This window comes from Centroberyx affinis, unplaced genomic scaffold (assembly GCF_046629955.1).
Source record: "Centroberyx affinis isolate AG114_WGS23_722 - 3 ecotype Tasmania unplaced genomic scaffold, CSIRO-AGI_Caff_v1 ptg004001l_1, whole genome shotgun sequence".
In the NCBI taxonomy this organism is placed as follows: Eukaryota; Metazoa; Chordata; class Actinopteri; order Beryciformes; family Berycidae; genus Centroberyx; species Centroberyx affinis.
Window position 1 is genome coordinate 8176 of NW_027281814.1, and position 72089 is coordinate 80264.

The window sequence follows — 72089 nt, forward strand, 5'->3', positions numbered from 1 at the left end:
ATGTGTACCAGATGGGAGACATGTATTCACGAAATGTGTCCAGACAGGCAAATATGCACTATAATATATTCATATTATCAGGTTTACAGATGGAGGTAACATGTGCATACTGTAAATCTGCGCAGAATGTGCAGTGTTATCAATCACCTTGTAAAATTTACAGATGGAGGTTCATAGGCTGTTCAGTTCAACCTTTAACTGTGGATTAAATGGAGGTTACTCATTCTCCTTTCCTCTCAGCCAAAGGTGTGACTGAGTCAGCTTTGCTCCAGTCCCAAGTCAGTCTCAAGTCCTGAGACACAGGTCTTAAGTCAAGTCCCAAGTCTAAATGTAGATTACCAAATCCACATCATTAATGTCAAGTCTCAGTGTAGAACAACAAGGCAAGTCAGAACAAGTCAAATATCTAGGACTTTTCAATGCAGCACATTTTGAAACATTCTGTGGTACTTTGGCATAAATCAAAAACCACAACTCAAAAATAAATCTGTTTTACATGTAAAGGTGCAGATGGAAGCAGGATAATTATTATTTTTTTCCTAATTTTTAATTTGTAATGGGCCATTTGCATTCATGAGGAGAAAAACAGACATCCAAAGTCAAATGCAGGTGGGATTCTCTGATGAACATGGGCTGCTTCCTCTTTCCAACCTGACAGAAAATCTCCTCATATTTATTGCAAAGTAAAGATATTTAGAATACATCTTTGCCTCAATCTCCACTGGCATTCAGTGATGTATAGAGTTCCCTTATGTGAGTGGTAGACTTGTGTCTTGTGTTTATCCACAAAGTGCTTCTCTGAGGAGAAGGGGAATGAAAAATGACTCATGACTGATTTGAGTGAATATCAGGCTGTAATCAGCTTGTATCAGGCTATGCTGCTTTTCAAGGCTTATTTTCTACCTCCAAAAAATTCTCTCCATTAAAATTCATCTACCAACTCTTACTTACTTAATACCAAACACAGATAATAAAATTCTCAGGTTTATAACAGTCATATAATAAGTATATAATAAGACATATAATAAGTTTGTTGAGAGGTTAAACCCCCTTGAGATGCATCATCTTGTTTTCATGTCATGAAACAGGAATAGCGACCCATAAACTGATTTACTTTGATGCTAGCAATCATTTTGAAAAAGTAGGTGTCAATTTGTTCAAGTTGTTTTATAATTATGAGTCTTCGTATCCTCCAGTTGGTATTTTGTAACAGCCTCAAGTCTCTGTTTTAATCATTTTTTCTTTAAATTTGATATTCTATTGGTCACTGTAAGTTTCGTAAACCTAAAATGAGTTAAGCTCATTCAAAATGTCTTTCCAACATGTCAAACTATGTGGTCAGACAGTTTGAACCCATTGATCCACAGTTCTTACACTCTACTGGTCATATCTTATCCAGAGATCACCAACATCTTACTTCTCTCTCATGTCAGCAGAGGGTCAAAGAGAAGTCAATCAGCTGCTCATATTCATATCTGTATTCTGAATTAAATCAAAATGTAGCCCTTTAATTATAGCGCCCTCCTCAGGTCAATAAGTGTATAAACCACTGATGTTCACAAGAATTTCTGTAGGCCCCCCACTCCTCTAACCATCACCCACATCACAAAATGGACTAAATGCAATTCAATGTTGTGAATAATGAGTACCTTTTTGACACTATTACACTTTTGTGAGAGTAAAAAATGTAAATAATATTAACATAAGCCCCTCATAGAAAGATCACACACTCTCATTGTGTGTGTTGAGAGAATCAATATTTTGATTCTCTCATCCCATTCTTTCATTTAGATCTTTTAATTCTGTACATACAATTGAATGTTTATATTTTTTTGTAATGGATTGTGTTTCGAGCCCTGTAACGATTTTTTTCTTGATTTTGTTGTTCATCCTTTGTCTCTTTTATGTTTTTATTTTATGTGTGTTTTTCATTACAAAGTTTTACAAAATATTTTTCAACGATAATACTTACTACCAACTGTAAACAAAAGCACTTCTCTCTGTGATTTCTCCTGTTTAAATAAAGATTATGATGAATGAATGCTTAACCAAATACACTGTGTCAGGGAGTGGTTGGTTTGATGCCCATAACTGGTAGCTGGAGCAGATAACAAAAATATTTCCGGGTTAAATGGGTGATGGGATACTTACAATGTGAAATCTTTCCACAGGAGTCTGAGAAAGAAAAGGCTGTCACCTGCTGTAGTTTGAACCAAGTTACTGGAAAATCACAGATATGAAACACTGAACAAATTTGCACTTCAAATCAAATTCACACATCAAGTTGTCAACACATCACATAAATCTAGCAAGGAAGGCCTCAGTAACACCCAGGGTGCAGCCATTGCCTCGTCTCAAGTGATTCCTTTAGATATGAAATGCAAATGCAAACTCACAAAATCTCTCGTTCTGATTTTTCAGAACTGATCCTAAACTTTCTCAGTGAACAGAAAGGTTTTTGTTGGGCCTTCAGTGCCACAGGGTCGTGTGGATGCTGAAGGCCTGTGTCACATGGCCAAAGAGCGTTTTTTCAGTCCAACATCAGTGTCTCGCTCTGCTGTGGCTGAGGGAGGAGCTGATGAAGTGTCTGCCTTCACATTTCAGTTATTCCATATTCAAATGCTTTGTTTCAACAATTTGACTTAAAAGCTGTGACATAATTTCCTAACTGTATTTTTAGTTTATCAAAATTAGGCATAATATTCCTAAAGGGACTGATATTGTGTCTGTGGCACTCAGTGGGTGACCTTATCCTGCTGAATGGTATTTTTCATCCTTTCATTTCTCATATTTTTCATATTCCTAGAATATTCTTGTAAGGACTTCTGTGTCTGTGGTATTCAGTATTGACTTTATATTGAAATCTTAAGTGGTCCACCGCACTCAAGCAGACGCCAGGCAAACCATAATGTATACCGTTACTTTATTGGACAGGTTAAGATCCTACCTGTAAGCCTACAGTGTTGTGCGCAGAGCATTTTGGATTGGAATTACTTTATATTGACTTTATAATATGTTATGGTATTTTATCTCCTATGTTATTACTGTAATACTCATATCAGGACTGTGTCTGTAGCACTCAATAGTGAGTTTATAATGACCATTATAAGCCACTTTATAGCATTGTTTATGTGCTTTGGTATCACTAAGACAGTACTATAATATGTGTATAGTATCCCTCTAGACTTTACCATTGGATTACTGTAGGGATTTTTGCTAGTGTTCTTTATTACGCGCAGCATTACGCCGTCACAAATGACCCAGTGTTAAGTTCGGTTCGCAGCGTTCAGTCAAGTGCATCGACGAGTGACCGTTTCCAATAAATGATTCCCGAAGTACATCGACAGACAAAAATATCATCATGGACTTTTCCGACCTGATTGAAACTTCCACGAAAGAGATTTCAAAGAAGCCAGAGAAGCTTCTCAAACGAAGGAACAACGCTCTACAACCCAACAAGGTTGGCTTAATTGATTTTTCACTTAAATCTCTAGCGTTTCACATCAAGGGATCTCAAACGTTTTGATATCAAGGATTGTGTAACTGTTGATTAGAAAATGATTAGAAAAGTCCCTCATACACTCTCTGTGATTATTTCTTATCAATTAAATTCTAGATAAAAATAAATGATTTCTCATTTTGGACCCCTGGAGGTCTCTAGACCCCACTTGAACCACTGCTGTTGGCTATGGATTGAAGCCAGCTTCACAATCTGCCAGTACTCCTTTTTACAGCCATAGATTTTGTGATGTTTTTGCTCCAAGCAGCATCCTTGAGCTAGTACAGTGAAGTCAGTGAAAAAACAAAAAAACAGAAGATTGAAGATGTACATTTGTGGATTAAGGTGTGCTCATTGTGTAATTCTCACTGCAATATCATCCCATCCCGTCAGCTACCTACAGGTAAACCTGAAGCCCAGCCACAGCGGTTCCACCTCCAGGCTGAAGGCATTCAGCAGGGTTTCAGCAGGGACAAGCAGCTGGTAAGGTTTTGGGTTTTTCCCCCATCTAGAGCCACTACAGGAGGGTTTCTCTCTCTGGTCCTCTGACAGCATTTGTCTGGAGGTGCAGAGGAACAATAAAAATATAGTTTATGTGAGTATTATGGGCTATATTGAGCTGTGTCTGAGAGATAACCCTGATAAAGGCTTTTTTTTAACGAACATTATATAACTAACTAACTAATAGTGCCTTGCCTTACATTTTTCAAGCATACCTGTGAAGGACCGCTTTGTCAGAGCGGCACTCCCCAGCCTGTAAAATAGCAAGATTATTATTCTATTTAACACATATCAATAAGTAGCATGCTTTGTTCACCACACATACACACACGTGAATATAACAGCAGGAGCATCCATCCCTCTTTTACTTTTACTCTTAATTACATACCGCTCAATATAGAACAGACATGATTGTATTAAATGTACAATTTCCTGTTCCTATTGCTATGTTCTTTATGGCTGTGTTTATCGAATCCTATGATTATTGCTACATAACATCCAGGTTGTTGTTTGTTAAAATGATCTGTTTTAAAGAACTATGAATTTCTGACATTCATAGACATTCAAAGTGAATACTGACACCAAGAAAGGCACCCTGCCCCCGCTGGAGCCAAAGTCAGTGGCTGTGAAGGCTCCCAAGCGCCCTCAGCAGCTGGACACTGTCCTGCCACAAATCTGCAAGAGCCAGCAGAAAACACCTCACCATGGCGGTCGTCTGGTCAGTCCTGTTTATTTACACCTTTGTTATTATTATCCTCATGAAACGTTTAGGCAAAATTTTCACTGCATGCATTTGATCCCTGTGACCAACAGCAGCAGGAGAGACCGCAGAGCGGCCGAGGCTTCGTGAAGGAAAGCTCAGACTCCAGGCAGAAGCAGACGGCAGACACAGAGACGCCCTCTGACGGACAACAGCCCATGTCCCCTGCATGTAAGTGGGCTGAGACCAGTAGAAGGACTCCTTGAATCGTTTAAAACAGCGATTCTCAACCTTTTTCATATCAAGGACCCCTAATTTAGTCCACATTAGAGCCACGGACCCCCATTTGATGAGATGTTGTCTCTCTGACCCAAATCTGACGATATATAATAATAATATCTAATAATATTAATAATATCTAATATCTTTTATTGTCAGATATGATTTTGTCCAGAATCCCATGACTATCTGTATTGTAGGTAGAGAGATAACAGTGAAACTATGATCAGAACAGTCGTTCTTCTACATTCTCTATATGTGTTAACTTCTTGTAAATGAAATAATGCTGAAGTTTAACAATTCATCAATTTGCTGGGGACCCCCTGGAACCCCCCTCAAGGACCCCTGGTGGTCCCCGGACCCCTCGTTGAGAACCACTGGTTTAAAAGGTCCCAAGTTTAGGATATGAGTTTTGAGGCCTTTTTTTTAGAATCCCGTATAAAAAAAAAAAAAACATGCAGAGCCGGGCGGCCCTATACGCTCACTACGCAAGTTGCGTATAGGGCCCCGCAAATTACGCAAGGGCTCCGCCTCCCCCTCGTGTCAAAGCGTGTGTCTGTTTACAACTTCGATGAGAGGATGAAGCGGAACTATCCTTCTGGTCACGAAAAGAGGAAAAAAAAAACACAATGAGAGTGAATTGCGGGAACAGCAACCAAGTAAACTTGTGTTCTCTCCTCTCCAAGTTTGATGTCGGCAAATAACAGTAACGTTAAGTTGATGTGCTGCTAGCTTTCAGTGCATCTCTCTCTAGTCTGTCTGTCTTGCTAACCTAGCTGGGCGGTGCATCTCTTGGTCTGTCTGTGTCTTGCTTGCCTTGCCAGCCACTTCCAGGGCTGCTGTGTTCTGTGACTTTGTGCCTGACAAAAGTGGGAGTGAAATACAACTATTTATTACGTTTGATAAACGCCAACGGGCAACGGTGTTTATAGACTGCAGCTCGGAAAAGATAACTGCGTCGCGCGTAAACATGCGTTCATATGCGCGTGCACAAAAAGAAAAACTCGCGCTTTCCAGCAGCAGCCTCTGTGGGGACCAGTCCAGTCCAGACAGTATAAGGGCGTGATGGCACTCCTCATAGGCGCACATAATTTTAAAACAAGACAATGATTATCTTAGTCTCACAGTCAAGGTTTAGTTACAACTCTGGACTAATGCAAGATGTAAAGCAATGGATTGACATTGACTATTGATTAAATATTGAATTTAAAATGTTGATTAGCTGGGCATACTGGGCAATATGGATGCACATTTCTCAGTAAATAATAACCATAAAGTATTCAGCCAAGCCATAGTATAAATAGTATTTTATATTTGAAAATGTATAAAAGGAAATCTGCGGGAGCCAGTTTGAATGGGCCTGATGCAGCTGATCAAATTAATAATAGTATTGTTATCTATAATTTACAGGTGCTATGCTTACTTGTTGGATTGTAGTGGGAGCACTGGGGTGTCAGGTGTGACTGTGTGGCAATGGCAAATGGGTTACATGGCTCACAGGTCAGGTAGGAAGGCCCCTTAGCAGAATTTTGCTTAGGGCCCCAGGGAGGTCAGGACCGGCTCTGAAATCATGAGAGGGGGACATGGAGAGAGAGGAGGTGAGAAAGATGCCTGACAAACCATTTCTTTCCCTCCATACAGATGTCTTGAAGACCTGCAGAAAACATCTGACAGAGTTTGAGCGGAAGGAAATCAGGGACTACACACAGGTGTGGTACCTGGGCATGAATGCCAAGAAGATCCATGGATCGAAGTCCTTCCCCCGCAACTCTGGATATGATACGGAGAAAGGATACTACAGGATGGTAACTATTGAACTATTCGCTGTAGGGATGGACAACAATTAACCAGTGTTTGAAGCAGTTGAATTTGAATTTTACCTTTAATTTTGTCAGTGCTCTGTTACTTAAAGTAGTTTATTCATTTTTGCGTAATTTTTACCTTCAGTTAATCTCTTTCCTGTTCCTTCCAACTTGCTCCAATTTGCTACAATGTTAAGTGATTTCTCCCTACTAAAAAAAAACACATTCTTTGTGAAGAATGGCTGACACTTCATTCATGTTTGTCACCACGTAAACACTGTGCCATTGCATTGGGATGACTGGCAGTTACATGTGGATATTTGGAGGCTTTGCACTGTGGGATGGCTAACTAATGTGGATGTATTTGTCCTATGGTGCATTTTATCAGTTGATCAAGGGCTAAACCTTTTATCCACAGATCGTGAAAGACCACATCGCTTATCGTTTCGAGGTGCTGGAGAAGATCGGCGAAGGCACCTTTGGCCAGGTCCTCAAGTGCCGGGACCACAAAACGATGGAGCTTGTGGCCCTCAAAGTCATTCGAAACCAATACAGGTGAAAGATTTTCTAAAGCCTAAGTACAGCAGACAGTCACATATAAAAGGGAGAAAGCTGAGCATCTTATCAGACGATTGTTACATTAATGAGACAATAATTCATACTTTATGATTCAGTTTAGGCAGCAGTCACTCATTATCACTGAGCTTATATTGTTCTCTGTGGTCCTTGGTATTCAGTTTCCACCGCGGGGCGATGGCTGAGGTGAAGATGTTAGATGCGCTGCGGAAGAAGGACACCGACAACACGGCCAACATCCTCCATATGAAGGAGCACTTCCACTTCCGCAACCATCTCTGCATCTCCTTTGAACTCTTGGGGTGCGTTCAGAAAATACTTTTTTGTTCACTTGCTTTATTATGACCAAGCAGCTGGACTCATGCAAGCAAACAGATGAGGACAAATTTGTACCAGAACTATGGAGGGAGTGTGTTTTTTCTTTGGGGTTGGGGTCAAAAAGGTAAAGATCAAAAGGTAAAGGATGTGTATCGCTCTCATTGTCTCCAGAAAAGACCTACATGAGAAGATGAGGGAGAACAATTTCCAGGGTTTCAGCATGTCTCAGGTGAGACGGTACGCTGTAGACCTGCTGAACTGCCTTCAGATGCTCAAGAAGGAGAGGGTCATCCACTGTGACCTAAAACCGGTAGGAACCAGAGTTATCCATCTTCACTGAGAAACCGCCTGTTGTTTCAACTCAAAATCAAAAACAATACATCAGTGTTGGGCATTCAAATCAAATTTTCACTGATTTTTGATTCCTTGCACTGAAATACTGCAAGTTGTTTTAATTATTTGTTACAGTGCACCAAGTTGTTAGACAGAAATGAATATGTTTTAATAAGAGTAGTCTTACTATGTACATATTATAGGTAAATTACTGGCCACACCTACATGTTGATTTTTCAGGAGAACATCCTTCTGTCCAATGAGGACCATGAGCAGGTCAAGGTGATTGACTTCGGGGCGAGCTGCTTTGAGCATAGCAAAGGTGAGTGTGTGGGTTTCTTATTTTGTTTCATCATTATATAGTAAGCCATGTTTCTTTAAAGATATTGTAGAGTTGTTCATTGTTTGCCATTTGATATATTAAATAAATGAAATACCACAGACTTTGTACACTGTCTTTCCCTCTCCCTCCTCCAGCCTATCCCTGCGTCCAGACTTTGCTCTTCATGTCTCCAGAGGTGCTTCTGGGAAAAGACTACAGCTCAGCCATCGACATGTGGAGCCTGGGCTGCATCTTGGCTGAGCTGTACACGGGCAAACCTCTCTTTCCAGGCACCGACATGGAGAGCCAGCTGTACTGCATAATGGAGGTAATACTTACAGATGTGAACACTAATATTAGGCCATTTGCTATTTCATTTACTGTAGCAAATATTTATTAGTCAAGATGTAATGTTTACAAGTGGTTTGAATGTGTATTATTTAAGGTGCTGGGTATCCCTCCACAAAAGGTCCGGCAAACCGCACCCAAAACGAACCAGTTCTTTGGTGAGCAAAACCATTTAAGCCTTTTGACTGTTTCTTGGCTGCTCATCTTTATGATAGGGTCAATGATATTGTCATCCTCCACAAGATATCTTGTAATTGAGTTGTCAATATGTTATGGTTGTGCAGATTCTAAGGGCATCCCAAAGAACTTTGGCAACAAGGACCGACGCAACACTTTCAGTCTGGCCAAGCTCCTGAATACCAAGGATGCTAATTTCCTGGACTTCATTCAGCGCTGCCTCGAGTAAGTGCACTCCCTCAGATACACTCCATAGGGATTACACTTTTCCATATGTGTTATACTTTGTGTTGTCCCAATTCATTTGCTCTTTTGTTTATGTTAACCAAACTTTCTATCAAAGTATGTTTTAGAGAGAGAGAGAGAGAGTGTGTGTGTGTGTGTGTATGTTGCTCATCGGGGGAGGTAATTAGTCTGAAGAGCTTTAATGATACTACCCTAATAGCTACAAGAGCACGCTGAGAGGTGGCTCTCTATGTGTGTGTGTGTGGGTGGGGTGTGTGCAGTGTGAATAAAGGTGTATGTGTGTGTGATGTGGTGTGAGGTATGTGTCTTTGAGCGAGAGAGAGTGATTGAATAAGTGAAAATCATATTTTATGAATGTGTGCCCATGTGTTTGTGCATCCACCTAAGCATATGTGTTTATGAGAGTGTGTGCCAGTGTGTGGATAATGATAGTATGGACACACACACACACACACACACACACACATAAACTCTCTCACACACACACCTAAATTGAGAGGGATGTTCCATCGCACCAGATAAGCCCTACTAACTCGCCTAAGGTAAGCTACTCACTGATAGAAGTGGACTCATATATCACCTCACACCTGGAAACTCCCTGCCTTCAGTAAAATGTCATTCAGAGAATATTGAAAAAGCTACAGACATTGTTACTTTTCTGAGAGTTAAAGATATTTGTCTCTGTAAGGCAGTGGTGGTACAGTTGGTTCGTTTTGCATTTTGTTGATCCTTTTGTAGCAGAGTACTCCTGCTTGATGCCTATGGTAAACATAAATAATATACCGGTATATTCCTTAGCAAGATGCACTTCTCCTGCATGGGAGACCCTGTTTGCATATATAATTAAGAAAAAAAACAACTCTTAAATATACAGGATCCGGTCTGCATCCAAGTACTGGAAAAACAAGGAGTTAGCTGGTCTTTAATAAAAAGTATTAGGTAGACAAACGATAGACAAACATACTGAAAAGGACGGTGTGGATTTAGCTGCCTCTTGCTTGTCAAAAGCACCTGCTACAATGCTACCATGTATCTTTGTGAGAATGAGGAGTAAAGAAAGCATATCAGGTAGGTGAGAGAGAAGTAGTAGTAGATTTTAGTAGTTGATTGACACTAAACTTGATTTTTCCACCATGTTGAGAAGGTTAAAGGTCATCATTGTGTTATAACTTAGAAACTTGTGTAGCAAAATTTCATCATCTGACTTTGAATGGGATTCCTGTGAAATGTTCAAGTATAGGAATTTTGTTTTTCCGATATATCCGTAAGCACGTGGATGCAGGGTGAGACATCTTTTTCCCTGGACTTTCTGTTGGTGAAGTTTGAATTTCTGAAGGTACTGGTATCTTTCTTTGTCTGTTCAGCCATGGTGGCTATCAACTATCCAGTTCTTCTTCTATTTATTCCAAACAAACTGAAACGCAAAACGCATCATCACTCCCTGTGCACCAGAGGATTTCTTTTTTTGTTTCAAGCCATAGAAAGCACCTTGAACTAGAATGACAGTGGAACCAAAGCCACCTCATATGACCCTTTTCTGTTTCTTACTGTAGCACATCAGCCAACCAACCAACTGCTCTTTGAAACACAAAACCGAACCCTGACTCTGACCCTGTATAGTAAAGGTCGATTTCACAAACGCATGGCTTGGCGGTAATTTTTCCAGACCATTCTGCGCCATGAAGTGCACGCATGTGCATATACACATACACACACACACACACACACACACACAGGGAGAGGAGGGGGGGAGAAACACATACAATTACTAAGGAATATTAGCCCCTCTTACCCCACCCCTGCCACCCAGCACCCTGCTGTATGCGGCTCAGAAATGAAACTCGCCTTCAAACTGTATGAAGCTCATACAGTCGAGGTCATGGAGCAGAGGACAGCACCCTGCGTGGTAGCTTGCCGCCATCGGTGTATGAATGTGTGTGTAAATGGGTGAATGTAGGCATGTTGTAAACTGCTTTGGATAAAAGTGCTATATAAATGCAGTCCAGTTAGAGAATCTATAGTTTCTCTCTGAATGTGTGGACTACAGTAACTGCATGTATCTCGTTATTTAGATATGACCCAGAGAAGCGCATGACACCAGAGGAGGCTATGCAGCATGCATGGATTCAGCACCACCAGAAGGCCAGACCGAAGACATGTGTTGCACACAACACTAGATCAGGTAAGAGAACTCCCTATGAAAACTCTTGTGTTCTCTCTCTTGCAACACATTACCCAACAGTATGACAGGCAGGCAAACGTATACCCAGATGCAGACACACACAGGCAGATAAACGGTGAAAAATGCTTTACTGTGAGTAAAGCAAGATACACAACAAACCAGGAAGGGATCAGGCAAGACAGAGTCAGACAAGGCAGAGTTCAGATAACAGACTGATACAAACTGGAACATGAAGAAACGCAGGAAAGCGAGGTCAAAACACACTAGACAATCTGGCAGAGACTGAGGGGAAAGTGACTGGTATATGTTACTAGACTAATGGTGAATTAAGGACAGCTGGTGCAGGGAGGAGTTGGGCTGGATTGATTGATGCTCTGATGTAGTGTGCAACAAGACCTAGAAACACAAGACACAGACAAAGAGATCAGAGATGCTAGGAGAGAGGAGTAGGGGATGAGGATGGAGAGGAAGTAGAAGAGGCAGGCAGGCAATCAGCCGGTCCTGTGACAAACAGCAAAATATTACAAAAGTCAGCGGTAACCCAATGTGTTATTGTTCATTTGTAGTCCATAATGTTACTGTGTATACTTTATCTATCTATTGCAACAGAACTTTAGAAGATCATCATCACCTCTAAACGACTCAACCACATTAAGTCTCTGAGCAGGATTACCTCTTTTGTTCATCCAATCTTTCTCAAGAGGAAATAACATGTTTCTGGGCCTTTTCCCATCCATTCTCGTACAGTTGCCACAGCACTCTTCAGCAGCAAGGAGGGTAGCCTGCTGAGGAGAGAGAAAATGCCAGCTGTGCGGCTGCAGCCAATCGGGGAGAGGGTACCGGAGCCAAGGACGGAAACTACCTTCAGGTCAAGAAATGGAAGAGTCTTGACCTAAGGTAATTACCTCCAAAGCAGGGAATAGAAGAGATTGAACGCAAAATGCAAGTACCATGTAAACACATCAAGGTACCATGCGACACCACCATGCGTTTCCTACGGAGCCCCGGAGTTGAAATTGTGCTTTTTAATTTTTTTCATCTTGTGGGAACGTGATGAATATCTTGGCCACGACTTACTAACACATGGGAATGAGATACTTATGTTGTGGGAACGACTTAGTAAGGCATGGGAACGAGATTGTTATGTCGATCCACAACATGGAGAACCCATTATGAAAAACACCATTTTACCTCTGGGGCTCCGTAGTTTCCCCTGGTCTCTACTTGTAGAATAATTCTGCTTTTAGCTGGTGGCATCATTGCTGTTTCATCGTTGCATGCTGATGGTCTGGTGAACAGGGCCTGGACAGGATGAACCTTAACCCTGGTCTTCCTCATTCTCCTAGGTGTCACGGCCTCCATGGTTTCTGGCAGCTGCTTCCCACCACTTGTTCCGGCCTCCCGTCCAGCCAACCGCTAACTACTTTTTCAGCCTCCACTGACCCCTCCTGATCTGTGAAGGTGAATCAGACTCCAAACACCTGAGAATACGTACAGTAGATTTGACTTTGTGTCATGGAATTTGTAGTCACTGAAAATATCTGCAAACCAGTGCGTTAAATTTGAATCCACAGAAAAAAAAAAATCACAGATGTACAAATTTGTAATTCAAATTTGCACTTCAACACATTTTCTTTTTAATGTTCACTATTAATTTTAAAGGACAAACAAATTATCAGAAGAAGTGACGTGTGCAGCAGTCTGTGTTTTGGAGGGAAAGAGAAATCTCATTTTATAGGAATAGTTCACCCAAAAATGAAAATTCAGTCATTATCTACTCACCCCCATGCCGATGGAAAGTCGGGTGAAGTTTCTTCCACAAAACAGTCCTGGAGCTTCACAGCAAAACAGCGTTGCAGCATTCTCCTAAACAACCGAAGTTGCTGGGGACTTGTCTTAAAACGTAAAAAAACAACCGAAAAAAACCCATAAAATGGCTCCATACAGCTCGTCCGGCGTAATCCAAGTCTCCGGAAGCCCCGAGATCCCAAGTTGACTTGAAAAGATGTCATTTACACCCTTTTTTTAGCTGAAATCTTCACTGTAGCCGCTGAGCTCAAAGCCGCGTTCACGTTAGCGCGCACCTCGTCTGAAGTGGGTGCACGAGCTCGAAGGCGCATACATGTATCCGCTAGACGAGATCGGCTTTGAGCTCAGCGGCTACAGTGAAGATTTCGGCTAAAAAAAGGGGTGACATCTGACATCTTTTCAAGTCAACTTGGGATCTCGGGGCTTCCGGAGACTTGGATTACGCCGGACGAGCTGTATGGAGTCATTTTATGGGCCATTGTTGTTGTTTTTTTAATGTTTTAAGACAAGTCCCCAGCAACTTCGGTTGTTTAGGAGAATGCTGCAACGCTGTTTTGCTGTGAAGCTCCAGGACTGTTTTGTGGACTAAGAAACTTCACCCGACTTTCCATCGGCATGGGGGCGAGTAGATAATGACTGAATTTTCATTTTTGGGTGAACTATTCCTAATGTGTATAACACACATATTTTAATGTCTGGTGTTAATGTTATCCAGCTAAGTCACAGCCTTAGACAGAGTAGACCTGGATCTGGATACAGGATGCATTGTAATGCCAGGTGTGAAGAAGGCTGTTGTTTTGCAAATTTGATGTGCAAATGCGGGTTCAAAGTGAAATCGCAGATCTGTAGATATCTTTTGTGACTCCAAATTCCAAAACACAAGTTGAAATCCTCTCTCCATGTTCGTTCTCAGGTGTTTCGAGTTTGATTTATCCTCATAAGATCGATCAACGGGCGACACGGTGGCTCAGTGTTTGGCACTGTGGCCTCACAGCAAGAAGGTCCGGGGTTGAAATCTCGGCCCTGGTCCTTTCTGTGTGGAGTTTGCATGTTCTCCCCGTGTTTGCGTGGGTTTCCTCCGGGTGCTCCGGTTTCCTCCCACAGTACAAAGACATGCAAGTCATGTGGACTGGAGATTCTAAATTAGCTCCACGTGATTCTGTATAGGAGTATATGGGAAAATGAAATGACTGAACCCTCCACCCAATCCACCGAATTTTAACCATAAAGTCTCCTTGCATTTTATTTGTTGAGTCATGTTTGTTTCATTTAACGCCAAATGCCCACTGGGATTTTATTTTGAAGTATATGAATTCTAAAATGTTGTCCTTGTCTATGGTTTTAAAACAAGGTAAATGTAACCAAAACCATGTACAGGTATGCACATTGTTGTCCTTCCATCCTACAAAAGCATACAAAAGCATGGCCGTGTAATAAATCCAAGAACGTAGGAACATAGTCGCCTTGGTTGCAGAGGTTGAAGTTCACTGGTGTCTTGGCTTCAAAGCATCAAATTCCATGATGTCTTCAATCTAAACATTGTGGCTGAGATATCAACAGCCTGCATGCTGGCTGGTTCCCACATCAGTTATTATTAATCAGTAATTAATGATTCATTTTGCCCTGAACTGATTTAGGAGTTTGTTCTACAGTAAAGTCAATATGGCTTCCATGAGGCCTATAAGTGTTCCCCGTGGCCAAAGTGATTTACAATGAATACAATAGTACAACAGTAGAATAAAATGAAATTCCCGGTCTGGTCCTTGACTGAGGTCTGCTGTTCCTGGTCCTGGGTTACCTGCCATCTGAATAATGAGAATTTCACAAAAAGCTGCAGAGTACAAGTCAAAATGATACAGCTCACACTTTTTATAAATTGTTAGTTTAATTATAAATACATTTATGTGACGCATGTCACTGAAGAATGTGTCAGTTCTATCTTTTTTCACACATTTTTATCTTACCTTAAGGTCCTGAACTGGTGTTTGACAACTTGCACTAGATCATTCCTGTTGATCTTCATTAAAACCTTCTTGGTCAACTACAGAGAGTATTGGTTAGAACAGAATACTGAAATGGTGCCTCCCCTCCTCAGTTGCTCCAGCTGCATTTCGCTCAGCTCAGAGGTCAGCAAAGTGACACATACAATACAATAAAATCTGTTGAAAAGCCATTAATATTAAGATTAAGATTAAAATTGCATTTTATTGATCCCCCAGGAGAAATCCGGGTGTCATAGCTGCAATGTACAGTAAATATTTTGTTTTATTTAAGATATTAAATTGTTAGGCTGCTGGACTCTTGATTTGTTCTGACTTGACTTGGTGTTCTACATTTAGACTTGTGCCTAAAGACTTGAGACTGATGAGAGTATTGAGAGTATAGTCCCTCTGCGGATATTTTCTGAATAAAAGAAGAAAGCATCCTTTTTATTTTATTATATTTTATTTTCATATTAATTCATCTATTTTATTTATTTCATAATAATAATAAATTTAATCATTAAATTAAATTAAATTAAATAAACACCATCGTCTGTTATGTAGGACAGATCCTCCAGGGGGCGTGCTCAGCCTGCAGCCTGGACTGAAGTGAAGCTCCTCTCCATCCGAGCTGAAGCTCCAGCTATCAGCCGAGCGACCTGGTCAGGTTGTCAGCAGCGGGGGTCTCACTGACCAGCAGCCTTCTGACACGAATCTTTTGGGGGGGAATCAGCCTCAGTGAAAGCCTCTCATGTGTCTTTATCTACCCGTGCATCTGTGGGCATAAGGACGGGAGGACCAAGCGATGTCTGCGCCGGGTTTTACAAACCTGAACAGCTCTGTCAGCTACAGCCAGAACTCAACGCCGAACGGCGGAGCTGCGCCCCCCTATCAGAATGGTAAAGCAGGCCGGGAGCTAACTTTAGCATGCTAACCCCCTATGATGTTAGCTTAGCTACTTCTGTCAGACGTTGGCTGTTTTGTTTCGTTCAGCTGTCATCTGACTTTAAGTGATACTGAAGACCGTTGTAACACGAAATAAATAAAACAGGACGACATGTAAACTCGGCAACAGTTACGAGGAGGCTTGCTAATGTTAACTAGCTGCTAACATTAGCTAGCTAAGCATTGAAACCGACAGGAGATAACGTTAGCTGGCAAGTATGTTAAGCTAACGTAACATAGCTAGCTAACTGTCTAGATAATAGCTGTGTGACAGATTGCGCAATATGTCTAATGTCAATTTCATGCTGTTCCTCAGATAAACATCCAGTGAGATAAAATAACACTGAAATTATAAAATTGTATCATGATCGTTGCTGCTGTGCTGTCAAGGATGCTTGATTAGCTGAGAGCTAACGTTAGCTGGGTATTAACCCTTATTACTAAGCTAACAGCTGCTGATGTAGCTTGTTGTATGCTGCTGATGACAGCCTCACCTGATCAGCAGTTGCTTCTGAACGTTTTCTCACAGGCTTGACCTCTGATTTGACTTGAATGTCGATGTCTTGTCAATATTGTTGGCAGATTGGAAAGTTTATAACAAATGCATCAGATCATCTCAGTCTGCCACTATTTGCCCTCCATGACACTTGTATTTCTGAGCATCTGTTGTATGTGCCCCCTCAGGTCCAGCACAGACCTACCCATCCATGTATCCACCTACAGGATACTACGCAGCCCCGCCTCAACAACAAGGCTACCCTACCATTCCTGCCCACTGCAGCCCTGTTCCCAGCAAATCGCCCATCACGAACAATGCCCACAGTGCTAACTACTACCACAACAACCATCAGCAGCAGCAGCAGCACCTCCCTCCGCACCACGCTCCCCCCAATGTAGCACCCTCCTCGTACGGGGCCCCCCCGAGCTCTGCCCCTCCCACCCAGCCGTACGGCACAGCCCCTGCCACTCTCCCCGCTTCGGCACCCCCACCAGCAAACTCCCAGTATAACCCACAGCCGCTCCAGCAGCAGGTCCCCTATGGCGCTCCAGGAGCCTACTATGGACAGCAGTCGTACCACGCTCCCCCAGCGCAGCACCCTCAGCAGCAGCAGCAGCAGCAGCCCAGTCTGGTGCCTGCACCTCCTAGCGGCCCTGGCGCTCCCCTCTACCCCATCGTCTCGTACCCCTCTGCGCCGGGAAGTAGCCAGTACGGCACCCTCAGGTCGTCCCAGACCGCCTCCGCACCCGGCGCCGTGCCCACCCTGATGAGCGCGCCCTTACATCAGTACCCGCCCGGGAGCAGCACCTCTCACCCAGCCTCCACCACAGCAGTGCAGCCTGGGTACAGCGTGGCTCCTCCCGGTCAGCCGGCGACGGCGGTTAATGGTCAAGGAAGCACAGGTACCCATGATTGATTGATTTACACTGAAGCTGGACAGTTCCTGGTAGGGCACTGAGGAATTGCCTAATGCAGAGAGGCAGGGACTCAGGGGTTTCAGCCTGGGAAGTAAAAAAAAAATGCTGTTCCCTGGAAGCCAGGGTAGTGTTCTGCAAATATGAAGAGGTTAATCCAGAGATCTCCATTGTGGGGGAAAAACATTGCCTGAAGTTCATCATTCAATATCCCTAAAATACAGTTTTTGGCCAGAGTAGATGGAATTACCAGCCACAGTCATAATTTACCAGCGTTTGGTTTGTGGCTGGTTTCCCACACTGCTTCTAGCTCTTGGTTTTGCGTCATATCAGGGCTGTAATTTCCCAGTTTTTGCTCAGGACTTAATTTTTTTGTGATACACAACTCCATTCTCCTGTTCATAATTTCCTGCCCATAATTTCTCCTTTTTTGTGTTGTCCCGATCACATCTCTGATATCTCTGTGACTCAATGATTGGTTCTCTGCCGCAGCCCAAACCACAGTCCACCAACAGTACGACCAAAGCCACCGGGCCTCTGTGAACTATGACCCCTACGGCGGGGTCAGTCACAGCAGCGGGGGTGCAGACGTGGACAGACCGCCCTCAGGAACCCCCTCCACTTCGGTCCATTCCTCCCCAGGACACCACCAAGGTAAACAGGATGGGACAAAGAGATCATGATTGTTGTTTTGTTAGTGCTGAATCTGACTATATTTTTCTTCACCAGGCAGTAACTGAAGAATGGCATGACAGCATTGTTAGCATGTTTCATTCAAACTGGTTTAATTGATGATTTTGAATGAAATTTGTTTTATTGTTTAGTCTTCGATTTCAGCAAAGAAATGAAGAGTGAGCTACTTCTTTGTTTCTTCCCCTATTGGTGGTTGAGCAAGAGGTTATATATAATACAGAACACAACACCTCTTTCTGGTGTAAAAAGGCCTTCACCGAATCCTCTGGGGACTATGGGGTTTTAGTCCACAAAGTGTGTGAATGGTTTACATGCTCACAGCTGTACTTGGCAAACAGACCTCTTGCAATCTGTGAGACACATGCACACACACCCGCACACGCACACACACACACACACACACACACACACACACATACATATACACGTATGCAGGAGTGCACATGCATACGGATGTGAAGGTTTGTGGTTTGAAAATAGCACTAGCCACCTGCCAGTTGGTGGTTAATTTTGGGTGTGACTGGTTAATTTGCTGCCACTTTGGCAGGTAAAAGACCAGAAGACAGCTGAACATATACTTGATTGTAAATTAGGGTGTAAAATCTATACGAACCTGATTTAACATCACCAAATACAAATAGGTACGTCCTCTAGTACCCAGTATTAAGATTCATTTGTCGTTTGTCTCCCATATCCACTACAACAGTAGACATAAATCTAGCTCACAACAACTACAATTAGAGGCAACTAATACAGACAATAGTGACTTCAAGTAGTTAATTAGTGGTTAATCAAGTGGTTAATTTAATTTCAGTAGGGCAAAAGCTATGTAGTAAGGTCTAATGCAATTCCCCCGATCACTATAGGGTGGGAAAACGTTGTGATTTAATTTCATGTTGCCGGCGTAAACGGCGCTGTATTTGTTTCTCCTGCAAGTTTTCCCATCTGTCAAATCGACTTGCTGTGCCAAGACTTCACACCTAGTAGGCGGTCAGTAAACGTTGGAACTTTTCTGTTCAAACATACAATTTTAATATGTAAACTCAGACTTTGTGAGAATTTACATTGAAAATAATGTTTAAGTTTATCTGGTGCTGCAGGCTTTTTTCTATTATTTTTTGTCTGGTAAGACAGGGAAAGTGGTTGCTGAATTTTGGAATCCATCAGCCACTGTGTTTGGTGAATGAAGTTAGTTTGCTGCTTTCACACGCACCACACACACTTACACACACACACACACACACACACACACACACACACACACACCACTTGGAACTATTTAGTCCCGGACACCTTTACTGCCCCGTCGCTCCTGCCCCGTCTGCTGCAGATCATCTAGTCTTGACGGTTGTCTTCTGTACCTCTCCCACCCCCACAACCCACCTCCCCCAACAGGCATGCAGTATGGATATGTTGCTAATAGTGGAGCTAGCTCTGCCTCTGCCACCACCTCCGCCCCAGCACCAGCCCCAGCCGCAGCCCCCTCGTCATCCAGCTCCGATGACGATGAGGAGGATGAGGATGAGGATGAGGAAGCAGGTCTGCTTTAGCTTTTACCCCCTCCAACCCCTCTTCTACCACCTCCTCCATCTCCGCAAACACCTTCGACCCTTTCCTAATCCTTCCCACATGCCCACAAACTGTCCATGTCCTTCCCCAAAAAAACTATAACCGTCATTTTTATCATGTGTACGTTTCCATCCCCCACCCATGCCACGTCACCGTTGATCACTGATGCGCTCCGACTTTGTGTCTGATGGCCATCTGTCACATCTGCTCCACCCACCAATACTCTTAATCAGCTTGCCATTCTCCATCGCCACCTTATACCCTTTCTAATAACCTAATCAGATGTTTTTTCCTCTCCTTCCTGCTGCTTACTCAACAGCCTTCCAACGTTCAGCCGTTGCTCATCATCTTTCCCCCTCACAGCCGTCAGTGTTGGCGCTGAATGTTGATTCGATCTTTTAAATCTGTGTGCAAATCCACTTTATTGTTCTGTCACTGAAAACTTGCATGAAAACTTGTCTCTCAGAAAGGTGAGAGGTAACAAAGTTTGCGTCTCCCCTATTTTTTTTTTATTTTTTTTTTATGTAGCTGCTGCCAGTATCTGCTTCTCTATTTGTCATGCAGACTGTGTGGAAGCGGTCATCCTCTTGTGCTCTCTAGCTCTCTCACCTAATAATCTTTGGGTTATGATCGTCCGTTTGCAGTGCACTTCCAATTACCAGTAGCCATTCAGCTGTGGTTGCTGATGAAAAAAGTAATACACTGCTGTGTTATAGCCTCCATTCTAGCCAGAAATCCTAGAGCTCAGGTGATACTGGAGGATTGCTGGGCCTCGGATGAGTTCTTCCATGTGTTCATTGAATACTAAGCTCGGCACGCTCTTACTAGACTTTCAGTAGGACAAACTGTATCCCAATTAGAATGTGTAATAATAATTTCTCTTACATTGCCTTAATTAGAGAACACTGTCATGTATTAGGTCCACAGTGTGCTTTACATGATAAAGAAACTTGATTATTTTAAGGTGTTTACCATTTTGAAACTGCACTTTCTAGATGTTTTTCTATCATGTAAAAAGACCTATATATGTGATAATCTTTCTTATATTGTTTTAAAACGTCAGTTAGGTCCACTGGGTGATTTACATGACAGAAACCTGATTATTTTACATGGTAGACTTGAGTATTTCACATAATATACTGTAGAAACTTTATTATTTAACATGATTAAAAAAAAGTTAGATTTTTACTTCTGTGTTTCTGGCCCACATAATCCTATGCTTAAACAGCATTTCTTGTGCGTTCTGCTCAGAAGGTGCTGATGACTCTCCCTCAGGAACTGTGTCATCAGCCAGAGGTTAACAGGTTTTTAAATATAGCCACTCCCCTGCTAGCAAGCCCAGGCACTGTGTGTGTGTGTGTGTGTGTGTCTTGACTCACCTGCCCCTATGGGGAGCACGGGTGAAGACTTGTTAGCGCTCCTAACACTCATTAGCACCTCTCTTAATAAAAGAGAAACTTCTCCCTCGTGGTTTCCCTAGTTTAGCCCAGTGTTTTGCAAGTTGTCTGCTGCAAGAAAATCCCAGTTGTTGATTCCTGGGTGCCGTGCTAAAAGTCGAAACCTGTGCTCCTTAGGCTTCATTCACACCGCAGGCCTTCATGCTTGATTCCGAGTTGCTGCTTGTATCTGATCTTTTTGGATGACTCATATCTGATACCAAACTGACAGTTATTTTTGAAAACACGCATATAGCAATATCAAAAGTTGTCTCATCCGTTTTTGTAGGCACTTTTCTCCTGCTTGTTTAAAACACATTTCCTGCTTGTTTAAAACACATTTCCGCTTCAAGTTTTGACTGAGTTGAGGCGTCTTCTCCAATACCAAACAAGTCAGTTATTTGGCTTTTGTTCCACTGTTGTGTCTTGTTGTCCTCCATAAGGCTGCCAAGCTGCCTTTGCACCAAAATGATGACAGTTGTCTCAGGTGAATGACATAATATTTACTTATTTTTACCGCAACGCTGACAAATTCCGATTTGAGCGTTCAAATACACATAGTCACATGTAGGTTGCATATCTCAGGATCAGATTTTGTTCCACATATCCATGTGGTCCAAGTCAGAATTGGAAAAAAATGTGAATCCATGCAGCTTTTTTGCTGTTCACACTGATTATGAAACATCAGATCAGTGTCACTTGTGAGGGAATCAGAATTGGACCACTTTCAACTGCCTTAGTCGCCAGTAACCCAGAGGTTAGAGAGGCAGGCTTGTGATGGAAAGGTCGTCAGTTTGAATCTTCAGACCAGCTGGGAAAATGTATGTAATGCTCTTTCCTCACCAGCTACTGTCTAGGTGCCCTAGCAGGGTGCAGGGTGCTGCTAGAAAAGAGCAAGCATGTTCAGTCCACTTTCCCTGGGTAAAGATTAAAAACATTAGGCATTGACTTCTTTCTTTTAACATCGAGATGATTATTGCACATCGGATGAGTGAACACGATGGACATTTCTGTTTTATTCTTTTATTACGCCATGATATCCTCTTGATAATTCTATGAGGTGACAGAAGAATGCAGGAGAAGTAGAAGAGGAGGAGAAGGAGGACAGGCTTATCAGTTGTCCTGGCGTCCTCCCCTTCCAGAGCAGATAATCCAGTAGTCTGTTGGTCAGATTTATCCGGAGATAATTGGATCCTGTCCTGTCCAATGAGCTCTGTGCCAGAGTCCTGCACTGTCTTGGTTCTCTGTGGTTGATCCCTCCCTTTGGCCCAGATAGATTAATGGACTCATTCAAGTGTTCTGCACTCATAATCTCACTGGGGACCCTGTTCATTACTGGACATTAAAGAAAAAAATCCACTCTAAAACACATTAACACTGTTTAAAAAGAAACAGCTATTGGTAATGTGCCTTGCATTTCTGGGGCCGCTTAGTTGTTTGGTGAATTGTTCTTCTTGGTGGATAACTGGCCAATCGTAGATGAGGTCCAGATATTTCCAGCAGCCACAATGGAGTTTGATATCAGAAAATGTTTCAGGATGTAAAACATCAGCGGTAAACGTCAGGTTTTGGTGTCAGTCCCTCAGAATCAAAGAGCGAGGGCTTCTTTCTAGAGCCGCCATTTTGCACCAAGAGACGTTCAATAATCACACAGGGAGAAATCCATCATAGAAGAGGAGAGAGAGACCAATTTCTTTGGCATCTCTGGTATCTAGCTAGTTGGCTAGCTAGTTCGCCCCAACTTTGATTGAGAGCAACAAGTTCACGCCCCTTCTCTGGGGGTTGTCGAAAAGGCATTCTGGGAAATTGGGAAATCAAGTGAAGTAGAAGTAGATAAGGCAGGTTGGGGGAAAGTGGGTAAAATCAAATCCAACACTTCACTTCATCACAAAATAATTCCTGGAATGCATTTAAGATCACATTTTGATTGATGGAATCTAACAGTGGAAGAAGATCTACAGGATGGAGTTTTTCTTTAAAAGCCTCAGATGCTGAGCTAAGAGATGAGTTTGAGTGTTTGCCGGAGAGAGAGAGAGAGAAATGTGTGTGTAAAGAAAGAAAGCCAATGTAAGAAACGAGTGAAAGACTGAGTGACAGAAAGAAAGCGAGTGTTCGACAGAGAGAGAGAGAGAGAGGATGACTGTGTCTCTTTACCCATCACTTCATCTATTTCTATCCTCACAGCAGCATTATTCAAAGGCCCATGCTCCCTGCCACACATACACTAGCTGGCTCACCACTAAGTGCATCCTTTCATCATGTTTCTCGCTCTCTGTCTCTCTCTCTCTCTCTCTCTCTCTCACTCTCTCTCTCTCTCTCTCTCTATCTGAGCCCTGAGGGAGTCCAAGCACCGCACACTTCATGTCCAAACCACTAAGAGCTGCTCTTCATTGGCCTTTAATGTTTTCTCTTTTCTTCTTCTTCCCCTCTCTCCCTCCTGTTCTTTCATTTATAACTTCACACTGCTTCCTTCCTCCTTCCTGACTTCATTTGCTGTTGCCGTCCTTCCATTCAACCCTGTCTCCCCCTTTTCTCTTTCGCCGACTTTTGCTCTTAACTTCACCCTTTTGCTTTCTTTCACTTTGTTGCCTTGTTCACTCTTTCTGTCTGTCTCTCTCTCTCTCTGTGTGTCTGTCTCTCTCTCTCAGGTGGTGACACCTCCTCCTCCACTACAGGCAGTGCCTCTCCGGTGCCCAACAGCTATGATTCCCTAGAAGGGGGCAGCTATCCAGGTACAAACATACTGTACATATTAATAACACTCACACACATATATCATGTTACAAAATTGCACATCAGGGCACATTCTCTTCTTTGTAATTTCATCATTAGATTTTACATGTTAGTCATTTAGCTGACACTCTTATCCAGAGCAACTTACAATGAGTGCAACAGCAGAATATGCTGCCATTCCTAGATTGACAACATTGCAAGCAACCAATAGCAAGGAGTGCAAAGATCACAGAAACACCACCGTGATAACATTCCTGTGACCCTATAACTCAGGCTTTCTCACTCAGGGTCGCATGGAATTCAAATGGGGTTGCCTGAAATTTCTAGTAATTGATCAATACAATTAATAATAATTATTATAATAATAAAAACACCACACACAATTTAAAACAACTAAATGTATCCTACGTTTTCATTTCCCCTCATAAAAATTGAGTTCAAATAAAATGCAGGATATTGTTAACTGGGCTCGGCATATCTTGATTCATGCGATCACACGTGACCGGGCTACGTGAATTCCCACGCTCAAACATAAACAGCGTGCAATTTGATTTGAGTCATTGTTTGTTCAGCATTAATTTGCAGCCTTGTAAATATAAGCTTACCTGTACGTATCCTGCACTGGGAAAATAAAATCCTCACTTTGTGCACTAATCTGTGGCTCGTCCTGGCTATTCTGCCTCCGGCTGCCGTCCACAATAATACATGACATATAATACATAATACATAATACATGAAATAGCCTAAATGTGGTCTAAAATGAATGTTTACTTGTAACATAGTATTACAAACTATTACATGATCGAAAACAAATTAATTTTAGCAAAAAATTGTCTGTGTTTTGAACGTCTGGGGTCACTAGATTTTTGTGACGTCAAAGTGGGGTCACGAGCCAAAAAAGGTTGGGAACCACTGCTATAACTCTATATATATATATAATAATAGTTGATGGAAAAATCCATCCTAAAACATGTTAACACTAGTTAAAAAACTATTGGCATCTAGCATTTCTGGGCCCATTTTATTGTTTGGTGTATTTTTCTTATTCCTGTGGATAACTGACCAAATGTAGATGATGTGATATCAGGTCCAGATATGTCCAGCGCAGCTACAATGCAGTTTGATAGCAGAACATTTTTCAGCGATCTAAAACATCACAAGTGAGCGAACGATAGATTAAGGGTCATGGCTGTCATCATAAACATGCCGCAATGTTCATACTAGTCTGGGAAACTAAAGTAGAAGTAGACGAGGCAGGTTGAGGGAAAGTGAGCACACCAAAAAAGTAAATTACAACACATTACAAAATAACTCCTGGAACGCACTGAACATCACAGATTGATGAGATCTGACAGTGTAAGAGTATCTGAGGATGGATTTTTCCTTTTAAGGAGGTAGAAGGGATTCAAATGTATTTTCTACTTCAAGATAAAAGCATATTAGAACAAGTAAAAGAGGAGGATATGGGATCAGGAGGCTGATGCAACTCAATTGAAGAGATGTGCCTTCAGCCTATAACAGAAGTGGAACAAACACATTTTCCACATAAGTATATTTCCAAAATGCACTGCTCAGCTACAGTGTTATCTTTGCACTCTCATAATCATATATAAACCACTCATGTTTTCCATATGAATATCAGATTACACAACTGCTCCTCTGTCTCTCACCCAGACTCCATGCCTCCCTCCACCGACATGACCAGCCAGGCCCCGCCCTACAGTAGCTATGGTTACCCCAGCATGCAGCCGGCCTATCAGCAGGGCCCGGCCTCCCACACTGACTCCTCCCCCTCCCACGGACTGTACGGCCAGTCCGGCTACCAGCAGTACTCTCAGGTGAGGCCTCCGCTCCAGTAAAGCAATTCCTTAGGAGCATAATACGATTTATTATCTTCTTGATTATCTTCATTTGCAAGCAGAACGTGTTTGGCTGTCTCGTCACCTCTTTTTTTTTTGTGCCCATATTTGCACACTGCATCCATCTCAAAATCTTCAAATTGGGTTTGCAGAAGCTATTCCCTTTCTCAGTGTTGCCTCTGTGGTTTCCCAAGGTCACTAGTCTGGAGTGAAAGGGGTGTATTACGATCCGTTATCCTCTTGTGGAATACGTTATCTCTACACATAACCTCTTTTTGTTGTGGCTATATTTCCCCCTTGCACCTGTCTCCCAACACTTTATTTATGTTGCAGAGGCTGTTTCTTTCACTCAGTGCTTCCTCTATGATTTCATGTAGCACTGGTGCTTGAGTTTTAGTGCAGGTTATTTTTTGAGTACTTTATCATAGTGAAAACATTCATTTGAAACATTACAACTCCACTTCTTTATATTATAGAGGGATAATCTGACTAACCCCAAGATCTCTTATGGCCTCTTTTGAAATTGTTGATAGCAGCTGCTCTGCCGTGTTGCATCGGTGTTGCGCTGTGTCCGATGCATTGAGCGTCCAAGCTCAACAATTGCTGAGACTCAATTCTTAATATCTCATGCATGTGTTCATCCTCATATAGTGTTTTGAGATAATAGGAAACAAAGTTGATATTGGCTGTTTTCCAGTGTATCGACTCGAAAATTGGTTCAGATTGTATTTTATGATTCGTATCGAATCACAAAATTAGTGCCAATCATGAAGCTATGATGTTAAATTCATAAAGGCTTATCCATTTATCATAGTGACAAACACGCACCAAAAAGAAGATAATTGTATCCTACCATACTGTAGTTTGTGTACTGTAGTTTGATTCAGCTCAGTTTTTGTTTGTACACATAGTGAAAAATGCCAAAGCTATGCCTATTGATAGGTTTGTCAGAACTTTTCCCTCTGCATCTCTTTCAAAGTAACGCACTCTATGGAGCAGTTGGAAAGTCACAGTGACACAACACTGATTACGATTTGTTTATTGCAGTTTGACAGTAAATTGGATTATTTTAATTTCTCTTTAGCAGCAGTGATAGTGCTCTTGCTGTGTTGCTGCACCACTGCTGAATGAATACAAGAGGAAACACTTCTTATTCCTCTATCTCTCCTCTCTGCAGCCGTTCCCTAACCTGTCCCAGCTGTCTGCGGCCCTGGGGGGGCTGAGCGGCGTGCCGGAGCTGGAGATGGAGGCCCTGAGGCCGGTCAACCTGCTGCAGGAGAGGAACCTGCTGCCCCCCCGGCCCCTGGAGGCCCCCGAACCCAACCTCAGCTCCGACCTCAAGAAGGCCAACTGCAGCCCACAGTAAGTAGAGGGTTTGGGTAGTTAGGTGCTGAGGTATAGGACAATAAATTAGCTTCCACCAAAAATCACCATTTACTTCCACTATTTTACCTCCAAATGAGGGCTGGCTACCTGCCAAAGTAGCTAGTGGATAAAATAAAATAAAACTTTAATGATCCCCATTGGGAAGTTGGGTTGCTGCAGGAGCAAGAGTAAAAAATACTGCATGGAAAATAGAGTATAAATAATAAGTGATATGAACCATAACACAACTGACAACTCCAACATGCCAGGAACATATGAAGTAGAAGATTGCATGAAAAAAGTAAGAAAAAAACATGAATTGCAGCATTATGAGGGTGTGAAAAGTAACAGCAGAACATACTGAGACAAAGAAAGAATTAATCCAAATATGTATGATATGAAAATACACCAAAAATGCAATATATGCAATATGAAATAAGTGAAATAGACAATAGTAGACAAGCTTACTAGCCACTGAAAATAAAACTTTTTTTTTGCTTTTTGTCATTTGCGCCTTCTTTCTTTCACTCCTCGTCTGTCTTGGGTTTGTTCGTCTTTCACTTTTTCTGTTGTTCATTCTTTCAGCTGCTGTTTGTTCACTTATTCTTTTTCTCTCCGGTTCTCAGTTATTTGGGTTTATTCTTTCTTTCTCAAATCTCTTGCACATACACACACTCATACACGTACTCTTGCACTCTCACGCACACACGCTTAATATCCCTCGCTCTCTTTCTCACTCTCTGTCACACACCTAATCTGTCTATCTGTTATTTAACAGTCACACTCTCTCTCTCACCAGGACGTTCAGGTGCACCCTGACCAGCATCCCTCAGACCCAGGCTCTGCTGAACAAGGCCAGGCTCCCGCTGGGCCTCCTCCTGCACCCGTTCAGAGACCTGCAGGTACCATCTGACTCCCAACACCCTCTCAAAATCACTCTCAAAAGTGGGGTGGATTGTGGGGATAATTCAGTGAAAAATCTATGATGGTCATACGTAAAACCCTTTCCTTCCAACTCTTTTTGTTTAAATTGAGTTTTTATATAAATCACCCATATATAACTCACCCTAGATTTTGGCAGAAGGATGAGTTGCCTCAGGTGCTGTCTTGTTGATTAATTAGTTTCAAATATATTAGGTTATTTTGGTGTTTACATAAACATACTAGGGTTAAACCGATATGGATTTTTGTAGGCTTATAGTGATATCTTATAGTGATCTTTAAATTAGGCCATTTTCCTGCAAAGAACTTACAAGTATTCAGCGTTTTGCCCAGAATTTTAGTCTTGCCAGGGTGGAAAAGCCTCTGAAACAGCATTTAGACCATCATGGGACACTAAAACTCTCCATTGAAACCTAGGATACTACTATTAATACTACTACTACAATTACTATTATAACATTTATAATAAGAAGAAAACATATTTATGGATACTTGTGTGGAATTTGATCAAAATGTCGCATCAGTTCAGGTTAAAGGCTTCCCATAGACGACCAGTTTAGTATTAATCAATCCTAATACTTTTGTTCTTAAAAATTAGAATTTCTTTGCCCATGGTAATTCAAAATACAGGTTTTAGTTACTGGTGTCTCCAACCATTAATCAGACATTTTCCAGCCTAACAATCCATGTAAAACCCATGTTTAGTTTTCACATTTTTTGTATGAAAAGGAGAGACAGAGTGAGACAGTCAGAGTGGGAAACAAATATCTCCAAGTGATATAAATAAAGGTGGTGGTGACAGTGATTATTATTCTGATTATTAAGAAGGACTGCTTATCTTTAAATACATGCTAACATGTGTCTGATCTTTACCAAACTGCGACTGGTAATGAATCTGTCATAGGCAGTTCCCTGTGATGAGCGACTGGAGCGACAGCAGGACGGGCAGGAAGAGGAGGAGAGTGATGATGAGGTGCAGGAAGATAGATGAGGGTATTTATAGAAGTGTTAGTTGAAGTGGTGTAAGAGGGAAGGAGCTGATGGAGAACAGGGACGCACCGACGCCACGTTCTCCACGGCCAAGACTGAGGACCAGGGGAGGAAACTGCCACCAGCCAAATGCTAGTAAAATTTAGTCTGTGGCTAGAAAATTTGCCTATTCTACCAGCAGCTGTGGTGGTTAGCTAGTCAATGTTGGGATGAAATCTAATTGGCTGTAAATAGTGAGAGAGGCAGGTATATTTTGTGACTAACCAGCCACTGTGGCTTGTAGATAAAACAGTTTTCTCCCCTGCTGAGGACTGATCCAATCCATTGATGTAATTCAGTTTTCCATTAGATTGATGTAATATCTTTCCATCTTTATTTATCCAGGGAATTTGACTGGGCATGCATGCTCTTTTCCAGCAAAAGTAAAACAAATTGACACCTGGGAGCTTTTTAAGGTAGAGGAGAGTGTGTCTCATTCACTTTCCCTGCCCAGATTTTCACTATTGGTGCAGGACTCAGACGGTTGACGTTGGATTTTAATGTTGGGGAAATTCTCTAGTGCTAATTTGGTTCTGGTGGCAGCCCGATATCAGATACCACTGTCAGTATCAGTGCATTCCCAGCAGTGGAGTCAGGTGAAACAGGGCTTGGTGAAATGCAGGGCAGGGTTCGATGAATTGCATGACTATATGGTTATTAAGTCAGCTGTACTCAAGGCCTAAACAGCTTATGTTTTAAGGAAAAGCTTAAAAAAAATGGGAGTGGATCATCCTCCCTATCCTCTGTGGACCGGCCTCTCCTGATCCCTAGCAGAGGGTGTGAGGAACAAGCAAGCTGGTGCAAGCACCAACTGGAGAAAACCTTGAGGAATACAGTTATAGAAGTATAAGAGAGAGGGAAGTAGGTCAAACAACGGCTACAGCTGCAAAGATCCGTTCAACCACATTTCCTCCTTTACAGAAACAAAGCCTTCAGTTGTCTGCTGAGGCATGAACGGAGGAATGTTTTGCAAAGGTCATGGATGGATGGGGGGGGGGGGTGAATGATGAACTAGAAAAGAAATGTTAAGCTCACAAGACGCGTTTTGTAATTTTCCAATACTCCATCTTTCTTCCTCTGACCCCTGTCCCCCCCCCCCCCCCCCCCCCATGCAGCAGTTACCGGTGATCACGTCGAACACCATAGTGCGCTGCCGCTCCTGTCGCACCTACATCAACCCGTTCGTCTCCTTCCTGGACCAGCGCAGGTGGAAGTGCAACCTCTGTTACCGGGTCAACGATGGTACGATCCCTCCCACAGTCACACCTAGTCTTGGGTCAAATAAAAAATATGGTTCAGTCCCTAATCAATGAACAGGGCTGACTGAATAAACAGTTTACCAACCGTATGAATTGGCCTTGTTTTGTGGTACATTTTGCAGTAAGTTATGGATCCTGTTCCGTTCTGTTTCATCCTGTCCTGTTCTCTCCTATTCCGTTCTGTCCCATTCTGTTCTCTTCTATTCTGTTCTGTTCAGTTCTGTTGTACACAGTTCTGTCCTGTCCTGTCCTGTCCTGTCCTGCCCTGTCCTCTTCTCTTCTCTTCTGTTCTGTTTCTGTTCTGTCCTTTTCCACTTAATTCTGCAGATATCATACTCACTCTTTTCTTTTTTTCTCTCTCTCCTCCAGTTCCAGATGAGTTCATGTACAACCCGGTCACCAGGTCGTACGGCGAGCCGCACAAGAGACCGGAGGTGCAGAACTCCACCGTGGAGTTCATCGCCTCCTCGGACTACATGGTGAGCTGCCTCTCCTTTCTTTTTAACCGTTAACTCTTCTCAGAGCTGTGCCTGAATCACCTGAATTTGGCATTTGGGCATCAGTGTGGCATAGTGAGTAGGGTGACCGTCCTTCAGTCGGAGGACTTTGGTTCAAGCCTCTTTGACAACAAGCATCGGTCCTGCTGAAGTGTCCTTGAGCAAGGTGCTGAACCCCTAATAGTTCTGGGGGTGCTGTTCTGTAGCTCTGACTTTGGGAGGGCCAAGAGAAAATAGAATTTGCCTCTGGGGTCAATAAAATACTGCAAAACAATCCACCACTACAAGAAAGTGGTGCTGTGATTTTTTTATCTAGTGAATTTGTTTGTCCATCAGAGGGCAGGCTTGTCACGTAATTGTGCAGCAGCATCTTGAGGTGTGGGTATGCATGTGTAACTCAGTTTAAAGAGAGAATCAACACTAAATTACATAAGGCAGAAAATAGTTGTTGCGCTGCTCTCTGTGGGTTGAAACTTTCAGGCATGTTGCACATCTGGCTGCACCCCAGCTGTTGTTTTGCCTCTGACAGCTGATTCAAAACACCTGCTTTGGCATCACTGATTTGGGTGCGGTCAGAAGTGAAACATGGTTGAAAGTTTCAAGACAGAGAGAACAGTGCAACAACAATTTTCAGCCTTAAGTCATTTAGTGTTGATCCGCTCTCTAAACAAAAAAGAGAAAATAAAAACGGGAGGTAATAAAGAACTAGAAATACGTGTGGACTCGTATACTCAGAGATCAGACTTGTGAATGAATCCTCAGTGTGGTCATACACACTGTGGTTGTGATTTTACCATGTCTTGTCTCATAGCCAGTCCCCCTCTCTCTCTTGTGTGTTCAGCTGCGGCCCCCTCAGCCGGCGGTCTACCTGTTTGTGCTCGACGTGTCTCATAACGCCGTGGAGGCGGGCTACCTGAAGTACTTCTGTGAATCACTGCTGGATAACCTGGATAAGTGAGTGCTGTGATCTCACAACACATGGGACTGGTTGGTTGGTTGGTGGTTGGCTGGTCAAATGATCGATTGGCTTCGATTGGCTTGATTAGCTGGTCGGCTCCTTTCTGACACAAACTAAAATAGTTTTAGTTTATTTCAGCAGTGATGAAACACAGAAGTTAAATGATAAAAAGGGGTTCTTAAAACATCTCACCTCAAAACAAATGAAACAAAGAAAAGCACCAGCAAGATGTCTGAATTAGATTAGTGCTGAAACGAGTAGTTGATCGACAGAAAATTAATCGATTAGAATTTTAAGAATCGATTAATTGTTTTTGTCATTTATATTTAAGTAAATATACCAAACATTTGCTGGTTACAGCTTCACAAATGCTAATATTTTATTGCTTTTCTCTGTTTCATATTGTTATAAAATTATACTTTGGGGTTTTTTTGGCTGCTAGTCAGACTAAGTCAGCAATTTTAAGAATCACTTTGGGCTCTGGTAACTTGTGAGGGGAGTTTGTCATTATTTTTGACATTTCATAGACTAATTATAGTCTAATTCATTGATTCACTGCTCGAAAAAAAAATCGATAATGAAAATCATCTTTAGTTGCAGCCCTAAATTAGATAATAGACTCTAAATGGCAACAGAACACAATGTGATTGAAAGTTTTACAACAAGATGTTTTTCACCCCTCTTAAACTTGGTTCTAGTATTTTTTTTTTTTTTCCCAAAAACTAGGCCAAGAAAAGACAAAAATAAACCATGTCTTATGATTGGCCGTCACAACCGTTTCTCCAGAAGATTTTTCATGGCCTTTTTTTTTTCCCTCTAACCACACAGAACCAGTTTGACGCACAGTTCCGTCATCTGGACAGTGTCAAACCTCAACCACCACCATTCTGATGTCAGTGTTTTTATGATTCAGGGGGAAAAGTTCACCAGAAAAGCAGCCCGTACTCCCACACACACACACACACACATCTGTATTGGCAGAAGAAACATACATACTCAGTTGTGCTGACACACACTCAGATTCACTATCCATACGTACACGCTAACCCACCAGAGGGGGGGTGTTGTGTGCCTCAGGTTACCCGGGGATACGCGCACCAGGGTGGGCTTCCTCACCTTCGACAGCACCATCCACTTCTACAACCTCCAGGAGGGCCTGTCCCAGCCTCAGATGCTGGTGGTGTCCGACATCGACGGTACGTCCCGCTTACTGCAGTCACATTTATAGTTTAGTCAGGGAATGAAATTTTACTTTTTGTTGTTTTGATCAACCATCAACAGTAGGTGGCAGCAGTGTAGAGAAAAGTTTGCACACTTGGTTTAAAGCTTATCAAGGAGAAAGCCAGATGTGTAGGTAGTGAAACAAATAAAAGAAAAACACTAACAAAGATGTTAGAGAGGCTGTTCAGGTGCAAAAAAAAGTAATTTATTCACATACTAGTAGAAAAAAATAAAATGAAAGTGAGTTTTCTGCCATGATGATCCAGATGTTTTTTTCTTTTCCCAGACGTCTTCATTCCGTCTCATGACAGTCTGATGGTGAACCTGAAGGAAAGCAAAGAGGTGCCGTTTTTCTTCTTCTATGCCTTCTGTGGGAATTTATATTTGTTCATGATGTGTGTGTGTGTGTGTGTGTGTGTGTGTGTGTGTGTGTGTGTGTGTGTATGCTCATGTGGTTGCTTGTAGTTGAATACTCTTTCACTGTCTGATGCCTCTACCTTTTTTTCTTTTCTCTTTCTGTTTCACTCTCACTCCTTATTTCTTGTCCACTATCCTTCCCTTTCTCCTCCTTTTTTCCCACTCCTTCCTTCCTTCATTCATTCATTCATTCATTCATTCATTCATTCTCTCACGCTATTCTCTCTCCCTTATGTCTCCCTCCCTCTTCTTCTTTTATTCTCCCCTCCTTCCTCTTCACCACCTCCTTGTCCCTCCCTGTTTCTTTTCCCTCTTTCCTTCCTCTTTCCTCCTTTCTCCTCTTTCCTCCTCCCTCCTTTCTCTCTTTCTCCCCCTCACCTTTGCTCCCAACTCTCCCTCCCTCCTTCCCTCCCTCCATGCTTCCTCCCCTCCCTTCCCTCCTCCTCCCTCACCTTTATTCCTCCCTCTCTCCCTGTGCTTCTTTATCCCTCCTCCCATTCCTTCCTTTCACTCTTTGCCTCACTTCCTCCCTCCTTTCTCTCCTCTTCCCCCTCACCTTTGCTCCCAACTCTCCCCCTCTCTCCCTCCCTCCATGCTTCCTCCCCTCTTTCCCCTCCTCCTCCCTCTGTCCCTGTGCTTCTTTATCCCTCCTCCCATTCCCTGCTTTCACTCCTTGCCTCCTCCCCTCTCCTCCTCCTCATCCTTACCTTTGCTCCCAACTCTCCCTCCCTCCATGCTTCCTCCCCTCTCTTCCCCCCCCCCCCTCCTCCCTCACCTTCATTCCTCCCTCTCTCCCTGCACTTCTCTGTCCCTCCTCCCATTCCCTGCTTTCACTCCTTGCCCCCTCCTCCCCTCTCCTCCTCCTCCTCGTCCTCCAGCTGGTGAAGGACCTGCTGACCTCGCTGCCGGCCATGTTCAGCAACACCAGGGAGACGCACAGCGCTCTGGGCCCGGCGTTACAGGCAGCCTTCAAGCTGATGTCTCCCACCGGGGGACGCGTCTCCGTGTTCCAGACCCAGCTGCCCACGCTGGGCGCCGGCCTGCTGCAGTCCAGGGAAGACCCCAACCAGCGCTCCAGCACCAAGGTACGAGGGAGGGAGCAGCGGTTTGTGTCTCCATCTTTGGTGCTCATTGCTCTGGTGTTTCTGCACTGCACTTCCCAGAGATCACCTGTCAATCAAACAGTGTGGGCGGGACTGTGATGTTTTTTTTGTCCTTGGATTTTCTGTTGATGCAGTTTGAGTTTCTCTTTTCTTCGTCTTTTCAGCCGTGGTGGCTATCGCTGCTCATGCTAACTACCCAGTTCTTCTTCTTCTGTTTATTCCAAACAAACTGGAAAGACGCACACGGATAAGATGCATCACTTCCTGTATGGCAGTAGAGCTGCAACGATTAATCGATTATTCGATTAGTTGTCAACTATTAAATTAATCGCCAACTATTTTGATAATCGATTAATCGGTTTGAGTAATTTTTTAAGAAAAATAAGTCAAAAATCTCTGATTCCAGCTTCTTAAATGTAAATATTTTCTGGTTTCTTTACTCCTCTATGACAGTAAACTGAATATCTTTGGGTTGTGGACAAAACAAGACATTTGAGGACGTCATCTTGGGCTTTGGGAAACACTGATCCACATTTTTCACCATTTTCTGACATTTTATAGACCAAACAACTAATCGATTAATCGAGAAAATAATCGACAGATTAATCGACAATGAAAATAATCGTTAGTTGCAGCCCTATATGGCAGAGGATTTTTCCCAGGAACTGAACTGGGAATTATTACTATTGTGTTGTATCAGTCATTTATTTACATGAAAATGTTGCAGATTATTAGTTTAACCTGTGTATTAACTAAAAGAAATGTATTGGAAGTGGACAATAATAATGTGTTAATACTTGATGGAAAATTTCCCTAAAACTTAATGTGTATACTGACACAGCATTATTGTGTCCTTTGTCTGTAGGTTAATTCACAGGTTAATACACTGAAATAAGGCAATTAGAGTTAAAATCTTTAATCATTTTTTTACTTTTATACAATTTAGAGCAAGTAAATAAATCTTGCTAATGTAGTCCTGAACTGGGCAATGGAATTAGTGACAGCATAACATATGACAGATGCTTCATTTGAAACGTGGCATGAGAATGACAGAAGGATTTATTTTTATTTTTTTTCTTGGCATTTTCAGTACTGTTTTTTATTACATTTATATTCCTGCCACGACTCAGTTTAACTACTAGACACAACATCATCTCACATTTCAGCTTAGACATGGAATAGTCCATACTTTTTGTTCCCTGAGCATGATTTATTGATGCTCACCATTTCTCACAATGCATCATCTGCATTCTATTTTTGATCTGAAGAGATTCCCAAGAAGTTGCAGTAATGGTTTCCAAAAAATCAACAACAAAAGAACTAAGAACAAATGTATCTTTCTATCTCTGGAGTGTGTGACGGGGAAGGGGGAAAGTGATTTTCTGTTCTTTGGCCGCTGTGCTTTCAGGAGGATTTTTGAGAGGGAAAACAGTATATTTATCAAATCCATCAGCCAAACAATCACACACTTCATCATCCCAAATTATCAGCACTTATCCAAAGCATCTTACACTTAAAATTGCTTTTTTTTTTTTACATTTTAATGTAATGTGGGGTTTTTCTGTTTTGCTTAGTATCTTCTTTTAATCTTTTTATAACATATTTTAAACAAAATGTCTTTTAACATTATTCATGATGTGTAGAGCTTTTCTGATTCGGTGTATGTATGTTTTAGTTCCTTCCTTTGATTACACTTGTACTGCTTGCCCTTACATTTGTTCTATTATCTGTATTCAAGGTTTTACTGTTTTTATTTAAATTTTTTCTTCTCATTTCATTGTAAAGCACCTTGTAACCTTGTTAAGAAAGGTGCTATAAATTTTTTTTTAATTATTATTACAATGCATGTATTTTTAGCATGGGATGTAACCCCTAACTCTGGTGGTGTTGGTTCCTTACTTCCCATTAAGCTACAGAACCAACGGAGAAAAAGGTGATTTCTTGCTGCTGTCTTTGCTGTATTTTTTGTAACATGTCTGTGTGTTTGCAGGGAGTGCAGCACCTGGGACCGGCCACAGACTTCTATAAGAAGCTGGCTCTGGACTGTTCAGGCCAGCAGATCGGAGTGGATCTCTTCCTGCTCAGCTCGCAGTACGCTGACCTGGCCTCGCTGGGTAAGAACGCCAACTATCCATTTTTAACATTTACATTTGAGGCATTTAGAGTGACTTAGAATGAGTGCAGCAGTAGAAACAGCTTCAATTCCTACATCACCAACATTATAGACAATCAATAGTAAAGTGTCAGAGCCATGACAATATTCCTGCAATCAGGGATCCTAGAATCTGTGGGTCCTTTAAAGTCTGTTCAGTCTCAAAGTAGCTTTAAGGTCTTAAAGTAATAATCTGTGGCATTTTCAACTAAATAAATGTTAGTTTTACTACTTTCTATTGCCATAAAATTAGACAAAGGTATTGACAGTTTCTTTACATTTAGTGATATTCAGTTGAGGCAAAATACGGCAAATGCACACCAAAAGATGTGAATGGTACTAGCAGTAGCGTCCATTTTATTTTCTTATGTTGTATTACATCACTTGCACTTGTAGTTGGTCACATACAGGACTGGGTTAATACATACATACATATCCAAACATGTTGGATATAATGTCGCTCAAGATTTAAGTTATCAGTGTCCTTTTTCTTACTGTGCTCATTTATAGTTTCAGAACTTTAGTTTGTTTTTGCCAGCTTTTTGCTTCTTTATTTAAACTGGTCTGAAATCCAATTCCAGGTAGCAATAAAAAGTTCTTTAAAAGTCTCAAGTTTGACTTACTTTCTGAAACCTGCAGATAGCCTGAGAATAATCATGTAAGAGAGAAATACTTGGAAAAGAACTAAGAAATAAGAGCTAAGGAGAGAGGTAGGAAAGGTTTTCAGCCTACACTGGAGGTTGGCAGCATTCCTGTCACACATGCTCAGTCAACCTGACCTGGGTAAATGAAGGTTAAACATATTAAAACGGTGAATTTCTTCTCCAGCTTGTGTCTCCAAGTATTCGGCAGGCAGCATCTTCTACTACCCCTCCTTCCACCACATCCACACCCCGGCCCAGCTGGAGAAGTTCCAGAAGGATCTGGAGCGCTACCTCACCAGGAAGATCGGCTTCGAGGCGGTCATGAGAATACGATGCACTAAAGGTAACTGGGTCAGAGGTCACACACACACATTTCCAACGGAAATTTCTCTCTGGAAGGTAGAGAAGCCTGTAGGGAGTTTTGTTTTACTTTTTCTCAGGATCTCCGTTTAAAATGTGTTTCCTTGCTTTTTTCCTGCTTTTTTTAGAAAACCTGCTTTTTAGTCCACTGGTTATATTAGTGAAAATTCACCAGCAACTTTCACTGTTTACTAGTCAACTTGATTTTTGGAATAAAAAGGAACTTCCAAATATGACTGGTTCCCTGCCAAAGTGGCTGGTAGAGTAGACAAATTTACCAGCCACCACCAGAATTTGGGGAGCAATCCATTAGTGATACGTTTCATATTTTCAGCAAGGTTTCTTTGCAGCCATTTGATTGAATACATAGTGTTCTCTTTGCATTTGAAGAGTTCCCCTCTCCTTATGTATTTCTGTCCCTGCCCTCAGGCTTGTCCATCCATACGTTCCATGGGAACTTCTTTGTGCGCTCCACTGACCTGCTGTCCCTGGCCAATGTGAACCCAGACTCTGCCTTCGCTGTCCAGATGTCGATCGAAGACTCTCTGGCAGACTCTTCTTTGGCCTGCTTCCAGGCTGCACTGCTCTACACTTCTAGTAAAGGTACACACACACACACACTCGAATTATGGTGGGGAAAACGTGAATGTGGAGAACGTGAATGAAGCACACTTTCCCCTCGCCTAACAACTACTTGCAAGGTGTGTTTGAGCAAGGCACTTGACCTCCGACTGCTGCAGTGAAGCTGCTCAGCGGTCGACAGTAGCAGACTGTGGTTGTCCTGTGGAAAACATGTGGAACTGTGTTAACATGAAGCAGGGTGTTGCTGAAAAGACCGTGCTACTCACTAAAACGTCATTGGATAAATACAGATTAAACAAAACTATTTACACACTCACACGCACACACAAACCACAATTAGGCAAATATTTGCAAAAACCTTTTGTGGTTCATTTTAACCTACTTAGTGCCACAGTTTAGTCAGTCACAGGGTAGTATATGAAATCATGTGTATTTAGTATACTTTTCTGTGATTGGCAACATCCCTGACACTATCCAAATTGTTTCTGATGTAAACTCCACCCATCTGGTTCTCCAAGCAGGTTAAAATAAACTGAAAGAAGAAGTATTATCTCTAATCGTCCATCCTTGTGTCCCTGCAGGGAAGAGGCGTATCCGGGTCCACACCCTGTGTCTGCCGGTGGTCAACCAGCTGAGCGATGTGTACGCCGGGGCAGACGTCCAGGCCATCACCTGTCTGCTGGCCAACATGGGTGAGCCACTAACCTCAAACCCTCTTTTTGTTGGTACAAGGCCTTGGTTTGCAAATTGAACTCCTTAATTGAATAAAATAGCACGTTTTTTGTCCACACTTTGAAATTTGCCTTTGGCTTCGCTGTGGTAGAATTAAAACAGACAAGATATAACAAATACTAGGTGTAGCATTTTAACAACGATAAATCATTATGAATCACCTTTTGAGACATCAGTATAATTACCGTAACCAAACCAAACTGCTGCATAGCCTTTTGAAAGCTGTACTAGATGTGCTATTTGCCGTGAAACCCAGCTTCATCCTGAAATTTATGTCATTGTGGTTATGTCATTGTTTACTATTTGTTCTGTGCTCATGTGCTTTTGTCTGTGCTTGTGTGCTCTTGTATGTTTTCTTTTAATGTTTTTTATATGCCATCAACCTGCCAGGGACTGCAGATGAAAACTAGCCTGTACGGCTAAATCTGGCACTTTTACATGATGGACTTAAGTACTCATGTTAATTGATGTGCATTGTCCCTTCTTAAATAAATAAACTCAAACTCAAACATTTATGCGATGACATTCCAGCCATCGACCGGTCGGTGTCGTCCAGCCTGTCGGATGCCCGGGACGCCCTGGTGAACGCGGTCGTGGACTCGCTGAGCGCCTACAAGGGCACCGTGTCCAACCTGCAGCAGTCCGGCCTCATCGCCCCCGCCGCCATGCGCCTCTTCCCCCTCTACATCCTCGCTCTCCTCAAACAGGTCTGGTTGCTAGACAGCGCATGGAGACATTCACACACATTACATATATATTAATTGCAGGCTACACACACACACATATATACACAGACACAAAGACACACACATACACATACCTCTTAAACAGGTCTGGTAGCTGGATAGGTATAAGTGCACATAGGCAGACAAACACAGCCACATACTGTACACATTACATACATACCACTCACACACTTGACAGAAAGACACATGCACACACACACATAGGCAGAAATAATCTCATTGGTTGAGTTAAATCTCAATGGGCGGAGCCGATCTGCACACACGTCCCTATCAATTGAATCTTTTACCCTTAACTCTGCTGTCTCTAAATACACATGGGCATGAATCTGATAATTTGCTTGGTCCTTCTAGTGAAAAGTAAACTTTTTGGACATACTGGCATTTCATCGGACAGTAGTTCTATGCAGGATCAGTATGCACACACGCACTAATCCTCCCCCTCAACCAGAATTACACACCTTAAAATATGACCTTCAAACCCCTAACTCCCTCACATACACACACACACACACACACACACACACACACAGACACACCCTGAACAACACCCTCAACCTGAACTACAAAAAAATCTACTGCACACACTCACACTCTTACACAAGCTGAGTTTACAGGCATACACACTCCCTAAATGGTCAATTACTGCATTCATCCACCCAGGGCTTGTCCATGCATAGATCCTGGGTGGGTCCACACACACACACACACACACCCTCTGACACAAAGACACGCACACACCCTTTGCCTCTTCTGACACATGGCCTCCATAGGTCTGGCCTTATTCACACACACACCCCAAACCATTGAAGAACACAAACAATTTCCACGAATAACCAAAATTTACAAATAATGTAGGACAGAGAGAGTGCGCTTAAATGAAAGTAAATTTCTTTAAAATTTCAGAGTTTTTGTTCTACAACAGAGTACTGGCCGGAAAGTGAGTTTTGAAAGCCAGAAATCTTTGAAAGCCAGAAAGCACTTCATTGAGTAATCATTGAGTCATTGGTATTGATCAAAAACCCTATCAACCCCATCTATATATTATTGTCATTATATTATGGCCGTTTTGTGCGTTGGGACAGTAAAAAGCTTACTTATTGCCCCTTTAAGATTTCTGTTTAATCCACCTTCATGATGGTTGAACCAATATTCCAACCATCAGATGAAAGTTTGTACTTAGTTTAGTTTATTGCAGATATTAAGAAGAGAAAAAAACAACTTTATGTAACATAACAGTGAAGGGAGACGGAATATAATACATAGAGATTGGGAGTTGAAAACAACAACTAAAAACAGAACAGATGTGCAGGAGGAGCCAAAAACCACATAGGGGCTTGAGTGGCCCTCCTATTGTGAAGCAACCAAAATAAACACCAAAAACAAACCTACATCTTCAGCAAGGTTGCTTGTTTGAATCCTCGAATGACTTGGAAATTCAGGGCAGAGATGGTGAAGGAAACTTTCTGTCCTCGCTTAAACAAACAGTTAACCTCCAGTGGAGCTGCTCAGTGGTTGATAGCAGAAGACTGGTTGTACTGGGCAGCTCCCAGGTGTGAATGTGTGTATTGATGTGAATGTGAAGCAGGGTGAGGCTGAAACAGACTGTTGTTTCCCTTACAGAAAGCGTTGCGGACAGGCACCAGCACGCGGCTAGACGAGCGGGTCTTCGCCATGTGTGAGTTCAAGACCCAGCCGCTGCAGCAGCTCATGCGCATGGTTCACCCCGACCTGTACCGGCTGGACAACATGTCCGACCAGGTAGGAAACACTGAGTCGACTGGTGTGTGGAGGTGATGAGTCAGTTGAGTCCGAGTGTTTGGGAGTGAACAACTCGCTGAGCCCCAAAACAACGAGAAGCTGACTTTTTCTTTTTACTTGATTGATTATTGGAAGAGGTCTTGAACACTAACCCTGCAAAGACTCATTATGTCCCAATGAAAAATGATTCTAAAGATTGAAAACATCATGAAAATTTTATTTTCACATTCCATAAATAAACTTACACCCTTCCAATTACAGTCCATTATATGTTCTGTCATGTATATATTTACTGTGAAGCAATTATCAGTGTCTCTGCACCATTGAGACAGATTCCCGTACATTTATTGCACTTTGTGATTAAAGTGATTCTGGTTCTGATATGCAAATATATGGAAAATAGAAGGCAAAAGTGTGATTGTGCTCCAACTGTTCCCTCGCTCTGCTCCTGTGTGGCCTGTAGGGGGCGCTCCATCTGAACGACATGGTGGTTCCCCAGCCTCCTCTGGTCCATCTGTCTGCTGAGAGGCTGAGCAGAGACGGAGCTTTCCTCATGGACTGCGGCAACGTAAGCATTTTAGGCTGATTCATTTATATTACACAAGACAGGAATGTGAATTTCAGGGGTTTTGGAGATTCTAATGATTCATATATTTTCAGCTTTTTCCAACAGTATGACTTGTGTGTGTGTGTGTGTGTGTATGCATGCATACATGGGAGAATACAAGCATTAACGGCAGTGTAAATGACTATAAACTAATTGTGGGTGAGAGATAGTTTGAAATCAGTGATTTTAAGGCAGCTGCAGTAGGATTAGACCCGTATATTGGGATGCTATTGGCCTATCAATAAAAGGTTTTTGGATTTTTTTGGCATGAAAATGGTCAAATGTAAAGATACTGAATGTCTGCACCAAATATTGGCTATTAGCAGCTTCACTTCATAAATATTGGTATCAGTATCTGCCTTCAGAAACCAGTTGCACCCTGAACTGTAGGCAGTTTGAAACATTCTCCTCAGTAGTTTTTCATTTTGCTTTTTCATATATTTCAAAAACTATTAAGAATGTGCTGAAGTTATCGAATCAGTCTGCTAGTGTGTTTCATGGAGAACTGTACGTTATATTTACACTGTTTTCTGCTTCCCTTCATCCAGGTGTTTTACCTGTGGATCGGCAAATGCTGCAACGAGATGTTCATCCGAGACGTCGTTGGCTGCCCCAACTACGCTTCAATGCCGCCCAGCATGGTCAGTAAGACAAACTCACATGTAAGACTGTATATGAGCAGTTTCCTTTCAAAATAAGATATCTGCCATATGGGAAAAAAAGTGACACCTACACTCACAAAATGATTGATTGCACAAAGTCAAAAATTATGGTCCTTTTTTAAATGTAGGAGTTTACTTAAACTCTTGGTTTAGAAAATGATAGCATGTTTACAGACTGGATCCTCTGTATATTTAGATTCATATTTAATGATGAACTTTAATGATGAACTTCCAAAATGGATATAGAGCGTCTTGGAAATGAAATCTTCACATTTACACACATATAGTACATACAGTACATACACCAGGGTTGAAATCATTGCACTTTAAATTCAGTCAATTAAAGATGTCACTCAGAATTCAAACACTCACCATCTCTTATAAAGAAAGTAAAGATAATGAAGACTAGATGAGAGAAATTGCAGTTTTATTCTACATTTTGAACTGAATGATTTGTAAGTGAGGTGACCCCAACTCTCACACACTCTCCCTCTCTCTCTCTGTCTCTCTCTGTCTGTCTCACACGCACACACAGACAAAACATCACAGGCCTAACTCAGTATGCATGATGCAATGCAGTACTGCAGTATTCCCTCAAACAGCGCGTCACAATTTTGCATTCCCAGTGAATTTCACAATGAGTTAGCGCTGCACTTGCTGTCAGCACTGTTAAAAAAAAAAAAAAAAAGTCATGCAGCAAAACAGATTTGCTGGTTTAGCTTTTCTGCTGTTTAACAAACAGTGCAGCTACCTAGAGTGCTGTATCATTACCACACAATGTGGGTGTGATGACAACACCCAGAGCGAATAGCAACTGTCAGCACTTGCTTATGCTGTTGATTTCATTTTTCTAGAAAGGGGTCGACGCATCCCCGAACCACCGACATGCCTCACATTCCCAACCGCATGCATATTTCTCCTGACCGCATTGTATAGCCTAGATGAACGTCTGTATCGGCATCATCTATTTCTGTCGAGTCAATTGCTCTCTTAAGGCACAGTAGTGAAAAACAATACGGTGAATGTGTTTGTTCTTCTCTCTCTCTGAATCCCAGACTCACATTCCTGAGCTGGAAACTCCTCTGTCGGAGAGAGTGCGGGCGTTCCTGGACTGGCTGCAGGACGACCGAGCCTTCTGCTCCACTCTATACATTGTCAAGTAAGTGCTGCCCGGCTCTGGGGCCAGTTGCATAAAGATAGACCTAGTCTTAGACTTAAATGTGACCTAAAGTCAAACTTGCTATATAGGGTTAGGCTTATATCTACCTGTTCCTACTACTTCTTGATTGTTGTAGATCTATAATGGTTTGTTTCTGTCTCTAAAGACTCGCTCTCTTCTTCAGGCTCTTTCCAAAAACCAGAGATTTGACATCTTGTATGAAACAGCTTCAGTATTTAAACTTCCCACTCTGACAGTTAGGCCAACTCGTTGCCATAACAACAAAGTTCTTAACTCAAGATTAGCCGGGGGGGAGGAGGCTAACTTTCCTACCTCAAAATAAGTCGGTCGTAATATTTAAGTAACAGACTTCAGACTTAACTAACAGTCTTAATTAGTATAGTCCAACCTGAGAATCTAAGACCAGTCTAAGGCTTAGACTAGTCTTAAACTAGCTTTATGCAACTGGCCCCTGGACCAGCATCTGACATTTAGCAGCACTCAGGATCCAGTGTAACTATCGCTTGTGCTATTAGGGTGAACAGCTATATAGAAACCCATCTTGGGTGTTAGAGGAAGGGTGGGAGTCCACTGGGCACCTCCCATCCTCAGTAACGTCTTGATTTGATTTGATTGATTTATTGGGTATAAAAAGGTACAAAAAACACTACAGCCCAGAGGATAACACGTAAAAGCATGCTTAAACACCTGTTTCCAACGTGGTACTCAGTGGTATACGAAATCAGAACAAACTTTGGCATTAGTACAGCAAATATAATCCATAAGCGCTAATGAAATAAAATCTAATAACTATATTGCATTTTGTACACAATCCATACTGCAAACTCTTGATCCCCAACACTGTTCAGGGAGGTCATTTGGCAGTTTTACAAATTTTTTTTTTTACACGTTTTTACATGCAACAGTAGAATAAGTTTCAAATACCTTGATAAACATTGTTACAAGCAACCAATAGTAACAAGGTGAAGGGTCAGAGGTCACACTGCCCTGACACTATTCCTGAGACAGTTCAAGAGAAAGAAATATAATAAGAGCCTAAGTAGAGCAGTAGAAGTTGAGTATTTTTTATTTTTTGGTGAGAGCAGTTTGAGAGCAGAGAGGAGTGAGTAGAAGAGGCAGAGATTTGGGAAAGGGGATGTGAAATACTTTGAGGTTTTATTATTTTTATTTTTAGAGCTTTACACACAGTGTAATGTGTAAAATGTATCACTTCCTGTCTGGCAGAGGATTCTTCTTGGGAAAGAGCTACCAGCCACCGGGTGGTTAGCGCAGCAAATGGAAAAGCTTTCATGAACTGTTGTGAATCACACCACCCAAAATGTAATGTAAAACAAAAATCTACTTGGCTGGCTGTTAATTTCCCTGGGTAAGCGAAGATGCTTTCAAAAATAATGAAATGAAAAGTTTCTAAATATCCAAAAATGTACTATAAAGAGCCGTCTACTGACACACTAATGCAGAAAACAAAATCTAAGACAAAATTTATTTACAAAATCTAGGGTGCCTAAGACAACTGTACAGACCTCTGACCAGAGAGGTCAGGGTCAGGCAGCAGCAGGTTCAGGGTCCAGTTCAGGACTTACTGGCTGTTTCAGGGGTCAAACCTGTGACCTTCTGGGTGCAGGATGGTATCTGCCATCGATTTAAGCTGTTGAGGGAAAAAGCTGTCATCAGACTGACTGTCAGTGTTGTGAACTTTCTAAGAAACTCACTCCCAACTGAACAAGTCTCCCTCTCCTGCCGCTACAAACGTCAGACCTGTTTCATGTGTGGAAGTGTTCTCTAAGCAGAGATACGCCTGAGGTTGCCGGAAAGCTATTTCCAATGTAAACACACAGTAAGCAGTGAGGTCACTGATTGACAGCGGTGGCAAAGGCCCCCATAGGGAACGCATTGTTTCTGTTTCCTTTCTCTCTCCCATCGTGGCACGGCATTGTTGCTCCACCACATGTTTGTGTCACGGTGTTGACTCGGGGAACCGCTGATGTCTGTACAGATGGAGTGACACAAAAAGTTTGACTTTGGTACTGATACCAGCCAGTGTGTCAACAGTTTGAATTCGAAAATGAAAATAAAACTCAACTAAACACCTAAAATAAATGGCACAACGCTTAAAGTGGCTTTGGCCTTCATACTTCTCTTGCTTGTTATATTGGCAAACTAGGAATTTAAAGCTAGAAATTAATTTTAATGTTGCACTCAATGTTCTCTGGATAAGAGAGTCTGAAAAAAATGTAAAATGAACTGATGTACTAAAATGTAAAATACAGTAGTTATTTTCCACTATATGACTAAAAAGAATAAATTCAGCTACTCTTGAAGGCAGATGTATATTAAAAAAACGTCTTTATTGGTACAGAAAAACCAATGCGTTTGAAAATCATGGAAAGGTATTTCAGTGTGTCTTTGCCATGTAAGCCTGAAAAAGGCTGAAACATGTCAGTTTTCTGTACCAATAGAGATGTTTTTCAGAACATCCATCGGCCTCCTAGCTCAACTTGTTTTTCCCTTCTACATTTTTCTGGTTCATACACCTTGGTTGTAAGGCTCAGTAGTGACAATACATTATATTGTTTTTTTACTGTGGCTTTGAACCTTGCTCTAGATAAGAGTGTCAGCTGAACAACCAAAATGTAAAATATATATGTGATGAGTGCCTGGCAAACCAAAATTAACAAACCACAATTTATTCTTGTTTTATTCTTGTCTGTTGACACCTGCACCAAGAGACATTCCTTGTACACTGTACTTGGCAAATCAAGTTTCTGATTCTGATTCCAGGGCAGCTCATGCTGTCTCTTTAACGGCGGTTTGTGTGTGTTCTCCTGCAGGGACGATGGCTCGGCGAAGGCTCCCTTCTTCCAGCAGTTGGTGGAGGACCGGTCGGAGGCGGCTTCTTCCTACTATGAATTCCTCCAGCACATTCAGCAGCAAATGTCCAAGTAGGCTCCTTTTGATCAAGAGAGGAACTTTGGCCGTTAGACTCCCCAGACCAGAGCCAAGGATTCTGGTCTCGTAGAGTGAGAACTAGCGTTAGCCAATGACGTCGGACAACCCATCGCTCCCTCAGACCGGTTTTAGCGAGGTGCGATCCACTGTGGGTAACCCCCCCCACCCCACCCGCCCCACCCCTTCCTCTCCTCCCCTTAACACCCCTAATGAACAACCCCGCCCTTCAGAGGGAGGAGGAGGTACAGAAAGGGACCGGATAGCTGTAGAAAAGAAACACAAAAAGACGTGATGGAACAGAGATGCGTCTCAGATCGGACTGAACAAGTCGGACAGGCTCCTCCTCCGGCCGGTTTGGCATCTCCCCGCCGCCTCTCAACCACGGTCAAACCCTCATGACGTCGAATCCATCGCTCCTGAGAAGAAAGAGAGGAGGGGGGGGGGGGGAAGCCAAGCCAAGAAGATGCCCCTTCACCAGTTTTAGTTGAATTTGTTTTCGTAAGCCTCACATGTAGCTAGTGCTGTCTTTTTTTTTTTTTTTTTTTTTTTTTATTCATTTTCACTCCCTTCCTGCCCTGTTTTTATTTTAAAACTATTTTTGAATACACTGGAGAATAGAAAACAAAGCATTCCTTCTATTGTTTTTGGGCATGTGCTTTGAAAAGAAACGCATGTCACCGTTTTTGTTTGCTGCTAGTCTGAGGATAGACGACGACCCTGTGCGTTAATGGGAAGTGAACTCGACAGTGGTTGGACATTGAGCCCCTGATCACCCCCCCACCCCCCACCCCACCCCTCCCTCTCCTCCGCTCTTCGAACTTCTGATTTTATCAAGATCAAACTTAAAAACTCCCGTCAACAACCCCCTCCTCATTTGTTTTTTTTTTTCCAGGCGCTAACTGAAGTTGCTATCCACTTTGTAACTATTGAAAAGAATCTTTTATGTGCGATAATTTATGAACCAGCTTATTAAATAAAAACAAAAATGGTACTCCGCGTGTTTCATGTGATGGAATCGGTGTTGCTGATTGACAGAAATTAGCGGTTTTGAGTGGTTTGAAAGAGAAGCTGTTTTCGTTATACAGCTTCTTTTAAAAGGTTTTTGCATATGTATTTAGACCTTTGCCCTATAACTGTTATTACCTCTTCACAGTGATCCCACACTGTGACAATGGACATATAAACCTTTAACAGCATTCTGTCTTTATCTGTGAAATGGCGGCTGACGTAACATCTTGCCGTTCACAGAAATCGGATGACTTTTAAGGACCTTGACTGACTGATCTCACCTTTCAACACGTTTTACATCAAGCTCCTCTAACACCGGCTTACGTCACAGAGATCTTAACAGGGCTTTTTACACACTTTTCATTTCAAATTCCTTACTTCTTCCCGACCTTATTTACCTGACAGTGATTTTAGTCAGTGTTCATTACGGTTTGACTTATGGGAATTACCGATACCAATATTTTTGCATGGAAGCTGCTGATAGCTGATATTCAGTATCTTTAGATTTAGATTTAGATAGATCTTCAGAGTTTTACTCTTGTCAGGGTGGGAAAGCCCCTGAAGCAGCATTTAGACCATCATGGGACACTAAAACTCCACTGAAACCCAGGATGAATCCTATCAGTAGAATCAATTCAGGTCAAGGGTGTCCCATAGAAAACCAGTGTAGTATTGATCAATAATACAATAAATATGTAATAAATATCCATCCTGTCAGAGGTGGACGACACTGACTGGACCACATCTGATTTTTAACTAAAGAGCAATGAGCCCAATACATTGGCTGATATATCCGTCTAATCCTGATGTTCATGTACGCTATTAGTGCCAGTAGTAATATGAAAAACAATTGCAATATGTGAAATGAATGTGGTTTGAACATTTTCCCATACTTTTCTAGACTGTTTTAGTGTAATTCCCAAACTTTTTCAAGACCAGGAAATGATCAAATTCAATTCCCATGCTTTCCAGACGTTCCAGACCCCTGTCTCTGAAGTAGTGTATTTTCTTTCACTAAGTTGACTTACTTAAAGAGGGTTTAGGGCTTTAAAATGTTCTGACGGTAATAGCCTGTAAACATACAAACAGCCAGTGAACTGTATCCTGCTGCGTTGACTTCTCTGGCCCATTTGCAAACATATCTGGCTCCCATATGGCCTGACTGTTGTTGTTCTCAAGGAAAATTGCACCCTGGACCTCAAATATTTTATCCAGTCACGCTTTCAGTGCCAACGAGGCAGAAGGCAGCGAGGCATCAGTTGCATTAAGCAGTCTGCGTTACTCAATATCCATTCTCCTGGGAGCGACTGGGAAAAACGGTACAGCATTTAATGGTAAACATGTTCGGAAAAAAAAAATGTTTTAGGCCGCATCCAGCTGGAAAAGGGCGTTGAAATGGTGTTTCCATGCACTTCAAAGCAAACCAGTATTTTACATCGTACATACTTGCCACTTTTCACAAATCGACAAGTAATTAGACCACTTGCATACAGAGGGACGCCAGATGTTCTTCTCCAGTGTGTGTGTGTGTTTGTCTGCCTGTCTCTCTGTCACACACACACACACACACTCTTATACACATGTAGAAGGTATGAGAAATCAAACTGAAAGGGCATTTGCTTCCAAATCCGTTCCTGTTGCAGTCAGTGAGGTGTTGCACCACTCTTCATTTATGAGTTTCTCTTTTTCACCCAACAAACAACAAGCGAGTGCTCTTTTGCCAGCTATATTTAAACGGCTGTTTTTGACTGGTCCATCCCCGCACACGCCCACTTCAACGGTCCAACTCCCCCCCCTCCTCACCCCAACCCTCCCTCTTACTACAGACCTCCTTTGATATATTCATGAGGTCACAGTTTCCCCATTCGGCCGGCCGTTTTTACCTCACAAGCATTTACTGTATGTGAGGCTGGTAGTCTAGAGTCTCTCATAATGTGCTTTGACTCTTAAAGTAGACTTCAAATTTCAAAAACAAGCAACCAATAGTAAGCAGTGCAAGGGTCAAAGCCACAATGACAGCAATAGTAGAATAATCTTAATGTAGTCATCCGCAATATTCTTGTTTATTATGTTGTTTTTTATTTCGGTGACATCTTTGTTGCTAAGCGCTCATCGCTGTGGTGTTTCTGCACTGCACTTCCCAGAGATCACCTGTCAATCAAACAGTGTGGGCGGGGCTTGGAATTCCTGTTGATGCAGTTTCAGTTTCTGTAGGTGGCTATCGCTGCTCATGCTAACTGCCCAGTTCTTCTATTTATTCCAAACAAACAAGAAATGTAAAATGCATCATTTCCTTGAATACACCAGGGGATTTTTCCGGTGTGGTGCCAAAATTTGTAATTTGTTTAAAAAAAAGCGGTGTGTCCTTGTTTTGTCCTCTGTGTCTTGTTGTTGCTGCTCCACAAGGGAAATGGGAAATGTGCTTAATGACAAGTAGACTAATGTATAGCCTGACAACTTCCTTGTAGAATCAATGGGCGCCTGTGGTTTCAGATAATAAGATTGCAAACAAACATGATCTTCGCTCATTACGAGGCAATTAGGTAGATTAATTTCAGTAGGATACTTTCATTCTTTGTAATCCCATGAAATGTTTTCTTTACACCGCTGGGGAAAACACATTTTTTAGGGGAAACAAATTTTGTCACAGCACCAGGAAACAGCGACCACTGGGTGTTCAGAGCAACAAGGGTTGCAAATGTGAAAGCATTCATTAACTGTGTTCAAGTTGAGTCAATATTGTGTTATATCAATCGATGATAGAGAGTAGCAAAACTGACATTTATTTATATGAAAATGTCACAGATTATTACTTTAAATTTCTAGATTGCCATTATTGTAATAACAACTAGTAACGAGTGCAAGGGTCAAAGCCACAACACCAGATTCAACAAATTTCACTTTATCTGTGGTGTTGTCTTGTATAAAAGAAGAGTACAAGGTATAAAAATAACCAGTCAGAAAGGGTTTTTCTTTCCCAGCCATTAAAACATTTTACCATGTTGAAAGCCAGCAGTGGGATTTACTTATCATGACTAACTTCTGCATATGTACAACTTGATCTGAGCCAGCCGTTAGAAGATAAGCCTCCAAAACCCCCCCTCCATCTTCCTTTCTTTTCTCTGAAAGCAAAATGAGATTGCTGGACACATACGCAGCCCTGGTCTTGTGCGGTTTGGGGTTATCTGCGTGTGATATGCTGCTCGCAGTCTCTGGGAGTGTAATCTTGGCTTCTCTCGAAAGGAGTTTCTGTGCTTGTCTTGTAAGCACACAATGGTGTATTGTTACACCGGATATACTTCAGATAGTCGCGGTCGGCAGTCAAAATAGAGGAAAAAATGCTTTTTGTAGTCAGGAGAGGGAAAACATTTGAGTCTTCCGCCAGATAAGGACCTCATGTGCCTCGTTTCTATCCCTGTGGTTCAGTAAAGCTTGCCTCTGCTGCACAGTATTTAAAGTATAAGACGCAGAAATGTGGTTTATTTTTATGTGGTTGCGTGTTTTGACTCCATAAAGCAGACCCATATCCTCTTTCAAGATTTATTCGCTAGAGTTCAACACCTGTCCTTGGTGACTGAAATATTGCTGTGCTGCGACAGTCAATATTTCCATAACCGCAAACAAAAGGCTTCATAACACCTGTCTGTAAAAGCATCATAATGCGTGTTTTCAGCTCTCATCTCCTCTCTTTATCGCTGTGCCGCTGTGTGACGAGCAAACAACTGCTGTTTGTTCAGCTTTCCTGCAGCTTGACGCAGCAACAGGCCGGCGCTCTCCCGGCCAACACGCCCTCCGCCTCCTCTTCTGTCTTTTCAACTGTCAAAGAGGAAGAAAAGGAGAGCCCAGCTGAGTTTATTTTGATGAGCGTTCCTCCTCAGACGGGGCCCGAATCCTGAACGTGAACCACATGCAGAACGACTTCAGAGAGAGAGAGAGAGAGAGGGAATGCTGCCGCGGCGCCGGTCGGTGGAAGCCTCGCAAACACACTCCAGGCCCCAGCGGCGTGTTAAAATGGGTCGCCTTGTGCGTAAAATTGCATATTTCTCCCATGAAGTGGACCTTGGGTAAACTTCAAGGGACTTTACGGGATGAGCTGAGCTTTCAACATGTTTTGTAATAGCCCCCGCCCACCCCCCATGTTACATCTCAATGAACTTACTCGAGTTCATACACATTTCAAAAATTCATACTCTTTCTAAACCTGGATTTGACGATTCTGGTCAGTGTTAAGCATGACGACAGGTGATATCACTGTCAAGTAGGCTTCATCTTTCTATAGCTGACGATTCTTCACAACAACAAATATTTCATATATGTGAAATGAAATAACCCGTAAATAATCCGGTCTGAACAATGCTGTTTTTCCATACTTCTCCAGAACGCTCTCAAAGAATTTATTGCCTTTCAAAGCTGTGTGAATGGACAAAACATTGGGTTTAATTACTTTGCTTTGGGAGTTCAACATAGCTGAGAGAAGCTCTCTCACAGCTCCTTTAATAGTTCCCCATAAAAAGGTGGCAGTGCTTCAATCTGTTGGCCTGGGCTGTTGTGCTTGGCCAGTAGCTCCTTTCCAGGGGCCACCAGTAGGGTTCCAGTCCCAGCCCCTTCCCCAGAGTAGTTACCTATCTGGGCCCCCGTGTTTGAATGACGTCGAATGAATAAATCCACCCAGTTACGTAACAGATCCTGCCTTTTTCCTGCCTAAAATATAGCTCCTTAAAGCTTTGTGTTTCTCCTGTATTGGTTGGATCTACAAACCGACTCAGGAAGTTGCTTCCTGCTGTTAAGTCTTGGCTTCCCTCGCCGGCAGTTGGAGACGTCTTTAGTGTTTCCTGTATGAATGGGCTGAGTGAACGGCTGCTGCGAGTGTCAGACAAGGCCAAATGGACAGCAGACTGATACAAATCTCTCTGTCTCTCTGTATTTGTCTCCATCCACATTCCTGTATAGCTTAACGGGTAAAGCATGGCACTACTACTACCAGGGTTAGGGGTTCCCGTTCCAAAAGGGCTAGCCAAGCTAAAGATGTGTGCACTCATGGTATTATGAGACATTTTGGATAAAACATAAACAGATTAGAATTTTTGTTATACAAAATTTTGTCAGAGGCAGAGCTTCTCTGGAGGCAGGAATAATCTTATTGGTTAGAGTTGGAGTTAAACCTCAGTGGGCGGAGCCAAAGAACCACAGTTTTTCTTGTAATGACTGAAGCCTAGTGGAAAAGGCAAGAGGGAGGAGGAAGCTAATATTATGAAGCCTACCACTCTTGTTACTAACTGAAAAAATGCAATCTAGCCATAACTTACCTAAGTTATCTAGGTTAGCTAGTTAGCCTAGCTGACCTTCCAAGTTCAATATAGCCATACTAGCCTATAGCTATCTAATCTAGTTAGCTAGCTGCTGACCTTCTAACATTATGAATGCCATGGTCTCGAATGAATGAAAAAGAGAAGTCATTGTTACCTCCGCCAAGGAGATGAAGTATTCGGTGCCGTTTGTTTGTTTGTTTGTCTGTTTGTCAGCAGGATTACGGAAAAACTACTGGCCCAATTTTCGTGAAACTTTGTGAAAGGGTGTAGCATGGGCCAAGGAAGAACACAATACATTTTGGAGCGGAACCGTATATTGGTTGCCCTTGTACATTTGCATATCATAGAAGATTGGACTATTGGCCTTGGCGGAAGTCTGCGCTCTCCGAGTGCCCATCTAGTTATATTTGTATTTATTTTTTGAATACAAAAAGCCTGTACCATTCAAGTGAGCTAACTTGTGCTTCAAATAACTGTGGTTCTTTGGTCCCACCTACTGAGGTTTAACTTGACCAATGACATTATTTCTGCCTGCAGAGCAGCTCCTACGAGAAATGTTTGCATAACTAAAACTCCAATCTTCATAAAAAAGTCCACTAACTTCCATGAGTCTCTGTCTGTCTCTATCCAGCCCAGGTCTGAACACTCAGTAACGCAGCAGCCTCATGTCCGCCTCTCCCAGGTCAATGCGAATTAGATTCTTCATTCCCAGATGTTTTTGTTTGAGGAGGGAGGGAGTGGGTGGGTGGTTGGGAGGTTGGGAGTTGAGACAAGGGAGGACCGGAGCTAAGACTTATGTAAGGGCCATGTGCTGACCACGAACCTCCTCCAATAATGAACTCCCTCTTCTAGGCCGTCGTCCTCACTCACAGCCGCTCTTTAATGGAAACAAGGCTCTGTGAGTTATGTGGGCTAAACGGTGGGGATGGCAGACACGGATAGTGAGACTACCACAGATCTGTTTCCCTTGCCTCCCACAGGACTCAGAGATTTATTAATAGTAACCTACGGTACAAATCAGATGATCTGTGGATATATTGTGCTTCTCTTCTCTCGTGAGGACCATGTGCCTCCGCTTCTGGACACAAAATCCACTGTTTGTTTTGGATTTCCCTTTCCCTTTTCATTAGGGCGGTTATGTGGACGGCTGAACATCCTCCTCTTGTGTTTCTGTTTTATATTTTTTTGGACATGGAGAGGATGTTGGTTATTCAAAAGCAATGTTGCACAGCCTGATTTAAACCATCTTGGAATAATTACCTGTATAGAGTTTCTTTTCCAAAACGAGACATCTACCATTTGGAAATAAGTGACTCCTACTCTTACAAAATGATTGCACCAAATGAAAACCAATGGTGGTACTTTTGGTCCATTGTTATTACAAATGGTAATACAGACATAATGGTCAGTATTTTCAAATTATTGAATGATGAACTTTAGGTACATTTTAGGTAGGTTTTCAGGTATTTTTACACCCCAACATGTATACACAGCCTTTTGGAAATGAACTCTTTTTTTTTATTTCTTGAATGGTAGTTTCACAGCTTTGACAACAATCTAGTCTGTCTCTGGTGGCCGCATCATGGGTAAATTATATTGTGTATTGCCAAACATGCTAATGTACCTCGTCAGTCTCCTTATATCATGACATCAGCCTCTGACTCACCAGTAAACAGCTGTATATCTGGCTAAACATCTGTATACGAGCTGCCCTGATGGTGAGCAATCACGAGAATTCTTGTGATGAGCGTTCATGCGTTCAGACTTTGACACCTCTGTCTGTAATTATGTGTCAAAACAACACTTTAGTATTCTGCAATAGCCGTCTCCACTACAAGCAACAAGGAGGTGATCCCATGTCTCGCTGCAGGAATGTCGCGTGGGATCGTTATGATTCAGACTCTTGTAGCCTTTCTGTCACGAGCACGATTACCTAAGCGTTCTTGTTTTTTCCCACGAGAATCACATCCTGATGCCATATGAAGACTATTGAAACAGATAACATTGAGATGAATGATTTTTATTAAGTGTGGTTATGTCACTGTTCTTTTTTTCTAAAACAGCCTGATCTTATTAGAGCATATTGAACATTCAGATGATTATATAAGTTACATAACTGAAAGGGTTATCGGTACACTATTTTGACAACGCTTTAAACTAAAATCTCATTTCCATAGTAACGACTAATCAATTAGGTAATGGCCAAATCTAATATATAGTTGATAATGAGTTGTTATATAGAAACTACTTATAGAGAAAGTTCAGGTGATGAAACTTTGTGTTTACTGTAAATGTCAGCTTGCTTAACCATATCTGGTTAGCTAACCATCACTGTCAACACATCCGATTTGGACTCTCGCTGATGTAGCAAGAAGTAGCTAGCGTTAGTGGCTAGTAGTAGCAAATTAACATTAACATCAGTGTGTTTGCTGGCTAGTTAGCTAGCTAATAGTTTGTTCAGGTTAACTGAGCTGACTCTTCTCAAGCTACAACTACAAAAGTTTTTTGGAGTAGAGACTAGGGCTAAAGACAAGACAGTTTACTGTGTCACAGTAACCTACATTTGGAAACAAATCCACCTCATCAGACTATTCACTTTTAATTAGAACATTACAGAATTGACCTACAGCCACACCACAACAAGCTTTTCAGGTATCTCTTTTTCTAGTCTTTATACTGTATATTTAGCTATTATTTGTGCACAGCCAAATCTCTGGACCTCCATGATGCCACCAGCTGTGGTTTCCATGGAAGATTTGCTACACAACTGCAAAGCCTCTAGGCCTATATGCTGTTCAACAAATGACTACTGTAATCTTTCTGTGCATTTCTGTTTGAAGACTGTGCTGCTTAAAGGCAGTTTCACTTGGGGAGTTCATGATGACCAAAATACTTTATTAAATACAATTGTATTGTATTGGCAAACTTTACATATTTAATACTCCAAATAAACAGTTATCATTGGCTTCATTTATTTATTTATTTTTTATATCAGTTAGACTTTCTCTACCTTTTTTCTTCCTAACTGGGCTGTGATCTCCATTCTCTCTAGTTAATATACTTTGTTTTACATTTGTTATGTTTACAGTGTTTTTCTTCTCTTTTCTGATGTCTGTGTGTTTTTATGTTATACTGTTAATTTTGGTAAGTAAATAATAAAATAAATAAAGGCAGTTTCACAGCAACCTTCAGATCACGACCACAAGCCTGCTCTCTAATTTTTAGGCCGCCATGAGTTCACTGACCATCAGGACAGGGAAATATCGTCTTGTTGCTCTCACGCAAATGACCGTACTATCTTACACCGCCTGGAACTAAAAGGGTCGTGACCTGGGATATTTTTACCCAGGCGGGTCTCGTATCCATTGTGGACTCACAGCCACTCATTGTTATCTCATCACTGTATCTCTATGGCAGGCTCTTTAGAAGTCTTCTTATCCCACACCTAGAAGCTCTTGTGTTCAGAGACGCAGCAAATTACTGTGGTGTTCGCTGGCTCAGCAGTCTCTCAGTTATCTGTGTTTATTTATCAGAGGATTCTGGGGTTTTGGACACAACACTCCCCCTCTGTAGCTAAGGGATGCTGGTGTGTTGCCAATACAAATTCTCCCTGTGTAATATAACCGCTACAAATTCCTACTTTTCTGTCATTCTGGTCACATTCCTGTTACACCAGATTGACCAAATAAGAGTGTTTAAGAGAAAATCTGCGATATACAGGGATGTGGAGCGGACGGAAAACTCATCTAAATTCTAAATTTGCTGACCCTTCTGTGGCTAAAATAAATGTTACCCACCTTTCTTAAGGTAGTACTTGACATATAAGGCATTTACTCACTTAGATTAAATGGAAGTCAAATTTATTGGCTGAACTTTCAATCTAGATGACCTTTGTTGGGGCATCAAAATGATTAACAAGACTCAAAACAGCTAACAAACTGTAGCAGTAATTAAAGATGAATGTCTTGTAATGGCTTTCATCAAATTATGTATCATATTTGCCCTAAAATCAGTAGTTAAGAATGTGAGGTGTATTTAATAATTTGTGCTAACAGTGAAAGGAGACGCTATCCTGCTTCATGTCACTCCTTTACACCCATATCCGAGCTGTTAGAGAAAAATTATCACACTTCCAGCTAAATCCTCAAAGCGAACTTTGGATCATCCAGATATGAATTGCCTTTCTTATCATTAAATATGACCTTGATGATCTGTCACAGCCAATTGGCTCTGACAAATGTGACTCATGTGGCACTGTATTCACTAGTATATTGTATGTTTATCTATCATAAACCGATAGCAGCAGTATCAGTGTATACAGTGTTGTTAGACAAGGATCTGCTGTCCTGTCAGTGATACTGTACAACCTCCCTGTTTAAAAGGATGTCAGCTTCAACACATCCGTGTGTCTGGATTGAGAGTCAATGATACTTTTAAATACAAAACATATTGACACAGCATATGTTTACCTCTGTTAACAAAGTTGGAAGGAGGTTAGGTTACAGTGTGTGTGTGTGTGTGTGTGTTGAGGACATGTGAGCTGTCTGTCTGTCTGTCTGTCTGTCTGTCTGTCAGCAAGATTTCTCAAAAAGTTACAAGACTTGGCTGAAAATTGGTGGACAGATCGCGCCTGACCCAAAGATCAGTTGATTAGATTTCGGTGGTGATCTGATTTTCCAAAGTTAGACAATTTTATGTTTTTTAGCCACAACTATTATGCTGCGTTCATGTGCTTGGTGGGAAAGTCCGTCATCCAGGACTTCCAAGTCAACTGCTAAACAGCGTTGCATTCACATGCTGTTTTGTCAGAAAATCAAACCCAGAAAACAAACGATAAACAAACATAAACCATTACAGAGGCTGCAGCTTTGCAAGTTGGAAAATTGTTCAGTGTTGGCGGGTTTTTTGTGCTCTACTGAAAGACTTAAACTAGTCCTAGCTTGTCATCTGCATAACAGGTGGGAAGATAGTACGGGTTTGTGTAAATATTATGTGTATTATATCTATTAAGCACCAAAATCCAGGCAAGGGGAAATCTCCCAGCAAGCTTGGCGCTCCCTTAATTCGAGCTGTTCAGTGAGAGTACCACATAATTATGGGTCTAATCAAAATCCAAAGATAGCATCAAAAGGAAGTGTGTGTATGTGTGTTTGTATGTGTGTGTGTTGAGGGCATGTGAGCAGTAGCAGGCCAGTATTTACTGCTGCTACTGTAAGAGTCAACATGCTTGGTCAGGACATTTCCGTTGTAGCAAACTCACCATAACAGTCAGTCTGATCAAAGTCAGTCCACAGCAGTACAATGACGTTGCATTATAGCATTCAGAGGAAAAACATGTCTAGGGTGTGTGTGTGTGTGTGTGTGTGTGTGTGTGTGGTACTGGGGTGGGGGGTTATGATTTAAATAGAGTGTCTTATCTTAGTTGTCAGGCTGTTTACAGGTGTCAGTTGCCTCCCCAAGCATTGTGGTTTCCTGAAGTCTCCAGGCAAAATGTTGCATCATGAGAGCCAAATTATTATCAACATAAACAGAGACAGAATAAAATGAAATTAAGGTGCACAAGTGGCAATTTGTCCTTTGTTTCCTTTCATTCTCTTCTGTTCCAATCAGTGGCTCTTACTAGTCAGAGAATAATAATAATAAACTTTATTTACGGAGCACTTTTCAGAACCAATCTTGCAAAGTGCTTCACAACAAGGAACAAGTGCAAGGAATAAAACATGTAGTACAAATAAAACATAATGCACTGTAAAAACAAACAACAACAACATAACAGAGAGATAAAAACACAAAGCAAAATATATAGTAAACCTAAAATTCAATAATGAATGAGGCAACGTGGCTGAAATCAGAGCAGGATTATTGCATTTCATGGTATTTTATCTTTTATAGTATAACTATAACATTCCTATAGTAGTCATATAATATTCCCATAGGGACTTACAGTGCAGTACTTAATAGTGACTTTATTGTGACCTTATCATTCTTTATGGTATTCTTTTTTCTCCTATAATATTCCTATAGAGACTTACAGTATCTCTGTAGTGAGTATAGAGTAACTTATTTATCTCCCCTGCTGTCATTATAATATTCCCACAGTGATATTCCTAATAGTGATCTCTATCTTACTTTATGGCATTTTTTTAATCTCATGTGGTATTACTATAGTATTCCTAGAACATTCTTATAATATTCCTGCAGGGACTTTTATAGTATTTTATAATATATAGCCTACGTTTATAGCATTTTATTGCCTAGTAGCCTTTTAAAATTTATAGGATTAGAAGGATACTATAAAAGTATCAGTATAACTATAGTATTTTTTTATCTCTTATATTCCTATAGGGACTTATAGTGTGTCTGTAGTACTCAGAGTGGGGTTTATAGTGACCTTTTCTTATTTTATGGTATTTCTTTTATTGCCTATGGTGACACTATAATATTCCTGTAATATTCTTATAGTGTGTATCAGTGGTGAAGTATAGTGATCTCCTGTGGTATTGCTATAATCTATAACATTACTGTAATATTCCTATAGGGACTTTTGCTGTTCCCCTGTTTTCCCTCTAAAACGCACTGCAGGGTTACTGTTTGTTGCTCCTAGTGTTTAGGGGAGGGCTCTGCTCTGCTGGTGGGACTGGCCTCCTGACGTGCCTCTGTTGACAGTAGTAAAGCCTCCCCACACACACCGCCTCCACCTCAGTCCCGTCGAGCTGTCAGCTGTGAGCCGCTCAACGCTTCCTATACCCGCCGCTTCCGAGCCTCTGCTGCGCACTGTGCGTCCCGCGCGTCCTGACGCACGGCACTTGAATGGGAATATCCACTCCGGAGCGCGACTGAAGTGAAGTTTTCAGTTTAAAAAAAAAGAACAAAAAAAAGAAAAGAAATACCCCGAGAGACTCGAGAGAAGGAAGAGGAGGAGGAGGAAAGAAAAATGGCTTCTAAAGGGATGGAAAGTATGAAGTTAGCGGAGGAGCAGATCAAACTGCTGGAGGAGAATTTCACCAAAGTCAGCAAGCATCCGGATGAGACGACGCTCATGCTGATCGCTGCGGAGTGCGGACTGTCAGAGGAGGAGACAATGGTGAGTATTACTATTATATAATATTATAATACACCGTGTCCTTATAATGCTGTGTATAATCAGGAATGTAGTGGAGCTCAAACCCATCAAAACTCTGTTACCCACCTTTTCATTTGTTGACTCGAGTTTACCTTTAGGCTGACATGAATCTGTATAATATCAAATTCAGTGTATAGCCTACATCATATAGTAAGTAGTAGCAAACTGGGGTTAGCTATATGAGGATATGGTCTTTAAAGGGAGGAAAGGCATAAATCAATCTTTTATTAAAGTATAATTATTAAAGTATAAATTATTTCTTAATTGATAGCTGTTTTTTTTTTTTTTTTTTTAACTTATATTGGTGGTTTTGATACTTTATGTGATCAGGAAGTCATAGTTTACCCTCCTAGTTATTTACCACTACAATGATCATGCTACACTTTCTGATTATAGTGAAATCTAACTGTCTGACGCTCTAGATTCTTCTGCTCTGAATTCACAATAAACGTGTTTAATTAGAGGTTTAATAGCGGGATCAGGCGGAGAGGAGACCGTCAGAAATTAGCTGTTATCCACATTACCAAACATGATCCCCTGACCTGTGTTCAAACAGTTCAGCAGCAGTTTTACCCGCAATAGAAAACTGCCAGGCGCTTTATTTCCAGCATGTTTTTCTCCCCCGTTTAGCCGCGCATCACTGAACAAATACTATGCAGCAATTCTAGAAATACTGGGTCGGTTGAATAGGCTTGTCCCCTATGGGATCTCTATAATGGTCCTATAGGGACACATATTGTGTCTGTGGTACTCAATAGTGAGGTTAGTGACCGTAATATTTTTTTGTCTCCTATAATATTTCTATAATATAGAACTTATGGCATGTCTATGGTACTAAATAGTGAGTTTATATTGATATTATCGTACTTAATTATATTTTATTTCTCCTACTGGGACTTTTTGGGACTTGATATTTCTACATTTATCTTTCATTTCGATAAGGGCAGGCAGTGAGTCTCCTGTCTGTCTGCAGTCTGACACGCTGTCCCCAAAATAACACGATGACAGGCTTCTCCATAGAAAATTTATTCATCAGCTATCAACTTCCAGAGAGGTTTTTAGTAAAGATCACAAGCACCTACAGCACAAAAAAACATGACACCTAGCTTCAGGAAACTCTTCTTTATGATAACCGTAAATGTTTTTAATAGGGGGAATGAAACTTTACAAGTCAGGAGGATTTTGTCAGTGGGTAAATCATGGTGACTGCTGAGGAAATAACTACATAGCCTATAGGGAAATAAATATAAATATAATTCCTACTTTATTCATGTATGATTTTGGTCATTTTAGTTAAGATTTGTGAACAAGAACAAGTCTCTCCCTCAGCTAGAAACAACAGACTTTAATCTCTGATGTCATCGAGAGACAAGCCTGGAGCCGCTCCATTGACAATAAATGGAACAAGCTTGTGGACAGTGTGTCTTTACTTAGGCTGATCCTGAGATATCGGCTCATATTTTGGTTCTAAATCTTTTGCGCTATACTGAAATAATCCTCATTTGTGTGTAAACAAATACTGGAGACAAAGGCAGAGCCCCATTGATTGTCAGTGGAGCGGCTCTAAGTTGTTTTAGGGAGTTTGTGTTTCATCTTTTTTAGCTTTGGGAAGGATTATTGTTCAAGCTGCTGATGTTGAGTGATCCGTACAAGTTTACAGGACAACAGGGTGAAGTCTGTCTCAGAGGAGATTTAGACTTTGAAGTTGTAATCCATGAGTTCCTGTTTTTTTTTTAATTTAATCTTCATCTTTGTTGCTCAGGGCAAATTGCTGTGGTGTTTCCCAGAGATCACCTGTCAATCAAACAGCGTGGGCGGAGCTTTGATTTTCTGTTGGTGAAGTTTGAGTTTGTGTAGGTGGCGCTCTTTTCTTTATCTGTTCAGCCACGGTGGCTATCGCTGCTCATGCTAACTAGGACCCAGTTCTTCTATTTATTCCAAACTACAAACTATAGGTTTGAATCACTATTGTTTTATATCAATGAGTGATAGAGAGCAGCAAAACGAACATGTAATTATATGAAAATGTCGCAGATTATTACTTTAAGTATGCACTCCCCACCCCCCCATCCTCCATCTACAGGATTGGGTTGGATCTACAGGATTGGGTTGGATAGGACTGTAAAGTCTGTCCACCTGTCCAATCAGTGAGCTTGGAGCCAGATGTGAAGCTTCAGAGCTCCGATAACAGCCGAGATGTTGAAAGTGAAGCTCTTTCCACTGACAGGTCCAGATTTTACTCCAAAGCACTTTGTCTCCGTTTTTGGAAAACAGATTACCTGATGTTCATTGCTCAATATTCCCAAATAAAACAGATCATATCATCTAAAATGTTACTCTCATGTAAGGAAAAGTCTTCATTTAGCTAATACCAATCAGTAATAATCTGTAATGAGTTTCACTTTGATGCCAGCAAGTGTTTTGTAAGAGCAGATTTAAGCGATGGATATCCCATTTTGGAATAAAACCCTTCAGTTGTTATTCCGGTTCAGGATTTGGAAGGCAAACATCATGATAATCTATTTAGCTGTACGCACCAAGAGTTAGAGAAACCCTTCAGGGCTTTAAGCATAAATGTAAATTCTGTCATTTGAGTTGACGTCACATGAAGCGAACAAGTTCATGTCGCAGGCAAATTCCTGCTCGTGTGTTTGTGCTTGTGGGAGTGAGACAGAGGGAGGTGGAGATGGGGAGGGAGGGAGGTGGAGATGGGGAGGGAGGGAGGCATGGCAGAGAGCATCTGTCAGAATTTGCCTACAGTACAAACAGATCGCCCATCGACAGCGCCGTCGCCTCAGTCTCATGCCTGTCACTGGTTTTTCTACGTTGCTTCTGCAAACCAGTTCTGCCAGATTTCTTGGAGCTGCAGATACACAGGCAACAAAATCTGGAGTTTTAACTCTTTGGAGCACAGATCCGACCTCCTGTTTGCTGTCTATACAGAGAAAAATCAGAGTCCATGTGGTTACTCCTTATTCAGACAGACATGAGCAGATCAGTACAGTTCTGCACCACGAAGAGTGAAAAGTCAGAAGTTATTTTCCTCTCAAGCAATTTAAATTCCTTGAGACTTGACTTGATGCATGAAGAGAAGACTTGAGACTTGACTTGCGTTCTGGTGACTTGGGACTTGACCTTGACTTGTGTCTCAAGACTTGAGACAGACTCGACCGAGGTTGACTTGGTCGCACCTCTGAGAAATACACTTATTCGTTGAGTTGAAAAAAAAAAGAATATCACAATAGTCAAAAGAAATTGTTTCTGTTCATATGTAACAATATCTGCTAAAGTAAGCAAAATCGCATGTTAAATAATCAAATTGATGTTCATCGCATTAAATCGCATGGCAACATAAAGTACGGTAAAACAGCAGAGATTTTGATCAGCATTTGGTTTTTATCATTAATTTAGAGAGGAGAATTGTGTATCACAATCACTCGATATGATTTCATCACAATATTATTCTGTTGAAAGACGATTAACAATAATATTGGATTATTGTCCCGCCCTGGCTTCAGTCTAACATTACTTAGACAGAAAAACTCTGCTTCTTTGGCTCCGCCTGTTAAGATTTAACTCAATCAGTGAGATTATTTGTGCTTCCAGAAAGCCAGCAGCTCTGCCTCCTAGAAAAGTTTGTATAACCAAACCTCCAGTACGGACTGGCTCTCCGTCCTGCTGCTGGTGACTGAGTGTTTCCATTCTTCGTACACAAAGGTGGGAGAAGCTGGGCCGTCCTGACAGGGAAACCCGGTCCAGGGTGAGGTAAAGGTCTTGGCCCCTCATCAAAAGACCTGACTTCATTTCCAGCTGACGTCTTTTTTTTTTTTTTCTCTCCTCGCTTTCTTTCTTTCTTTTGCAGCCAAAACTCTTGTTGAGTGTTTGGATTTGTGAACAAAGCTCTCATGTGAGTGGCTTTACCTAAGGGACGCACCCCAGCTACCACTCCCTGTTTCAAATTAATAGCGTTTACAGCGTGCTCCAGCCTCTTTATGGCATGTTTGGACTTCTTTCATAGACCTTTAGCTCTGCAGTATCTTTGCCGTAAAAAGGTGCACTCAAATTTGAAGGACTTTGTTATGTAATCCAGTGTTAGTCAATGGAAGAGAAGCACAGTTGTCCTCTTCATCGGGATTATTATTAATCTCACTACCATTATTGTTCATAAAAGATTTGTGTATAAAATGCTTTTACAAGGCTTTGAAAGAAGTTTAGAAAAAAGACAAGCAGCAGAACTGAAGTAAGACAAGCACAACATGAACACAATAAGAGTTTGATTCCAAAATGAGATGGAAAAAGTGACACAGTGTAAGTGTATAAAAACATTTCTAGCAATAAATTAGAACAAATGACAACACCTTTGCAGACTGGCTCCTCTGTGGTTTAGAGATCCTGAATGATGAGCTTCAGGTAATATTTTCCAAATTGTCTGAATGTTCTGCTTTGTGGAAGTGAACCATAGAAAAAAACAGGAGAGTAAAATAAAGAGCGTGGGGACTAGACGTGTTGGCGTGAACAGCGAGAGTTAAGAGGACATTTCTTGAATTAATTTACTCTCTCTGCAATTTCAACTGCAAACACAGACCCCGGGCTCCAAATGGGAATCTCATGTGTCTTCGGCGCAGATGAATGTGGAAACCGGTTCTCCTGCCAGGCGTATCGCTCCAGCAGCGAGCCAGGGAGTCTTGTCTGGAGGCCGGTGGTTTGGCCGGCCGTGTCGTCAGTCTGACTACCCCCCCCTTCCCTCCCCTCCCCTCCCCTCCCCTCCCCCCCTTCTCACTGTTATCGAGGTGATGTCAGCCTTGTTGTGGATCCCTTGACAACCCGGGCCGCAAAACAATGGCGTGTCGAGTCACGGGCGTGTGTCGAAAACCGCCATCGTCTGGTCAGTGTTTCGCTGCCGGCCCGGTCAGTGCCTGCATTCTCCGAAACAACATGCTCATGTTTTCTGGTTCCCCTCCTAATACAAGTTCCTCTGTGAGTCAGCGGCCACGTTTACACACACGCAAGAATGTGACTGTAATGCGATAACGGCAATAATGTGAGTAAGGCCGGACCCATGTCAACACCGTACTCCTGAGTTAGTCATTATGGGCAGAATCTCAGTAACATACGAGCAGTGTTGTGATTTCCCTGCCATTAATCAGCCCCGGTCTCATGAAATTTCAGGTATGAGCGCAATGTCTTAAAATGAAAATAACAGGAAAAGTGAGAGAAATACGTTTCCCCAGCAGGAAAAGGATTTAGTGGAGGAGAAAAGGCTAGAAACAGGAAGTAGTTTGACAGTGAAGAGTGGTGGAAAGTAAGGCTGGGGGGCGGGGGGGGGGGGGGTCGAGGGGCGGACGTATTTACCTTAGACTCGGACAGACCTGGGTTCAATTCCAAACTTACGTAAAGAAGTTTTTCTACTGGGAGTGAAGTTTTCATTTTCAGCTAAAGTTCTTCTAATTTAACCCTAAACTTACCCTTAACCATCAGCTAAACTTTTCACATGACGAACACAAAATTTTGTGACACCAGTCAGAATATGCGGACACTTTAATTGCGTTTCTTTAAGTGTGATTAGTTGCATCATTGTTCAGTTTTTTGTTCTACCACTTGTTTGTTTCAAGATTGTTTATTTCCACGGCCCTTTATCACATGCATGTGTCAAAGGACTGTACAAAGAATGAGCCTAACTAGAACTAACAGAATGTTATAGTACAAAACCTCAGGAAAAGCACAAGACACACAAAAACAGATTTTATCAAGACATAACAGCCTACCTATTCTACACAGCCTGACCTGCCTACTTGAAGCCTCATAATAACCACATAATAACAGGTCGCATGTAAACAGGATTATTAGGGGAAGTGACACTTTTAGAGTCATGTAAATGGCTTTATCACATCACTCTTAGAAGGGAGGTGACAACAAATTTGTTGTTACATGTGTAACACATTTTGTGTAGATTTCCTTCATGTGTTGGACAGTTTAACACAATTTGTGTGTTATTTTCAGAATCCAACAACAGCCTGACCTAAAACAAGTAGCTCAGTAATTATGTTTTGGCCCTGTTTTTAGTCAGTTAAATTGTATATTAACTATATAAACTGAATGAATGAAATGTCCAGTTATTGGTCTTTTTCACAATCTTACCCTCATCATAATCTTCACCAAATCAAATATTTCATAATTTAATTTGGGCCAACATGTGTATAGTTTACTAAATTTGAAAAGAGAAAAAGAAAGAAAAAGAGATTTATCCTAATGTAATTTAATCTGATATTTCTCAGTCTTAATCAGGAGGCAATAGTCGAATTTCTGTGTGCATGTAAACACAGCCAATGGCAGGAAAATGATATCAGTGCTAACAATGCATTTGGGGGACCCGGCCCTCAGCGTTTAGTTGGACACTACAGGAACCCCTCCTGTGTGATTTCTCAGGAATATTCCTGTCCGGACTGAGTTTTGTCACTTACCTCACTGCTCTCCAGTTTCAGGCTCCGCAGCACTTTGTGCCAAAAGCAGCTCGGTTTGGGAACTGAACACCTTGTTGCTGAACAATAGCTGTAACGCCATCGCTGCTGCCACCTGTTTGTAAACGTCTCCTTTTCTCTGTGTGTTTCTTTCTAGAAATGGTTCAGGCTACGCAACGCACAGTGGAGGCAGGCGGAGGGCCTCCCGGCTGAACTGGGATCTGTGAAGGACTGAGATTGATGTTACAGAAGAAGAAAACCTCCGACCGCAGTGTGTGAACCCGACGCCTGAAGCCCCTCACTGACCTGACTTCTCCTGGATGAACTGACCCCCCCCACCCCTCCCTCACACACACACACACACACACACACACACACACACACACACACACACACACACACACACAACCAATACACTTCCCTGACTTCCCTATTCCCCCTCCCTTTCCCCTTCTCTTCCTGCTCAATCTCTCAGTCATTCTCTCTTTTTATATCTATGAAGCTATTTTAACTTGGAATGTGAAGAGTTTGTGTGTGTTGTTGCCAATATAACCGCCATGTTTACAGAAATAAACATATTGTTATTGTTATTATAAGTTAAAATGTCTGGAGCGTGCTTTTGAGGGTTTTACGTCTCGTGTGAGGTGATCGGGGTCCGAACGCACTGAGGAAGCCAGGTTACAATGGTGGGAAGGCTTGGATGTAGTTTAGAGAGGGTGTGTGTGTGTGTGTGTGTGTGTGTGTGTGTGGTGGGGGGTGGGGGGTGGGGGGGTGTTTTGAGGCTTTGTTTGTGTGTGTGTGTCAGCGGGGAGCGCAGTTTATAACATCAAGCTTTTCACCGGACTATAAAAGATGTAAGGAAGCGCCTGTGTTACAGTAGATGCTGCTGGAATCTGCTGCTGCTGTCCAGGGACGTCTGGGTCTGCTGGAACATTTCCAGAGGAGGGGGGGGGGGTTAGACATGTGAGCTGAATGAACTGAATGGTATCATGGACTAAACAAATGGCAGGTGATGTCATTTCATTGTCTCCTTTCCCTTTGACTCCACTCTTTAAACGGATGCCCAGCTGTGAACACATCAGCCAGTCAGGGCATCAAAAAAAAAAGGGACAATAAAGGAAAAATCCACATTAAAACAGTTTAAGGTTCTGGGTCCATTTTGTTGTTTGGTGTCATTTTCTTTCTTCGCGGATAACTGACCAATTGTAAATGATCTCCAGCAGCTACAATGGAGTTTGAAAGCATAAACTGTTTCAGCGATCTAAAACATCAACGGTATTTTGCACCAATGTTCAAGTTCAAGTTCAAGAACTTTATTGTCATTGTGCAAGCACAACAAAACTGCAATTACGTCAACCTCAAATGGTGCATTGAATTAAAACTTCACATATATACAAAGACTTTCCATTTACAAAGAATAAATAATAAATATAAAATATCAGCATAAAAGTACAGAATCTAAGCAATATACAAGATATAACCAATAAAAATACAATTAGCGATAAAATACAACTACAACTAATGAGGGTGCAAAAACATCAGCAGCAAAAGTGCAGTAAAGATGCAGTGGACAGATATGGAGTGATGGTGTATTGGGGTGTACTGGGGTGTTGAATGACATGTGTGGTTATAGGGAGAAATCCATCAATAGACCAGAATGCAATGCAGCAACAAGACAGGTCGGGGTTTGAGTCAGGGGGGAAAATCATTCTGGGATTCTGGGATCATTCTTCCGCTCGTTGAGCAGCAATCTAGATGTGTTAACGAGGTTCTGCTTAATCTGATTGATTTTATTCTGATTCTGATTATGTTTCAGTCGTCAGAGTATTGCCTTAATTGGGTTAAAATCGAATTATTAGTGTGTCATTATGTGTTGCGGTTGCACAAATTGTGTTGGAGAGGAATATAAATGGATGCTGTCCCAAAACTAGGCAACCAGGGTGAAAAAAGATTGAGAGCGGAGAGAGAGAGAATGGACAGAATTGGTCAGTTTCTCATTTTACGGGACAGAAGAGAAATCCTGGACTCCCTCTGTGAGAGATGGAGAGAGAATGTGAGAGATGGAGAGAGAGAGAGAGAGAGAGGATGAGGTTTCCTGCCAAACAGCCTGCAGAGAAAGCGCTGTGATCGTGGGAACAGCCGGCACAACGAGCTCGACAGAAACCAACACCGACCCAACAGGTAGTTCAGCCGCTCGTAAAACACACTGCCGCTGTTTACAGTGTGTTGTGACAGAATGTGTGCACTGGCACACGCTGCACACACACACCCACACACACACACACACACAGGAACAGGAACACACACCCACACACACACACACACACACAGGAACAGGAACACACACCCACAAGCATGCAGTGAAGTATGCATACGTTTGTATTACTGTGCTTGTGAAGACCTTCACTGACTACATTCATTCCTTAATCCAGTGGATCTCAACGAGGGGTCCGGGGACCACCAGGGGTCCTTGCAGGGGTCCCAGGAGGTCCCCAGAAAATTGATGAATTGTTAAACTTCACCATTATTTCATTTACAAGAAGTTAACACAATTAAAGAATGTAGAAGAATGATTATTTTGATCATAGTTTCACTGTTATCTCTACCTACAATACAGATAGTCATGGAATTCTGGACAAAATCAAATCTAACAGTAAAAATATTCTCAGATTTGGGTCCAAGAGAAAAAATCTCATCAAATGGGGGTCCGTGGCTCTAATGTGGACTAAATTAGGGGTCATTGATATGAAAACAGTTGAGAATCACTGCCCTAATCTATCACTAATCCTAATTCTGTTCTTAACCCTTTTAAAGAAGTGAAGATCGGCAAAATCTCCTCACTTTGGAGGAGCTTCCTCATCTTTATATCCTTGTGAGGACATTTGATCCTCTTAAGTATAGAAATACTAGAACTCACACACACACACACACACACACACACACACACACACACACGTAGAAACAGACGCACACAGTGGTGTCTATTTCCTATGCCTGGGGGTATTTTCCTCTGTTCAGCTGAGTGTGTAAAAAAGTCACACCCACTAAAGAAAAACAAGCGTATTTGTTTAGAGTAGGAGAGAGAACACACACACACACACACACACACACACGGTTACTCAAGCCCCTGCTGAAAACACAGATTATTTCCCAGACCCCGCCTGTCTCCAAGTCGCTGATAAGTCACACCATGTAATCTTACAGTTTGGATTGCTTAACACAGTAAATCCCTCAACTGTTGCCACTTCCTCTGTGTTTCTATGCATTTCTGCTGCTGTAAATAGCAGCAGCGGGTCAGTGAGCCCGTCCTGCACCCTGAAGATCCGGGTTCCCCCTCAAACCGCCTCATGTTGGCAAGCACCCGCTGTGCTGAAGTGTCCCCTGGGTGCTGTTCTGTAGCTGATCCTGACCTCTGACCTCCCTGTGGAGGGGGGACAGGGAAAAGAGGAATTCCCTACATGGATGAATAAATTATCACATTATTGTATATATTAATAGCCGTTTTACAGGCTATAATAGGTGCAGAGTATACACAAGTTTGCATCCCCTTTCTTGCAAAATGTTTTAAAATTCCCTCCCTAACCTTCTCCTTCCCTTCATCTACATGTTTTCTGCCCCATAGCACAAAATGACCGTAATATCTGCAGGGGGTGGATAGGGTTGTTGATCAATGCCAGTGACGCAGTGATTACTTCACCAGCTGCTGACATTTCTGGCTTTCAATACTCACTTTGTGCTCTGTTTTGGAGCAGAAACTCCCCACCCACTGGACTTTCAACACACTCCCAATCTCCTTCTCCCCCACTGAAGACGGAGCGATGTCCGACATCACGACACATTTCAGCTACGAGGGCTAAAAAAAACTCATTCTCAAGACAAAAAAAGCAAGTGACAAAGCAAAATACCCTTTCAATTTCGATTAATTATGCAGCAATGGCTGGAAATAACTAAGTCATACCCAAGTAAAATAGATGTAATAACTAGTTATAGCATTAGAATGACTGAGAAATACTGAGTAATATACAAGTAAAAGGTGCTTTTTACTGTTGTTTTGTTGTTTATGTAGAATTGAAGTATGTTTGTATACCTACAGTATGTGCACATTGTACTTGTACGTCTTTTCTAAAATACATAATGTATTATTGTATGTATTCTACATTATAAGCAAATGAAAACCTAATGAAAAAACATAGATTGTTTCTGCACAGGTGGAGTCACTTTCTGTACTGACTGTCCCTCCTCTCTGTGACGATAAGTCAGTGCAGACAGTGTGTTTCTTTCATTTCGAAATAGTTGATCCTTCGCCTCCAGCAAAGCTCTAAGTTTTCAACAGTGTGTGGTAGAGCCACTTATCTAATACAATTACTGGTAACTGCCTCGCTGACCTTTGAATGTCAATGTGATATATGTGCTGGGGTACAGACGGAGGATGAATGGTATGTGTTTATGTATCTGTATGTATCTGTATGGTGTGGTTATGTTTCTGTGCATGTACTGGCTATGAAAACAAATGTCCTGCGGGACAATAAAGACTATCTATATCTATCTATCTATCTGTAAAAGCACCTTTTGTTTACTTGTATATTACTCCGTAATTACCGTCATAACTAGTTATTACATCTACTTTACTTGGATATTTCTTAGTTATTTTCAGTCATTACTGTGTAGTTAATGACCTGTAATTTAAAGGGTTACCAATTATTACTTGCATGGTGCCAGAGACTTGCATATGAGGAGACAAGTTCTATCAATGTTGTTGTAATTCCTACTGGTTGCCAATAGAGGTAGATAAAGTAATAACTTACGTAATGCCCCTTTAACAAGTGAATTCAATAAGATATCAGCTTTTGTCAGCATTCACCTGTCAGTTTATTTCAGGAAAAGCGCAGAAGGAGCAATTTGTAAAATATCTTGCATCCACAAATGTGTATTTTAGGCATTTAGCTGCTGCCTGACGTATCCAGAGTGACTTACAATGAAACCAACAGCGGAACAAACTTGACTTCCTAGATCCCTAACATTACAAGCGACCAAGAGTAAGGAGCCCAAAGGTCAGAAGGGTCACAGAGCCCCCGACAATAGATGCAACACTCCTGCTCCACTAGAATGATGGTGTATGACAGAGGAAGTATATCAAACAGACTGGCTGTGTTCCCGCCTGTCTGCAGCTCGGTCTGGTGAAAGGCTGGTCTGAGTGGTTGATGGTGCAGCAGAAGAGCCCATGGCAGTGTGTGCAGAATTTGAATGGAGTCTGGTATTGTCTGTTGCTAAGAGGATTCAGTGAGGCTGCGAGGAATCTGTCATTC

At 41.9% G+C, this 72089-nt stretch overlaps 3 protein-coding genes across 4 annotated transcripts; all 3 read left to right on the forward strand.

Moving 5' to 3' along the window:
• The first annotated feature begins 3361 nt into the window (after positions 1-3361).
• On the forward strand, positions 3362-12706 carry LOC139663393 (dual specificity tyrosine-phosphorylation-regulated kinase 4-like). The gene is made up of 15 exons (XM_071542042.1): positions 3362-3460; positions 3893-3982; positions 4560-4718; positions 4814-4931; positions 6621-6784; positions 7200-7336; positions 7519-7659; positions 7847-7985; positions 8249-8330; positions 8486-8658; positions 8776-8836; positions 8963-9080; positions 11174-11283; positions 12031-12180; positions 12630-12706. The coding sequence occupies exons 1-14, from the start codon at positions 3362-3364 to the stop codon at positions 12177-12179; spliced, it is 1740 nt and encodes a 579-aa protein (XP_071398143.1). The 3' UTR covers position 12180; positions 12630-12706.
• A 3080-nt stretch (positions 12707-15786) lies between these two features.
• On the forward strand, positions 15787-47845 carry sec24b (SEC24 homolog B, COPII coat complex component). Of its 2 annotated transcripts, XM_071542045.1 has the most exons (24): positions 15787-15973; positions 16704-17420; positions 17925-18086; positions 19521-19664; positions 23779-23862; positions 25538-25701; positions 26900-27084; positions 27887-27989; positions 30174-30300; positions 30687-30796; positions 31656-31768; positions 32850-32968; positions 33280-33335; positions 34289-34495; positions 36504-36627; positions 37494-37652; positions 38099-38272; positions 38833-38943; positions 39515-39690; positions 41350-41487; positions 41951-42055; positions 42643-42735; positions 43812-43915; positions 46768-47845. In XM_071542045.1, exons 1-24 carry the CDS (start codon positions 15880-15882, stop codon positions 46880-46882), a joined length of 3684 nt encoding a protein of 1227 aa, XP_071398146.1. In that variant the 5' UTR covers positions 15787-15879; the 3' UTR covers positions 46883-47845. The 2 variants fall into 2 exon arrangements, with proteins under 2 accessions (XP_071398146.1, XP_071398147.1); XM_071542046.1 differs by lacking the exon at positions 19521-19664.
• Positions 47846-59913: 12068 nt separating this feature from the next.
• hopx (HOP homeobox) lies at positions 59914-67916 on the forward strand. Its single transcript, XM_071542056.1, has 2 exons — positions 59914-60286; positions 66941-67916. Exons 1-2 carry the CDS (start codon positions 60137-60139, stop codon positions 67016-67018), a joined length of 228 nt encoding a protein of 75 aa, XP_071398157.1. The 5' UTR covers positions 59914-60136; the 3' UTR covers positions 67019-67916.
• Positions 67917-72089: the final 4173 nt, after the last annotated feature.

Excerpts from the sequence above, each read along its gene's own strand:
- LOC139663393 (XM_071542042.1), top strand. The coding sequence starts at position 3,362 with ATGGACTTTTCCGACCTGATTGAAACTTCCACGAAAGAGATTTCAAAG. Across the intron at positions 7,337-7,518 it reads GTCATTCGAAACCAATACAG|TTTCCACCGCGGGGCGATGG; the intron begins GTGAAAGATTTT and ends CTTGGTATTCAG. Across the intron at positions 11,284-12,030 it reads TGCACACAACACTAGATCAG|TTGCCACAGCACTCTTCAGC; the intron begins GTAAGAGAACTC and ends ATTCTCGTACAG.
- sec24b (XM_071542045.1), top strand. The coding sequence starts at position 15,880 with ATGTCTGCGCCGGGTTTTACAAACCTGAACAGCTCTGTCAGCTACAGC. Across the intron at positions 33,336-34,288 it reads ACCTGAAGGAAAGCAAAGAG|CTGGTGAAGGACCTGCTGAC; the intron begins GTGCCGTTTTTC and ends CTCGTCCTCCAG. Across the intron at positions 42,056-42,642 it reads TCCTCATGGACTGCGGCAAC|GTGTTTTACCTGTGGATCGG; the intron begins GTAAGCATTTTA and ends CCCTTCATCCAG.
- hopx (XM_071542056.1), top strand. The coding sequence starts at position 60,137 with ATGGCTTCTAAAGGGATGGAAAGTATGAAGTTAGCGGAGGAGCAGATC. Across the intron at positions 60,287-66,940 it reads TGTCAGAGGAGGAGACAATG|AAATGGTTCAGGCTACGCAA; the intron begins GTGAGTATTACT and ends GTTTCTTTCTAG.